The sequence below is a fragment of the Amblyomma mixtum genome, chromosome 2 (genome assembly GCF_055824585.1).
Source record: "Amblyomma mixtum isolate Tamu chromosome 2, ASM5582458v1, whole genome shotgun sequence".
Lineage (NCBI taxonomy): Eukaryota > Metazoa > Arthropoda > Arachnida > Ixodida > Ixodidae > Amblyomma > Amblyomma mixtum.
The window spans coordinates 104,620,148-104,692,236 of record NC_143013.1 but is presented as its reverse complement, the minus strand read 5'-3'; the positions used below and the strand labels follow the sequence as shown (position 1 = coordinate 104,692,236).

The 72,089-nt window shown below is 44.0% G+C and overlaps 2 protein-coding genes and 1 pseudogene across 2 annotated transcripts; 1 reads left to right on the top strand and 2 right to left on the bottom strand.

Annotated features, from left to right (window-relative positions):
* The first annotated feature begins 4,488 nt into the window (after positions 1 to 4,488).
* LOC149360376 (uncharacterized) lies at positions 4,489 to 11,630 on the top strand. Its single transcript, XM_089569264.1, has 6 exons — positions 4,489 to 4,510; positions 6,274 to 6,368; positions 7,674 to 7,825; positions 7,907 to 7,974; positions 10,114 to 10,197; positions 11,493 to 11,630. Exons 1-6 carry the CDS (start codon positions 4,489 to 4,491, stop codon positions 11,627 to 11,629), a joined length of 558 nt encoding a protein of 185 aa, XP_089425390.1. The 3' UTR covers position 11,630.
* Positions 11,631 to 26,134: 14,504 nt separating this feature from the next.
* LOC149360375 (uncharacterized) lies at positions 26,135 to 26,828 on the bottom strand (annotated as a pseudogene).
* Positions 26,829 to 28,761: 1,933 nt separating this feature from the next.
* Positions 28,762 to 52,428, bottom strand: LOC149360374 (uncharacterized). Its single transcript, XM_089569263.1, has 5 exons — positions 52,111 to 52,428; positions 48,023 to 48,162; positions 40,974 to 41,041; positions 31,560 to 31,640; positions 28,762 to 28,907 (listed from the first exon to the last, which is right to left on the bottom strand). Exons 1-5 carry the CDS (start codon positions 52,228 to 52,230, stop codon positions 28,768 to 28,770), a joined length of 549 nt encoding a protein of 182 aa, XP_089425389.1. The 5' UTR covers positions 52,231 to 52,428; the 3' UTR covers positions 28,762 to 28,767.
* Positions 52,429 to 72,089: the final 19,661 nt, after the last annotated feature.

Sequence of the window (72,089 nt, the reverse complement as noted above, 5' to 3'; positions counted from 1 at the left end):
TGAAGCTACGTGTACATGCTGGCTGCTTTGCGGATCGTTCTAATTGCGTGCTTCTCCATGCGTTTTAGTTTATTTGCCGTTTGTGAGCATTGTGTACCTAGATCGCACGTACTGGAAAGCTCGGCGGGATACGGGTGTGCTAAAAAACTACTAATTCGGCCTAGTAACGCTGCCTACTCACATGAAATGTTTCAACGGATGTATGTAATCTAAGTGTTAAATATATAGGCCTGTACCCAGATTACAGCAAGCGTTCGTCATCCCAAAATCATCGTTTATCGAATCGACTTCATGCACTCTATCAGATAAAATACACACTTACGCACACTTAAAATACACACTTATACACACTGCACTCTATCAGATACGCAGCTCTATCAGATAAAATACACACTTATAACTTTGTGTAAAGCTATATATACATCCTTATAAATGTCTTCCAATAATTTCACATAACACTCTTCCACACCCTGAATCCGCAATGCCTGCATGACAGCTGAGGTTTCCACTGAGTCAAATGCTTTCTCCTAATCATTGAAGGCTATATATAGGGGTTGTTTATATGTTTATATTCTGCGCATTTCTCTATCACCTGATTGATAACGTGAATATGGTCTATTGTCGAGTATCCTTTACGAAAGGCTGCCTGATCATTTTGTTGATTGATGTGTAAGGTTGTCCTGACTCTATTAGGGATTACCTTAGTGAATACCTTGTAGGCAACGGAGGGTAAGCTGATCTGTCTGTAATTCTTCAAGTCCCTGACGTTTCCTTTCTTACGAACTAAGATAATCTTAGCGTTCTTTCAAGCTTCTGGTACCCTCGAGGTCACAAGGCATTGCGTGTGCAGGGTGGCTAGATTTTCCAGCACAATCTCTCCTCCGTCCTTCAACAAATCTGCTGTTGCCTGATTCTCACTAGCTGCTTTCCCCCTTTGCATTGCTCCTAAGGCTTTATTTACTTCCTCCTTCGTTACTGGCGGGATGTCCCATTGCTGTGCACGACTGCCTCTCCCAGTAACTTGATGATTACGTTCGCTACTGTATAGATTTGTGTACAACTCCTCGGCTTCATTAACTATCTTATCCTTATTGCTAATGGCATTGCCCTCTTTGTCTCTTATCGCATACATCAGGTTTTTACCTATGCATAGTTTTCTCCTCACTCCTTTTAGGCTACCACCGTTCTTTGGAGCATGCCCGATTTTCTCCATGTTGAACTTTCTTATGTCGGGTACCCTGCGCTTTTTTTATTAACTTCGATAGCTCTGGTAGTTCTATCCTGTCTGTGGAGTTAGACGTCCTCATGCTTTGGGATCTCTTAATCAGGCCTTTAGTGTCCTGAGATAGCTTGCCGATATCCTGTCGAACCATCCTACCGCCTACTTCGGCGGCGCACTCTGTAACGATAGCTGTGAGATTATTATTAATTGTTTCAACTCTACGGTCGTCTTCTTCAGTTAAAGCGGAAAATCTGTTTTGCAGCGGCATCGTGAATTCCTCTACCTTCCCTCTGGTCAATAGCCTCCTGCTTCACTAGATTCCTCCGTTCCATCTTCAAATCTAAGGTAATACGAGACCTTATCGTTCTGTGGTCGCTACAACGGACATTTCCCAGGACATCCACATCCTCTACGACGCCAGGTTGAGTGCACAGTATGAAGGCTATTTCATTTTTAGTCTCACCATTGGGGCTCTTCAACGTCCACTGCCTGTTTGCTCGTTTGCGGAAGAAGGTATTCATGATCCGTAAATTATTTCTATCTGCCAACTCTACTAATAGCTCTCCCCTACTATTCCTAGAAATTATGCCATAGTCACCTACCGCCTTGTCCCCTTACTGTTTTTTACCTACCTTCGCATTAAAGTCGCCCATCAGCACAGTGTACTGTAATTTTACTTTGGTCATTGCCGATTCCACGTTCATAGAAGCTTTCAACTATCTCGTCATCATGGCTTGATGTAGGCGCGTCGGCCTGCACCACCTTCAGCTTTCACCTCTTATTAAGCCTAATTACGATAACTGCCACCCTCTCGTTAATAATACAAATCTCCTCGATGTTGCAGCTATATCCTAATTTTTGAGGAATCCCACAACTAGTTCTCGCCTATCTGCTAATTCATGATAGCTCAGTACGTGCCCGCCGTTTAGTACTGCACAGCTACTAAAGTCGTCCATAAAGACAGCAATAAAATTCTAATACGGAAAGGTGTCAGGCAGGGAGACACGATCTTGCCAATGCTATTCACCGCCTGCTTACAAGGGGTATTCCTGGGCCTGAAATGGGAAGAGTTGGGGATAAGAGCTAATGGAGAATACCTGAGTAATTTGCTATTCGCTGATGTCATTGCATTGCTAGCCATTCAGGACATTAACTTCAAAGCATCATCAATGAGTTAGACAGGAAGAGGAGAACGGTGGGTATAAAAATTAACATGCAGAAAACCAAAGTAATGTTTAACAGCCTAGCAAGGGAACAGCAGTCTGCAATTGGTAACAAGGTGCTGGAAGTAGTAAGATAATATGTCTACTTAAGGCAGGTAGTGACCGCTAATCCAGGTCATGGAGGGAAGTAACTAGAAGAATAAGAATAGGGTGGAGGGCATATGGCTAGTTCTCTCAGATCATGAATGGCAGTTTACCAATATCCCTCAAGAGAAAAGTATACAATAGCTGTATCTTACCGGTACTTACCTGTGGGGCAGAAACGTGGAGGCTAATAAAGAGGGTTCAGCTTAAGTTAATTATAACGCCGCGAACTATGGAAAGAAAAATGACAGGTGTAACGTTAAGAGATCGGAAGCGGGCGGAGTGGGTGAGGGAACCAGCGCGGGTTAATGACATTCTAGTTGAAATCAAGCGGAAGAAATGGGCTTGGTCAGGGCATGTCATGCGAAGGCAAGGTTTTAAAATTCAATGTTAATTTGTTCGTAAGATACCAGGTCGAGATTTTTGTCATTTCTGTGTTTGCGATGCTTGTTACGTAGTTTGGCATTATGGTAAGCACTAGGCTGGTGTGCCCTTATGCACAAAATCACATTCCCAAAGGTAAATCCTGACAGTGTTATTTGTTTCCAAATACCTCTCAGTTTTTCATATTTGATGTACCCATCACAATGCCCCATATTTCATCATCGCGGCACATATTCACCCTTTCACCTAGCATTGTGTTCGTGTTTTCAATGCATATTTGTCCTTCGTTTACCCATACCCCGAGATAATTGTATTATGCCGTTTTAGGTGTTGCAGGGCCTTGTAATGAAAGCACCTGATAAGTGGAATCATTGAAGATCATCAGATCAGCCTTAACTGCGCCGAAAGTGAAGGATGGGGCGTCTACTTCGTCTCTGCAGGAATTAACCAGAGTCTGTAAATCACTCTGGCTATGAGCTATGAGTAGAATGCCGTCTGTAGACGTTAAAACAGGAGCAAAAGTTGTACGATCTTGTCACCTAATCTGCACGACAGATTACACCTAATTTGTACGACAAATTACAACCAAGAGTTATTTCTTGTAGCCTTCTTTCCTTATTTATGAAGCAAGAATACCAGTGGCGCTAGGGAAAACCGCGTCTTAATCTTTGCGTACCTCGACAGCTGTCGTACTCCTTATCCTTTCCATGCGATTTGCCCTTCTTTATATCGATGTATTTCTTTCGGATAATCAGTTATCTCATGATCGATATCTTCATCTTGCAGTATGTTCCACAGGTATTCCCCATTCATGTTGTACATACCGCTTATGCCCAGGAAGGCTAATACAGAGGTTTGTTCACTGTCCTAGCTATACCTATATATTGGGTGAGCACAAACAGGCAATCACGTGAGCGCCTACAGTTTCTGAACCGGTTCTGAAGTTCTACGAGTACCTTAAGGTACTAGTAGAACTTTATTTCTAACTTCATCCCCTGCGTTGCCAGCCTACATAATCAAGATTATATCGCAATCGCTCTGAAGGATTTTGTGTTCGTCCTATCTGATTTCTCTCTATAAAACAAATTAATGTTAATTGAAATCAGGGATTTCAAGCAATAACACCATCTGACGAGCATAGAGAAAGCCAAGTGCAACGGCGGAAGGTTTGAACCACCGCAGCAGTTCAAGCAAAGAGCTTAAAACGTCGTTGGCACGATCGAATTCAGTTCATCAGCAAAAAAGGCTCGCGAAATCGAAGCACACAAGCTATCGCAGTGACTACGCATCAGTCGCACTGATCGCCCATGAATGTTCCTGTTTGTTTAGGAACGTGAGCGCTTCCCTTCCACGGTTGTATTTTACGTCCTGCCTATTCACATTCAGTTTCTGGCGTAAATCACGTTTCAGTAAACAAAAAAGTCAACATCCCTGGAAATATTTACACGCACAAAGGAACATAAATATAACGTTAGCTCTCGAGTTGGAACCAGAGTATGAAACGTGTATTCGATGCCAGTAATAAAGATCACTCAAGAAGGCGCCAACACAGCTGGGCCTCGTGTTCATTGTGAAATGAAGCCTCTGAGCGTCCCATGTCTGTCTCGCAACTGTCCAGTGATGAGGAAAGATAAAGCTCACTATTACTCCCGTAAGCCCGTTATGACGATGTGGTACTAGTCAGAATGTTTTATTTTAGTTCTTTTTCAAAAAATTCCCACAAGAACAAAAAAAAAGAACAAAAAATTCAGGGGGCACTTTGACTGTCTAAAGTGGGTAGAGGCGGAAGCGTTTTCCGCACCACCTTCGCTGTTTTTGTGGCACTGGTGGCGTCACATATATTTGAGTACTAATTACTAAGTCATGGCAAATCACTAATTAATTGTTAATTACTTATTAATGCCTGAATGCTAATTAACTGCTAAGTAATGACGCTTAAGCTTCGCCTTTAGGAGTGGAACGCGACAGCGTGTTGTAGCGCTGCCAGGGAGTCCTTCGGAACGCCACCACCCGTTCGGCGCGATGCCTTGCCCTTTGAACGCAACGCTTTTTGAGGAAAGGAAATGGAGCAGTAATTTTCTGTCATCTCGGTGGACACCTGAACCGCACCGTAGAGGAAGGGAGGAAGTGGGAGTGAAAGAAGATAGATAAAGAGGAGCCGTAATGAAGAAAATGAAAATTGTATTTGAGGAAAGGAAATTACGCAGTAACTGTCTCACAAAATTCTGGGGGCACTTTTTTGACCTAAAGTGTGGTCACTGATGTGTGGTTAAGATGTTAAGCTTCGCCCCTAAGAGTGGAACGCGGCAGCGTCTTGCAACGCTGCCAAGGAGTCCATAGAACGCCATCGCCCATTCGGTTCTACGCCTCGCTCGTCGGTAAATTGGTTTTTGAGGAAAGGAAATGTATCTGTCTCTCATTTGTCGGTGGACACTTAAACCTCGCCGGAAGGGAATGGAGGAGGATGAGTGTGAGTGAAGACACCGTATTCACTAGACGCGCCTTTGTTCATTTGAAACCATCGAGCTGGCATGGCGGAGTGGATAGCATGCTCGTCTCTCACGCCGAAGACCGGGGTTCGATAACTGAGCTCGACCAATTTCTTAATCGGTTTCATTTATTTATATGGCCTGAGTAGTAAAGCTAATTAGGCTAATTGGGTAATTAAACAATTAACTAAGCTCAGTCCCACTTACTTAGAGCATAACTATATGATCCCTTCAATTGGTTGCATGGTTACTAGCCAAAGTACAATTGGCCCCGTTTGAAATTCACGCACTGTGACGTCACGACCGTTTCCACCAATTGAAAAGCGTGACATTTTCTGTCGACAACTGCTGCTTACAACGATGACACATTAAAGGCTTCCGCCTTAATATTACCCACGGAACGCTGCCACCATCTGCCGCTGATTCCAATTGCCTCTTTCTGCAGTCCTCATAAAAGGCACTTTGGATTAAATAGTACAGCCAAAATAGAGCTTTCAATTTCAAGCGGGGACGGTTAATGAAATTTCGTATTTCTTCTAGTTCGCTGTAGAAAATACATATAAAAAAGGTAGAGTAGGCAATGGCTGTTTTTTTTTTAACCTTTCTGACATTGGACTTGAAAACTGCGCACGCTAACGGAAACATTTCATATCCTAATAGTACAAAAACACCAACTGTTAGCGCGGAACAATGACATGATTCGAATCACAAACACAAACCCATAAATAAGCTATATGATTGCAGTGCTGCGCAGGATCCAACACGTGGCCTGCACGTTTCCGGCACTGGGCGTATAAAATGGCGATATAGGCATGGAACTTCACTACAGCGTCCTGGCGCGAAGACGCTATGAAGTTCGCATCGGCGGCAGTCGCTCTTGCTGCAACTCACGCTGCGTTGTTCTGTGGGCCTGCTAGCGGCAAGGTACCGCACCGTCTTGCTAGTAACGTGACGGACGCATTTGAGGTGAGTTGAGAACTGCTTAGAGGAGAAGTGTGCTGCCAAGAGGAGGGACAGGAGGGAAGCGAGGATGTTTATTTTTTCAGTAGGAAATTGCCATAGCTCCTAAGCAGCTGCGGTGAGTTGCGGAAGATAAACAGACACATAACCTATTAGCCACATGTGCAACGCCATTGATTTGACGTTCACCAAAGTGCGAGAGGGTACGAATTTCACTTTTCATATAATTATTTTTCAGCGGACCTCACCAATGTGCTAAAGCAGAAAGTGCAGGAAGTTTTTCTGTGGACAGCGAGGCTTTTGTGAGGTTGCTTTTCATTCCACTTCTGAAATCTTCAAAAACCTCAAGATCATTCCTATAAACAATATGTACGAATATAAACTCCTGCATGATTACTCGCTCAAAATTAAGATAAAAACAACATGCTATTATTTGAAATTTGCAAATCAGAATCACTAGGCGACGTGGCCTATAATGCCAGAAAAACTGAACATTGGAAAGGGCCAAAATGCCGTACCAATTGCGGCTTTCAAATGCTCAAGAATTACCTGCCTCGGCTACTAAATAAATAGACTAAAGCAGAAATAGACGCTTCAGAGCTAAAGTTTCGGGGCCTCTGGGAGTTGTTTTTTTTTAATTTAATTATATTTTTCCAATTAGCCAGCACGCTCGATCTTCATAACCAGAACTTTGTCACGACGCTTTGCTGCTCCTGTATTATAAGTGCATTTGTGAGGAACTCTTGTTGAATTGTGTTCTGAGTTTTTCCCATGCTGTCGTTTGGAAATTGTCATGCTTTTGCTTCTCGCAATGTGTAGCTTCGCAGCCATCGATGCTAAAGGGGACCAAGGTATTTTTCAAGCTCTAACGAAGCGGCTTTTCTTCTTGGCCCCTTTCACGATCTGTATGTCATGTAGTGGAGAACAAACAAGAGAAAGATTAAAGGAAAGAAAAGTCACCGGGCACTGAGCCTGGGCAGCTTTAGGTTTGGTGGAAAAAGACAATTGCGGAAAAAAGGGACAGCAATCCGCAGACAGAACTCCCGTCAAACGCGAAGGACGTACTCACAACGCCCATCTTATATACGCAGTGCCCTAACCAATTTCGTAAAAATTTCACAGCACGAATTGGCACTATAGCGCGCTTATGGAGTTCACACAAATGCCGGTGGATTTCTCTTATCTTTATATTCTTAGTGGGTGGCGTGAAAGTGGTCGTCTACTTGTTAGCAAAAAACTAGGTCCAAATTGATTTCAGTGCTTTTGCGAAATAGTTTTGCGAAGCGCCCCGTTCTTTCAACTCTTTTGCAGTTGTTCGCCCACTTCCCTTACGTCGTGCTGGCGTACACATCGGATGACGACCCCGAATTCCAGTGTCTGACCAACAAGCGAGTGCAGTTGGACATGGACGCCAAAACAGCCACCTATGTGTGGATGTTCAAGGGCCACCAAGGGACCGAGAAGTAGGCTAGACTTCGAGATAAAGAGCAACGATGTGATGCGAAATTACTGTCCCGCTAATTTTTTATTTTGTTCATTTTCAGAAAGAATGAAGTTCTCCATTTGTCAGCTGGTGATACACCTGACAAGGCTGTCTTCACGCTGAATGATGGTAAACTGAAGAAATTCCTAAATAAATTATTAAGGACGAGAGAATTCCTCGCTTAAAAAAAACCCAACGTATCACTGCAATAGCATTACACAATTGCTTTTTTAAAAACTGTGAGCAGTGCATAGATATGCTCTGAGAAGTTAAACCGCTGGAATTTTCTTTTAAGACGTCTTCCCTCCGTAGCATTTTAATTGAAGTGTGTTGATATTTTAACTCCCGATTTGTTGTATTACGGGGACGCTAACTACAGACATATTTAAACCTTGACGGGAAACAGAGCTTTTCTCTTCATGAGATAGTAAATCATGGTTTAGCCCAATTCTAAAAAACTCCATATTTCTAAATAATAGGTTTTAAATCATACGTGAATTAAACGGGGTTGGTCATTTAAAAAAGAATACAGTTACACTGCATGCTTTTTCGTAGTCCTGAGGCATGCACAGATTTGCTTTTAGGAGTGTAGGCATTTCAATGTCTTTTGAAAGCATTTATCTCGCCCCGTATTGTGTTTGAATTTTACAGAGGTTTGTAAAGTTGAACTATCTGAAATATGTCGAAAGTACATGGAAATGAGTTTATTAAAATAAGAAAGGAGGAAAATTTATCCCACAGATCCGGGGCATAAGTTTTATCAAAAATCTTTACATCGAAATTCACGCACTCCAATACAAGTTTAATTGCGGCTCGCGAAAAGCGCTTTGCAATATCGAGTTTTCGTTTGGAATGGCTGCACCCTCGCTGTACAGTAAGATGTATTATCTCACTTAAATAGCATCCTCCCATAGACATATTTGACATGATCGCTTGAAGTCACTTTCTAGCCGTCTGGGGTGCTAACTAGGGATCACCTCTACGCGCCCATACCGTGCATTATGGCGCGCTTTGTGTGAGCCGAGCTCCTCAGGAAACTTAAATAAATGAGCTTAAAAACTAGCCCTCAATAGCCTCGCTCTTCATTTAATGAGGTAAGGCGACTAAGTGAATGCTTTCTTGATTATCTTATAAACCACATGGCTTGTTGTCTTAGAAACCACATCTTCCTACCCAAAACTGGAGTGCGACTGACCGCTTTCAGAGGCCACAATTTTTTATACAGTTTCTTCTCCAGGAAGAAACTTCGAATCCGAGATAAATACACCTCAGTGGGCCATGTGGGTCATCAGAAACCATTTTTGGGAGCAAACCCACACTTTAGGCTTTACGAACAACCGTTTGCGAAAAAGGAGGTCGTTGTATTGAAAAAAGAGCGCCGCTCTGTGCTGTGTGGTTACCAGGAATGTTAGCAACAAGTTGTAGTGGAAACAAAGAACCCAATAAATGATGCATTGGGCATAACTGGAGAATCGCAATCTGCTCAAAATTTTCTCTTGGCACCTGAGGTAAAAGCTACTCCGCCCAGTCGCGGTGGCTCAGTGGCTACGGCGCTCGGCTGCTGGCCGAAAAGACGCGTGTTCGATCCCCGGCGGCTGAATTTCGTTGGAGACGCAATTCCAGAGGCCCGTGTACTGTGCGATGTCAGTGCATGTTAAAGAACCCCAAGTGGTCGAAATTTCCGGAGCCCTTCACTACGGCGTCCATCATAGGCTGAGTCGCTTTGGGACGTCAAACCCCAATAAACCAAACCAAACCTACTCCGACGTAGGTTTCTAGCTCCATTTCGAGCTTTGTCCAAAGAAGCTTGTCCGGTATCGTATGATCGATATACTTTCATAGCCTTTCAGCGATGACTACACTCCCAAGGATAAGTGATGATCCATGCTGTAACCAAAGATACCCTCAGTTCATCTCAGATATCATTATGTCGGGCTATTTTTTCCGCTGGAGCTCTAAATCTCCTGAAACCTGCAAAAAGTCGCAAATTTTCCGCTTTTGAAGTTCTCTGAATCTGTTTAACGATACCCCTTGCGACCCATTTTACTACTGATGTTCCCTGAGAAAGTTGCAATCTCCGGAACAAAACAGAGAAGAATGTGCTGATGTCGGGTAACCATCCTTTATACTGTGAAACTTCTCAAAAACTAAAGCTCTGCTGCACCGCTATCCCTACAAAAAAATGGTTGAGCATTTTGCCTCCGAAAAGAAAAAAATGCATTATGCCGGATGGGAATGCATTCATTGGAATTTAAGTTTCCCTTTTAGACTCCACGCAACAGTGGGAGGCTCACTTCGTGTACACGGACTACAAGGACTGCGTCATTGTCGAGATTCCCTACCACGGATATCGTAAGATGAGCTGTGCTCCAACGCTTATTTGTCTTTTAGTATTGTTTCGCGTCATTGTCACACGACAGAGTTGAACCACAGCAAAGTAGTATTTTCTCGCTGTAGCTTACCCGAAGAGGTCATGAACCGAAGTGAAGCTTTTCTAGCCAGTATTTTAGTTCGAACTCGTCTGTAAAAAAACGAACAGCAGTGCATTATGTTGTCGAGAAAAACTTTTTCGTTCTAGATACTGCAAATGTGTAGAAAATTAAGTTATTAATTGACTTCAAAACCTTATAAAAGCTTCATAATTGCTCCTGAGATACCATACTGTACCGAACCTTTAAAATCATTGATATGAATTAGGCGAGCACATATCTTGAACGCTAAAAGCATGGAGGCAATTGCAATCGTTCGTCCTCAAAACTTCGTAAGGACGTGTCCTCATTTCAATTTCACAATTGTTGCTTCGAAAACACCTAAGTAAGACCAGCAGTACAGCAGCCTGTTGTGCATTCAGACCGATGAATTATTACTTTCGCGTAGGTCACCTTACATACTCGCGCAGACTGCAGATTCGGCCAGACTGGCAATGCAACACCGTGTCCAAAGGCCCAAGTCGTCCCCAAACGTACTAAACACTGATTCTGCAGGAGAAATGCGGGGATGTTTTCTTTTTTAATTGTATAGTGTCGTGGTTTAAAGGTTTGGGGGAAGGAATGCTTCCAGTCGGCACTTGCAGTCAGGACCTGGATTTATAGCTTCATTATGGCTCAGGCAGGGGTTAGAAATTTTTTTCCGCTCCATACTCGAACACCTTCTCGTGCGATCTCCATGTGCCTGGCCAGTTGCAACCAGCGCAAGAAATTAAGCTCTGGTGCCAGTACAGCAGCAGCGGTGTGTTTTGTGTTTTATTTGTCTTCCTCTACTATCTTCGCAACACTTTTTGAGCGAAAAAAAACTGTCAGTATCGCCAGGCAAACTCCAGAGGTTTTGCCCTTGTATACCACGATGACTTACGCTACGGTCGTTCTCAATAAATGCGGATAAATAGTTATATAATTGAATAGCGCCAACGCCTAAGAAATCTCAGAGTTAACCTTGCTGAAAGCTATCGAACCAAGCAACACTTATGCGAACAAGGTTTCCTGTTCTTTTTCTCACGAGCGCATTTTGTTCTCCTACTGTGCGACATTTTTTTATAATAGGCATTTTTGCACGTAACAACATAACTACATTTTTACGGGGGACGCTAGGCAGTGCCCTTGAACATAAATAAATTTTTGTGCCTCACTGTTTTTTTTTTTTTTTTGCAGAGTGTCAGCTGTGGGTTTCAAAGCGTGTTAAGAACAACATCCCAGAGCACTGCATGAACCATCTAGAAGACATTTGTGACGTCATTGTGAAAACGTACTCGAAGGAGTCTTGCAAACACGACAAGGATGACCTTTGAAGATAGAGAAGCAGAAACTGCTCCCGATTGCTTACAAGCAACTTCTCTGTATTCAATGCTTGCATAAAACGCAAACTTACGACATCACGTCAGAGCTGACTCTTACGACCATTAAGGGTGGCCTTGGACCAAGTGTTGGGCTCGTGTTTGAAAACAGTTTTTCTGAGATGGGTCGCCGAATAGCCCCCGCGGAGAGGGACTAAGTAGTCCGCATATGAATGTTGTATTACGCAATGGTTAATGAGGAACGCACTAAAAAACAACTTGACCTATACGAATGCGTAAAATATGTGGCGTTCTTAGTGTCTGCTACTAAACCTCTCTGGAAAGAATTTTCCTAAGTTAGGGGATGTATACATACTCGATTACATTGCATTCCAGGATTCTCAGCATAACATCGAATGCGTTCGCTATAACGTGCGCTACTTTGTCCAGTTAGTTGTAGTGGATTCGCGTCTTGTGCGGGTCTGTGGTTATTGCAAGCTCCTGTTTGTGAGATACGTGGCCATCCACGGCGTCATTGTTGAAGGTAAGTCAATCCACTCGGTAGTCCTTGAGAGACTGGACCATTCGAGCTTGATGCTGCCGTGTTGTGTCCACACGCTGGTGTTAGGCGGCACCTAGACAAATCTGAGAGGTCGCCAAGAACGCGCAGCTGCACCTATGCACTCCTCTTTCTTGCCGGCGTCCCAAATACGGCTAAAAGCCGCCTAAGTTTAAATTGAGGCAAAATGCGGTCAGTGCGGCACGGATGGAAGCGCTCGCCCTAAGGCGAAGCGCCTGAGGTACGGCAATCTACAATAACCGGAAGAACTGCTACCCTGTACTGGTTCCTTGCTACATTTAGTCCTTTTTGTAAAAAAAAAAATATTCTAGGAAGTTCTTGATATATTTGTAAGTCCTCTTCTGCACTCCGAGCTGGTTCAGCCTGTTGAGGTTCGCCTCATGTTTGGCATTGCTAACTACTTTAGTGAAGTCTAGGCCCAAAATCACTTTTGCGTCTTTGGAGTGCGAGTGCATGATGTCTAGTTAAATCGGAGCATCACGTCCTGCATGCACACGTTTGGCCGGAGACCAACCATCTCGTGGGGCCACAGGTTGCTTTCCCCCATAACGCCCATTCGCCTTGTTTGCACAATGGAATACTGAATTCCGTTTGACCTCAAGTACTTCCGTCGGCCTCGGTGTCGTATACTTCCGCTCTGCCCATTAATGCACGCTCTGCACCTGGAAAGCATGATAACACATCTTATGCCCTAAGTGAGTTTTCTTTTTCATGGAACGTTATAATGCTCACCTAGACATGGTATTCTGATGAGGGCGACACACATAATTTGATAACTATAAGAATTTCTTCATAATTCATTCTAGCCGCAGAGGAGATGGGGTTGAAATTTGTATTGAAGCTACCCAGGATTATGAGCTTCTTTCTCAATGTTGTACTGCTACCAAAGACTGAAATCTTAACTTTAAAGCGCAACATTGAAAAAATAGCAGCATTCTACCATCCTCTACAGGGCAAGTTTAAGCAATTCATGATTTTTTTTTACAAATTTTGCAGTTTGTTTCTGAAGGCCATTTCGCGCTCATATCTGGCGGCGATTTCATCACAGTTTATTTATTTATTAGATATACTATCAGTCCGGTCTGGACCAACATAGGAGTGACACAAAGATAGTACAGATTACAAAGACGGAACACAACAAACAAAACACAAGCACCATCCAGTTGGTGCCAACTTTTAACATTACAAAAAATGGAACTGACCTGTACGCAACGAACAAACAGGCGCAAAAATATCGCTGCAACGAAACTGAAAACAATGTGAAAAGACCATGCCCCACATAAATGCAAAGCGCAATATATCAGGCACTATACCAACAAATCACCAACTCCAGCGGAGAACACGTCCACACCCGATGCAGCCCACATTCTCTGGCAGTCTGTTCCATTCTCTCGCTGTAGACAGGAAGAAGGAATGCTGGTAGCAGTGCTTAGAAAACTTTAGTTCTGTCATGTGCTGCAATGTCTACCCCGAGTGATACCTGTAGTTTCGCTTATGTATTGCTGCTTATCGATATGTACCATGTTGTTCATATTGTTATAGAAAAGAATGAGTCTTTTTGTTTCCGGCGACGTTGAAGAGGGCGCAAGTTCGCTAAAGTGTAAAGTGGGGTTGCTGGATCTTGTCTTCGGAAGCGAGAATAGATAAAGCGAAGTGCACGAGTTCAGCTGCAAGTGTTGGAGTGCAGGGATCCCATACCTCACACGCATACTCCATTATCGGGCGTACGAGCACCTTATAAGCCGCGAGTTTAGTATCCTGAGTAGCATGCTTAAATAACCGCCTAATGAATCCTAATCTTTCATTTGCTTTGGCAACAATCTCATGTACGTGTGTGTTGCAACGCAGATCTGAAGTAATTGTCACTCCCAGGTATGTATATTGTGTTAGTCGATCCAGTTTGTTTTCTTGCAATGAGTAGTCAAATTCAAGTGGGTTTGTGCGTGATTTTCATACATACTGTTTTGCTGGGGTTTAAAGACATTTGCCACTTTATACGCCATTCGATAATATTGAGCAGGTAACCATTAAGCTTAACTTCATCTTCAACTCAATTAACATTAGTATAAATAATGCAATCGTCTGCAAATGATCTGGCCTTGAGTGATAACTCGAATGCGCAAGACTTTAACAACACAGTTTATTCAGCTTTGATAATGGGCATAACTAAATCGCCCCGAGCGTAACAGTTTCTTCCTGCACTTCTACAGACCCTTTTATTACAAATATTGAAAACACGATTTTTAATGCCGGTACTGGCGCGTTTGATATTAGTGGTCTTTGTCCCATCTTTGCGTTCTGCTCTAACTAATATGGGCAGAGACCCGAAAGACGCGGGTTCGATCCCGGCCGCGGCGGCCGAATTTCGATGAAGGCGAAATTCTAGAGGCCCGTGTGCTGTGCGATGTCAGTGCACGTTAATGAACCCCATGTGGTCGAAATTTCCGGAGCCCTTCACTACGGCGTCCCTCATAGCCTTAGTTGCTTTGGGGCGTTAAACCCCAAGAAACCAATAAACCAACACATAAAAGCGGGAAGAAAAAAATAATGCGCGGAACTGCAGGCCAATATCTCTAATACCGGTGTTCTCAAAAGGCTTGGAAAAAGTTATATCTTGTGGGAATCCTGGCTTTCCGCCGTCGCCTTTGCGCGGCTGTGCCGGCCTCCCGCGTTGTTTCTCCTCTTTCCCTTGCTCCCGCCTCAGGCGGTGGAGAGGCGGCTTGGTGACTAATCACTGTCATTTAGCCACAGCTCCGCCCCGGCTCCCCAAGGGCCTTTGCCATTGGCGCCTTTTGGCGGGAATTCGGGACCCGTTTTGGGCGGCCGCGCACCGCGCGACCGTCCGAGCGGAGCCCAGAGAGAGATCCCTCCGAGACAGCGTAAGGTGCGTACGTTACTGTTTGTCCGTGCCGGCCTTTGCCGTTCGGACCAGTGCTTACTCGAGCTCGCCCGCACGTGTCCTCTGACCTGCAGCGGCTCGAGCCTGTCCAGCGGGGTCCAGCGACCTCCGACAGGCGTACCTTGCGTTGATTGCCCACTCTCTCTCGCAACCGGCCCAACGGTCGACACGAGAGAGAGATCACAGCACTGCCGCGGGGACATTCTCCTGCAGCGGCGTGCTAGCGGCGCGCATTGCTCGAGTCGCTTCGTGCGCGCAGCGGAGCCTTGCTCCTCGCGCGCCCCCGGGACGGGGTGACTATTGAGTGCGTGTGTACCTGCTGAAGGACGACGTGAATAAACGTCTCCTTTGTGAACTTGGAGGCATATTTCTTTGCGGCGAATCGCTCTCCTTCCAGCGGAGGTTGAGTGCACTGCATCGGTGTCCCAGTGTGTGTGTGGTGACGGCTGATCGGGGCCCTTGGCTCGCGCGAAGCTCGAACCCGCGGTGGGTGGTGGCCTGTGTCCACTTAGAAACCCACAATCTTTACGGTGAACCAAGTTTCTAGAGAAACTTAACTTGTTTTTCGATAACCAGTTTAGTTTTCTGAAGGGTCCGTCAATGAATATGCACTACTATCGCCTAAAAAATTTGTATTGCCGAATACTGAGCAAGAACCCTTCACACTTCGTCTTTATATTGTCTAAAGTAAGGCTTTAGATTCACTTGATCAACACATTTTAATACTTAAGCTCTCGCATTATGGCATTCGTGGACATTATTGCTTAGGACTCATCGAGTTCACGTTGGGAAACAAAAATCGTCACCTTTGCCTGTATTAACTGCTGCACCACAAGTTAGCATCTTGGGCCCATTACTTTCCATTATATATAGAAACGATATTGTGAGTATTGACGGGGAGGCTAAATTTATTATGTACGCAGATGACAGTAGCATTCTGCTTTCAGGCAGTGATATCAATACTCTCATATCAAAGGGTGAGAACATTCCTGATAAATTAATCTTTTGATCTCGATCAAGTAAGCTCAGAATCAAGCCCAGAAAAACCAAAGCAATTATTGTTCGCGCCAAAAACAAGTTAAATGCACTGGAACAAGATATCGGCTGCGAAGACCAAATAGTTGAGCTTTGTGCAAAAATCAACATACTTGGCGTAACATTTAGCTCTCACCTTATGTTAGACCCTCACAGAGATAATTTCTGGAACAAATTAGAAGCAATTATGGGCATTATCACGTTGTCGTATATTTCGACCAAAAAATAAAAATAATTACACAGCGCCTTGTTTGCCTCGTACGCTCGTACACTATTTGCCTCGTACACATGTGCACTTGAAAATGTCCAGAGGATATACGTATCGCCGAAAAAAATATTCCTAACATCGTCAACTAAGATTAGCTGTCGTCAACAACAGAGTATTTTCAATTCTACTATATAATTAGCATAAAACGGGCATACGAGTTCCATATCCTGCAATCCTTTTATTTATCAATGGATTCTTTCAGGCAATTGCTTATGTCGTTAGCGTTTTCAGAACTCAGTAATAACACTCGCACGCACAACACAGATTCGTGCTTCATATCCCCTTTCCGCGCTAATAATAAATTGCAATCAGTTCATCATAACTTTCCAGTCATCCTTAATAGATACAAACACATAACCATGCCCACATTGAAACAATTTCTTGACCGATTCTTGCCTTCATAGCTGCTTCTTTTTTACAAACGACTTCAAATGTGCGTAAGTCCACTCATTAACCATACTTCTACAATGCATGTTTCAGATTGTACTGTCTGTTGCCTGTTTACTTCAAATTTTGACAGTTTTTTTTGTTAGCTGAAGTGTTTGTTCATGTTGCATATTACTAAGCCTTAATTCCTTATTTCCTAATGATACAATATTGTTTTAAAACTTTCTGTGCAATTTTCCTGTGAATATCTAATCTATACTTCTTAAGTTTTCTTGCTGTAAAAGAAGCGAGAAATTTCAAATGTAATTTTTGTTAGTGTATATTCTGTTAATTTTTATTGTACACGTTTTTTTTCTCATCTAATGTATGTAAAACATTTTATATTTACTTGAATCCTCTGCATGATCAAGCCATCGCCTACTGCCTTGTTGGTGGCTTTGTGGGCATTTATCAAGATGTCAGGAACAGCTTATTGCCTATAAACCCACTAGAATATTTCTGGAAAATAAAATTGCATTGAATTAAAACAAATGGTTGTGCAGTAAGAAGCTAAAAATTTTGCCCATTTTAAAAAGTTTCTGCTGAAATTTCAGCAATTAGTTTTGCAAGCAGCACTGAGAAAATTTTGTCATTTCATAAGAGAAGCGAACAAAAAATGACGGTCAATTTCCGTAGTTAAGTCGTTTAAAAAGTTCGGTACGCTAGCACTCGACTTTGACATTGGTTGCTTTGTTCACGGTTGGAAGTTGTTCGGATGGCAATAGTCCGTTAATGCCCTTAAGAGCGGAGTTAGTTGTTTTATACTTGACATTTATAGAACCATGGGAGGCCTCATATCACTTCTGGCGCAATCGTGCAGCGGTTAATAATCGCGCTACTCTCCTGCGATGACAGGTGATGCCATCGCTGTGGCTTGTGCGACCCAGGTTGCTCTACCGGAGGCTTAAGACACTGTTTTTTTGCGAGAATGCGGCTAGTACTGGTAATGGACTAAATGGTCTAATATAAGATTTAAATGGCTGAAAAGTGCTTGAAGCGTTGAAATGAAATATTGCAAATTTGTTGCAGGTCTGGTGATATGCATGTTAAGTGCACATGCTTCCGAAGCCAAAAGAAGACATCCAAGCTTTACGAAGTTCAGTCTATGGGTCAGTGGTGTCTACTAGAAGCAATTGTCGAGCTGATGCATCTGGTGTCTGCATCCACAGAGTGGTCGCACTAAAGCTGTCAATGCTACTGAACGAGGCGTGGCTACTAAAACCCTCACCAGAAATAGCATGCACTGAGTTTCGAGAGCAGTGGAGATGCTCTTCCAAGATAAGGACACTTGGGTCTAGCGCAGGTTCTCTCTGTGAAGTTCTATTTTCAACGAACCTTGAAAACACTGAACTAGTTGAGACAACGTCCAAACTTGTACCACCATCTGTTGGCAGCACTGTACAGCAGCTCATCCCATTGTTGCGGCACTAGTTTTAAGTACCTTTACGCTCGAGATACTGTGTATAAGTGCAAGCACCGCAGCAATGCCAGCAGTACCACAACTATTTCAATCCTGTCACATGTTGCGCGTGACAGATGTAGACGTCTCTGCCGACCAAGCAGCCATCCTTAAGTTGTGCGCTCCTTTTTACTAGAATGTTTGAGAGAGCTTAGCAAATGATCGACTGGTTCACTGGTTTCACGACTCAACGTTAAGGGTGGAAATAAAACCAAACAAGACTATTACAGACAGGTTAGGTGCACTTGTGCGTCAACTTGCGTGCCTCGGAGAGAACATGCGTACCAACTCGCAGAGCAGTCTGCCATTATGTTTTTATTGATTGCCAACAAGGCAACTGCCTTGTTGGTGATACAAAACGAACGTTCAATGAGTGCTTTCCTAGATAGCATTTTGTAGTGTTATGGATGACTGAATAAGTTCATGGGCTTTTCCTTTCTCAGAAACCTATTTTTAAGCAGCATAGCTAAAATGAGCCACAACATTGTGCAGTGTGTGGCGGCATAGGTTTGATGCGACAAGAAGGTGAACAGATGAATGATTATCTAAAACATATGTTTGGTATGTACACGGGTTCGAAATATCCCCGAAAGAAGCCATTGAAATAGAAAAAAAAAATTCAGGACACTAGATGGGAAGTCAGGTATGGAGTAAAGCCCAGTTCCGTCGTTTCAATGCTTCGTAGTATGGAGTTCGGAAGTTGTCTACCTGGACGCCAAAATGCCTCCAGAACCTTACCTCTGATAGACCTGTCACTTTCTGGGGCCGTTCAGCCAGAAATTATGGGAACAATGTTCACTTTATAAATGTATATTCCAGGCATGGTTCAAAACCAACAGTATGTTCCGTCCACTGTTTTCTTGATTATCTCACTGCCTCTCAATGCAAGGCAACGAGTTCCTTGAATCTTAGCTCTGCACTGCGATGAAGGTAAAACAGACAGAGCATGCCGAGCTCGTTGTTCTAGGTAAAGCTGTCTCTTCACATGAAATAAGTGTTGACTAGTATGTCATCTCTGCTGCTCCTTTTACACTGTTTCTAACCGCTGGTATGCCATAATGACTAAACAATTACGAATATAGCACCACATGGCTAACGAAAGCCAGGGGCTGTGATGCCAAGACGTTTCGAAGTGGACTGTTCTTTGATCAATCATGTCCACGGTTGGAAGAGTTGCCAGATCGACTGCTATTTGAGCCATGTGAAACACATTCGCACGTCTTCCTTGACATGAGATGGCCATTCAGCTTAAATGGCAAAACTGATGACGTAGGAGCCGGCCATTGCCTGAAGTGGGACATCTTGGGTGCATTTAGACTGGGCAATAGAACGATTACTATTTCGAAGTTCTTGGTCAGATGGTTTCACCTGGACTATATTAGATATCTGACTCCTGATTTCAGCGCAATTTTTGATCATCCACCGCATCAAGCTTACTGCTCCTTATTTGGCTGTTGCCAAGCAGAATATTGATTTCTTTTTTCCTGTGCAACTCCCATGCATGACATCAAAACTGCAAGCCAGTCAATGGCTAGGACAGGTGTTCAGATGCCATGGTTGTGACGAGCGCATATTGACAGAAAGACAGAAAATAGGCTTTGTACTAAGTCCAGCTCTACTTTGCAAGCGTAATAGCCTATTTAGAGTCATATAGAATGAGTCACCACAGTGACCATGAGTCACCATGAGTCACCACAGGCCTCCTCTTCTGTGCGTTCAGTATCGCAAAGCTTATTTTTTCACCCTACTTGTCAGTCAGAAGCAATATTTGTTTTTCAAGGACTCAAGAACAGCCACAGCGTTGATGCGAACGATATGGAAGTAAGACCGATAAAATATGTTCTGGATATAATTGCGCCCACGTTAACACACACATTTAATTCTTCCCTATCTACTCGCGTTTTTCCCACGAATAAGCAAGTCGCCCGTGTCAAGGACCTACACAAAGGGGGAGACAAAAATAATTTAAGCAATTACCGACTAGTATCCATCCTTCCGATTTTTTCTAAAGGACTCGAAAAAGTTATTCATATACTCATGGAAAGCTTTTCAAGAAAACATAGCCTCATAACGGATCACCAGTTCGGTTTCAGAAAACACCGCTCCACAGAAGACGCTCTTTTAAGACAAAAAGAGGTAATTTTGGAAAATTTCGAGAAAAAACTTACAACTTTAGGTATTTACTTAGATTTCAGCAAGGCATTTGACCGTGTAAATCATCCAATATTACTAGAAAAATTAGAGCAGTATGGATTTCGGGGTATTTCACTTAAGCTCATTCGGTCATACTTGACTGGCCGGCATGAATACGTTGAGATAAACAGAAATAAATCGCACTTATTCTAGAAATTTACAGAGATTGCACAATTGGCATATATGCAGACGATTGCACAGTATTGATATCTAGACAAAACTTAGAAGAAATTAAAACAGATGCCGGTTTATTCTTTATCAATCTACAGGAATGGTGCCGAAAAAATAGCCTGATACTAAATGAATCCAAAACAAAATGTATTCTTTTTCGCGCATCCGGAGTCCTACCTGGAATGTCTCCCACCATTACTTTCGGTCCGTATACATTTGGGCTGGAAACGTGTGTGAAAACGCTTGGCGTGTTCTTTTCCGAGCACATGTCCTGGAACGAGCATGTTCAACATCTGTCGACAAAGCTAAGTAAGATTGTAGGCACAATAAACAAACACCGTCACACCCTCCCACTAGCTACAAGAAAGCTCTTATATAAAACCCTTTTCTATCCACAACTCCGCTACTGTATACTGTTTTGGGGAAATACCACCAAGTCAAACATCAATAAACTGGCCGTAATATAAAAAAGGGTCATCCGCATTATTGAAAACACATCATTTTTAGAACACACACAACCCCTTTTTCTGAAACATTGCATTCTAAAAGTGGAAGATATGTACTCTTATAACCTGTTAAGTAAGTACAAGAATGCAATCCAAGGAAAATCTGAGACATTTCTGACCTTAGCTAGACTACTAAAAACAACAAATACCTATCCATTTCGCTATCAGTCACCATGGCTCATTCCATTTTCCCGTACAATGTACGGAAAACAACGACTAAAACACGCCATACCGCATGCGCTCAATGAACTGGATGAAAAACAAATCGACATTCTGGAAATGTCGCACAAGGGAATTTTTAAAATTTTTTTTGTAACCTGTACAACGGATTTTTTGTTTTTTTAATCTTGTTTCAAGTGTCTATTTTGTTCACTGTTCTGCAGGAGACAATTGACAATTGACTGCTCTTTTAAGAGGACTGTTTTATCAATTTTTGTAAAACTATGTGCTGTGCAAGTGCTTGCTGTCTGGGTGGCGGGAGCTTTGTCAAGCTGCAACTAAGCAGCTTTTTCTTCCGTCACCTTCTTTGCTCAAGCAAAATAAAGAAACTTCTTCTTCTTCTTCATATTGATAAATTTTTGTAGTCAGTGGTAAACTGCCCAGGTCAGTAACATATATGTTAAAAAGTATTGGTCCTAAGGTGCTCCTTTGCGGTACACCGTATTTTATTATTCTATTGCTACTATACTCATTGTTAATTAGAACACACTGTAATCGATTGGAAAAGTAATTAATAAAAAATCTGCTGAATTGACCTCGAAATCCTATGGTATTTAGCTTGCTATCATTAGGGCATGATCTACGGTATCAAACGCTTTGGTGAGATCCATGAAAAGACCTAAAGCGACACGATTATTTTCGACCACAGTATGAACATAATCTGAAAATTCTTCCAGGAGTACTGTAGTGCTTTTGTTTTTTGTGAAACCAAACGGGGCTGGATTATGCAGAGAAAATCTTTCACAAAACGACTGCATCACACAAGCGATATGTTTTTCCATTATTTGTCCTAAACAGCACAAAACTGCGATCGGTCTGTAGTTCGTGTGGTCGTCTTTTTTACCCCTTTTATAAACAGGCCTTATGATCGATATTTTCAGCTCTTGGGGTATGAGGCCGGTTTCAAATATGCCGTTTAATATCTTTAGCAAAAAATCTTTCAGCTTATTGAAATGGAAATATAAGTCACGAAATCGTACTTTATCTATCCTCGGTGGTTTTGTAAGCTTCATCTGCCTCATGATGTTCCAAATATCTGTTTCAGATATTGGCGGTAGGAAGGCCGTGTGTGCGCATGCGCGTACTGGCTTGTATTCGTCAGAGTTGCGACCATTTCGTTCTCTTAGCTTTTCCGCAGCTCGTATGAACGTATCGTTGAACTTTTCGCATATCACCTGCGTGCTTTGGTTGGGAAAGTTCTTTTTGATTGTATCCTCAATGCTGACCTGTTTTGTTCTGCCAATTAGTTCATTTGCTGTGCTCCATGTCTTCCTCCCGTCGTGCTTGCAAACTGCGAATTGATGTAAGAAGTATCGCCTTCTAGCCTGTCGTATTTTTGCTGTGACAAGATTGCGTAATGTACGAAACTCTCGCCTTTTATCAAGATCATCTGGTTGTTTTCTGCATCTTTGCCGAGCCTGCTCTATTAAGTAGCAGAGATTCATTATTTCATGAGTCATCCATTTATGGTGCGTCTTTCTTTGCCGCAGGGTGACAGAAATAGAGGCACGATGATAAATACCTTGAAATATGTCAACTAGCTGCTTGTAGGCATTTAAATGGTCAAGAGCTAACAGAGATTTAAAATTAGTATTCTTGATTATTTCATCAACTTTTTACTAACTAAAAGAGTGTTTTGCGCGGCTTCCCACACCATCGTTATTTTTTAATCGTTATGACGGCTGCTATGAAGTAATGGCCAGCTAATTTGACATTGATCACGCCTGACCTATATGCTTGATTTGCCCACCTAAGCACCACAATGTGGTCAATGCATGTTCTCGTGATTCTCTGTCCCAAGTACTCTTCCCTGGTGTAAGCATTTATTACATTTGTAAGCCCATATTCCGCTAATAAATTAAGGTAATCAGCTGCCGCTGTTCTAGATTCTTGAAGAATATCAATATTGAGGTCTCCAACCAAAACAAGTCTTTTTTCATTCATATGCCTTCGAAGAAAAGGGTTCAGTTCATTGAAAAAACATGTTTGAATTCTTGTCGGGCGGTCTGTATACTCCACAGAGTGTATATGCAACTTCTCTTTTGTTAATAGATAGCACTATAACTTCTGCGTGGTCAAAGTTCACATCAATCCTAAAACACATCCATGCGTCTTTCAAAAAGATGAATACTCCTCCGCCTCTTCTGTTTTCATGGCATATCACGAACTTTTGATAACCATCCAAGCCATAGCAAGTCTGTCTGGTGTCGTCCAAATTTACCTCAGTTAAGACGATCACTTCAGTAGCCTCCCTCCTCGACAAGTACACACATAGCTTATCCCAGTGCTTTCTTATGCTTCGTATGTTTATGTGTAGTATGCTTATTTCTTGACTTAGACTGTCTTCAGTGATCGCACTCTGCACGTTTTTATCCCATTCAGCGAATGATTCAAAAGAAGCCGTTAGATTAACTTGGCCAAGTCATTCTCTGTCTCAACTTTAATCAGTGGAGCACCTTCAATCTTCCTAGCGAAGATTTCACCATTCCTCATCCAGACAAACTTGTAGTGCTTCCGGCCTGCAATGCTTCGGCATTGCCAAAACAACTTTTTTTGATTACGCGTCAAGTTTTCATTTATCAAGACCTTTTCACTTCGGAGGGTGTTTTTCTTTGACAGCCATACGTCTCGAGTGGCTTTGTCGGTGAACCTTACAATGATTGGCGGAATTTTATCTTTTCCTGCTTTGATTCTGTGGATTGCTTCTAGTGACTGCTGTTCTGGCGCCTCTAATCCTAGCTTACCGCTCAAGTCAGATAGAATTTGGTGCAGATCTACTTCTGGGCGCTCTTGTATTCCATGTATTTCGATGTTTTTACGCCTTGAGTATCGTTCGGTCAAGTCATTCTCTGTCTCAACTTTAATCAGTGGAGCACCTTCAATCTTCCTAGCGAAGATTTCACCATTCCTCATCCAGACAAACTTGTAGTGCTTCCGGCCTGCAATGCTTCGGCATTGCCAAAACAACTTTTTTTGATTACGCGTCAAGTTTTCATTTATCAAGACCTTTTCACTTCGGAGGGTGTTTTTCTTTGACAGCCATACGTCTCGAGTGGCTTTGTCGGTGAACCTTACAATGATTGGCGGAATTTTATCTTTTCCTGCTTTGATTCTGTGGATTGCTTCTAGTGACTGCTGTTCTGGCGCCTCTAATCCTAGCTTACCGCTCAAGTCAGATAGAATTTGGTGCAGATCTACTTCTGGGCGCTCTTGTATTCCATGTATTTCGATGTTTTACGCCTTGAGTATCGTTCGGTGTTGTCTACACTTTCTTTCAGCTGCACAATTTCTTCGTCCTTCGCGGCCAGCTTTTTAGCCAGTTCATCTGTTGCTTCTTTTAACTTTCCAATTTCCATTTCCTGGTTTTCCGTCTTTTCCAGAAGTTCACCGTATTTTGAACCTATCAACTCCATTGATTTTTCAATTGCCTCTGTCGTTGTACATTAACGATCTACTTTATTTTCCAGACCTTCAAAGCGCACTAAAACTTTGGCGAGCAGGTTGAGAGAACATCTGGTTTAATAACAAAATACTGAAAAACATGGCACCTACTTTATCAGCACTCTTATTATCAGCACGCTTCTTGCAATTGCTATTAACAACCACTATACCATATGATTGGCGCGTTGCTAAGGTGAAACCCATTTTTAAATCTGAAGACTGGTCTTCACCATTCAACAACCGTCCAGCTTCGTTAACGAGCATCGTATGCAAGCTACCAGAACACATCATACACACTCAGGCCATTCATTACTTAGAACATAGCATTTAAATACCAACACGGTTCTTCGAAAGGCTATTCATGTCAAACACAGCTTGCGGGATTTATTCATGAGATACTTTAACCACTAGGCGCTGGCATACAGGCTAATAGTATAGTTTTAGTTTTATCCCAAAATTTTTACTGCGTCGAACATCACGGACTGCTAAAAAAATTAGGAAGTCTTGATCTTAATAGTGACGTGCTTGATTGAATGAAAGGCTTTCTTTCATGTGGAATTGAATTTACCTTCATTAATAATTACATACATTATTTTGGTTCTGTAGTGTCTGGTGTTCTTCAAGGCAGTGTGATTGGTCTCTTGTTATTATTAATTTCCATAACGATTTTCATCTATATCTTTCTTCACATATCAGACTATTCGCTGATGATTGTGCGCTGTAGTGCCCTCGAAATAAGGCCTTTAAAGGTGTTTTGACTAAGTTAATAAATAACTCTTTCAGGCGCTTTGTACACAATTGTGTAAGCGGCAAACTTACAGCTTTTTTTCTGAGAAACTGCAGCACATAACAATTATTTCTTTATTTCAGTCAAATTGAGCGCCCTTCTTGTTGCACATAAGTTGCTTTTTTTTGTGCCATGTAGCGAACGCAGTAAATAATGTTTCACATAAGAGTGAGCTAGGTAGCACTTTGTCCGCGGGTTTTGTGCAGACAGATGTTGCCGCGAGTGAGAACATCGGTGGTTTTTGCTCAATTTTGAGCGTAACGTGAATCTTCGAAATACAAAGTGATTTCACGATCCCTAAGGTGTTTACCTGACACACGAGAACATTTAGATGCTTTTATTTCTAACAAATCTGACACTTTGTACGGAATTCTCCACATCGTAAAAAATTTACCTGCTGGTCTTTCACGTTCGAAAACTAAATCCCTTTCTTGAGGCCTGAATATACTACTTAGGCGCAAAAATAATTGATTTCAGTTAAAACGAAAAACGGCGCCTGAAAGGGCTATTCCTGCTGCTTTGCTTGTTAGTGTACCCTATATTTGAATTAACTTGGCACTGGCAGTTGTGTCTATTTCTTCTCCTACGATTCCATCGTTTCTTTGTCCTAGGTTCTTCCCTTGGTTCGACCTTGTTGGCACTAGTGCCCTAAGAGATTTAGGTACGCTCAAAAAAGCTATTGCCTGGCGACCTGTCCTATCCCCTACCCTCTTGCCAGTGGCACTACTTTAGTGTATGCCATCCTGCGCAAAAAGCAGGACAGCTTTCCTCGTACACGTCTCTGTTAACATCCATTACGTTGTATCCAAGTCGCCTACTCATTACACTAAAGACACAGCTTCAACGACCGTCCTTTCCATCCCGCTAGACTGCCTCCGAACCTCTGGGATTGTGCATATTGTCACATGCCCTCTCTCAGAGGCCTCTCTAAGCCTACGCCTCCCTACTTTTGTTTGTCGAGGTTTATGGCCCCTCCCCTTCAGCACATCGTCGAGACCAGCATGGATTACGACAAGGTGTTCGTTACCCACGATGCTCCCAGCCACGTCCTGGGTTTTTGGCCAGTGCATCTACCATGCACTTCCCTGATTGGGCCTCCACCTGCACTCGCCTGTCCGCCTTCACTCTCGTTCAAACGCCTTCGTCAACCCTCGCGACGTTTTAGCCACCCACTACTAAAACCATTCTGCGCTCTAAGCGTTCGCTCCCTGCCTGCGACTGTTGTCCTCCGGATTATGCTAGCGGGCGCTTCGATCGCGCGTCACCGGGCTGTTCTTACCTTTGCGTCTTCCGCCCTCAAAGCCTGCTGCGCTGGCTGGCTGTAGGGTCGACGAGCCTCTCTTTTAATGCTACCTTCTGCCTGTCCTCATTCACCATCGGACGCTGCCCTGAACCCGGGTGACCTGCCGGCCGAGACTTGAGCGCCTCCAACTGCTCATCTAGCTGGGTCCGCCTTTCACGCTCTTCTTTCAGCTCACCTACAATTTGCTCTAACAGGTCGGCCTTAGCCCACTCCATTTTAAGCGCCTCGACAACCTTAGTTTCTAGCTTAATTCTTTCCTCTCGCTCCACATACAGGACCCCTTCGAGATCCGTCATCCTAGCTCCGAATCATCCGAACGGCCTCCTCAAATCTCTGACACAGCCTGCACGGGAAGCTAGCCTCCTGCGCCTCAGCTAAACCCCCGAAATCCGTCTCATCCAAATAACACCTACGCTTGCGCACCTCCCCCTGCACTATCTCCCCATCCACCCTCACTTTCCTAGCTTGCCGACCCAGCGTCCGGTCGACTACGTAACGTAAAATGCCGCCAAAATTCCTAAACAAAGCCCTACGGCACTCAGTATTCTGCTACCTCCGCTAGCCTTCCTACCTCTAACACGGTATAAGACTACCGCCCCTAGAGCATGTGCAAAAATAAATACAAAAGGCACTTAGCTTCAGATGAAGCCGCTGGAGTTGCAAGAAAGCCTACTCCTCCGACGGCGTCACGAGCAAAAGCATCGCTGTCTAGTAGCGGCATCTGGCGATACATGGAAGTAGGGCCAAAATTTCAACACCAATCAAAACGATGTTAGGACATCTGAAATGTTCCTTACACCAGCACGGTACGTTAATGTGTGCTCGAGGGACTGCATGGCCATTGTACTGCTTTCAAACGCAGTACACTGACAGAGTAGTTGGGTAAGGTCTGCGCGGCAATGGAGCCCGCAGTGCGAGCAAGTCACCGCGATGATGTCGGGTAGTTGTCATCATGCCAGAGTGTATGCAGTATATGCGTAGTTTGCAAAAAAGCTTATCGATGGAGATTGCGAGACGGGTCTTGCACGAAAAGAGAACGGGTGGAGTAAGTTCTTTGATGCTGGCGTAGTGCATAGTAGCTGCTGAGGCGGTTGTGTGGCTTAGAAGGTCGTACGGGTATAGGCTGACGAATGGGGCTATAGAAGAATTGACCGCCCCACCTGTGGTAGCAGAAGTGGCACGTGTTGCTATATTGTCCCCAAAAGATAGGACGATAATATCCGGAACCCCGATCGGGAATGCCGGCTACAGTCGCGGGTTAATTTCCCGAGTCATCTTTTTGTAGTTGGCTAAACTGGTTGGACGCATGTGCAGTCTTAAAAGCTAGGAGATCTCACGCAAAAATACTATTTCCGATTTTACGCCAAATCACGCCACCTCTTTTAATGGAAAGATTTTCCCACACCTGCCGTTATCACGTGCTGATACCGCGCAGTACCACCGACATGTCTACGCTGCGTTCGCTGTCATTGCTACTATAGAAGCTCTAGGTCACATTCCTCTCTCAATGTGTGCAATAGAAGGGCTCTCCTCGCTCGCCTTAAAACCTGCAGCGTATATCTTGTTTTGTGCCCACCTCTAATACGAGACGGCAGGAAGACTGAAAGCTGCGAGGCATGTTGAATTACTCTCATCATCAGAAAGCCACCACGATACAGGTACAAGAACACGGATTGTGTCCGTGTTTGCTAAAGCAGCAAGCAGGACTGCTTCGCCCTGTATCTTCTCTCAGTGGCTGTATCCATGCAGCACTGTTGCTTTCCTGAAAAGCCGGTGCCAGTTTGCCGGTCTTGGGATTTCACATAGCTCGTCTACAACCAGTTGGCTTTAATTGCAATAGGTTTTTCAAAGCGTCCGCACTTTCGTTCACTTGTAGTCGCCTTCCCCGTCGTGGCAAAGATCTCTGCTGTGCTCCGGAACAATGACACCGCATGTATCCACGAAATGGTCAATGCAGTTTTGAGGTACGTTGTCTTTCACCGATCTGCGTGCCCAGAGTGTGCATTCTGGTAGGAGAAGTAATTGCAAGAAAAAGAGTAACAGCACTGAAACAAATCAATGTGAGGGTGTGCTGCCGGCAGCAAAATAATGCACTGGCGGCTGGCATGCACGCAACATGACAGAGGTGAGCAGATTGGGCTAGAAGCGAATAGAAGCCAGCTAACTACATCTGAACTTGCAAAAAGGCACAAGGTACAGCCGTGGCACAAGTGTAGAGACCACTGAAGTGGCTTTGAATGCGATTTTTTTTGCATAAACGCGTGTCTATAATAAGTGCGGGGGTAAAACGTCTAATATATTTGTTGAGGCACGCCATGCATAGCTTTAAAGCAACCGCTGCGCAGTGAGAACGTGCTAGCCCGCACTTGTGTCAGCTCGTCTGGCCTCTCCATTTTTGCGCACGACTCTAACAGGTGCCAGTTTGGAAGTTTGATGAAGTTGGCTATCTGGCGTTCTCTCACTTCTAATCCCCACACCACGCTTTGCAACAAATCTTTGCAGCAATTTTTCATTTGCGAGACATGCTGTCTAAAACGAGTACTTGTGTTCCTTGAAGCCTGGACTGAACATTTATTCTTGAGTAAGGTTCATCACTAGTTCTCTCCCTATTTATGTTTTCATTTATAGAGCAGGGCCTCCGGGCCTGTTTCAGAAAAGGGTTGCTTTTCAAAGCTCGGCTTCCAGAAGTGTACCGATTAATGTGGAGCTCAAAATTTGTACACGCAGTTACTTTGCGAAATTCCTTGTCTGTCTTTTCCCTCCGTGTTCTTTGTTTACAGCTACCACAGAAAGTTCTTATGACTGCTTTGTTTCGTATGACGTGAATGCGTATTTCAGGGTAGCTGCCAGCTTCGCCTCAAAGGTTACCGAGCACGCATAAAGACTCTAAGAAACATGATGTTAGGCCATATTCAAAAGCTGACCTGAAGACCAGTCGTTCGATATGAATATTTTTAGACCCTTCGTAACTGTAACATGTTATGACAGGCACACTGTCGTTGCAGCTGGCTACCTCACAAATTTAGCTGGAGCAGGAGACTGACCTCATAACATAAAATCTGGTACTGAAGAAACCTTTGTCAGGAGCATTTGCTACTGATGTGAGCTTATACGATGTTCTCATCACAAGGAAGACAGCGGCAATTACTACAGGCTGTACTCAAGCCCTCCTGCAGTACAGACAAATGGACCGCCGAAGGAACAATCGCTGTTACTCGAACAAAAATACTCTCTGAAGTGTCTAAGGAAAAACTTTGTCGAAAGACTCGCTATCCTTTTTCACGCCGAATGCACTGTGATGCTATTCTGGTCTTTATTGTCGACAAGATTGCTTTAGAGGAAAAGGCGAAACTGACGTTATTCAAGCTTGTCTGCTCCGCCGAATTCACAGCCTCACTCAACACAATCCTGCCGAACGTAACCTAGAAACGCAACCCTGCAGTAACTCCTTTACTTCAGCACGCAGCAGGCTTGCGGCTTCTTGCCCTGTTACCACTAAACGCCAGACACTGCCCTCGGGTAGCACAGGTTAGAGTCGAAGCCTAGTGGTCTAGTAGGCATACACACGTCTCATCTTCCAGGAGGCGTTGTCGAAAAATTCTTGGCCGTATTTCACACTGCACAAGACTCATAAGGTTCAGCAACCACAGCCACGAATTCATCGCGACAGGGCCACCTTATGCAAGGACGTCGCAAAGGTTCGGGAGTAGTGCGCATCATACGTCTAATGCCATTTTAGGCGAGTTGACGGATGTTAGTTGCGCTGCTATTTACGTGCTTTCATTTTGTGTTTGGCATTTGAATACATTTTTACTTCCCATTCTGTTCGTTTAGTAGAGCAGACGTTTCTGTAAGTTGGTGTACATTCATGATGAAAAAAAAACAGCACACTCTTTGAGGGAACACAAATGACAAGAAGGGAGACACCAACAGCACTGACTTCCAACTGAAGTCTAATAGAAAAAACGAACAAGTAATATAATGTAACCACCCTGAACTGGACACGTCAGTGCCTAGTGGGAACAAGTTAGGCGCGCGGCAAAGCACAGGCAGAGGGCTGCCTATTGTCAAAGTAGCAAAATTGCCTACCTGAAAGAACTGCGGAAGGTTTTTTGACGCATCGGTTAGCATTTTTTCTAGCAAAAAAGGCTTTAGTGACCTCACGGGTCACCTGGTCTTGATGTAGGAAAAGGTCAGTAGTTCTCGAAAACTAGAACGTGCATTTACAAACCCTGCAGTGTGCAGGTAGGTTATGATCATTGAGCTTCCATCGAAATGCGACCGCCACGTCCGGAATCGATACTACCGATGCATATTTCGGAAATGTATATGTGTAGGTAGCAATGTCAATATAAAGGCTGTCGCCTCATAGAGTTCTTGCGTTACTCGCACATGCAGTTAAAAATGTATGCTACCTTGTTCCTATTAAACTCGTCGTTTTTGAACTTTTTCTAAAAATTTGAGGCCATCGCCTTCCAATAACACTTTCAAAGTAATAACGGCAAGGATAGAAACAGGAGTGAAGTGCAGGTTCATTATGAGACAACACACCACCCCGTAACTAACAATTATACTTTGAAGCATCGACGAAGCATAAAAGAAGTGCTAAAGCCACTTAATGGGACTTTAAATAACTTTACAGTGAAATAATGACTTACGATGTCCATGGTAGTCCAAGTCAGCAACGTCACAGTTCTCGTAGTCAGTGTAGTATACTATGCCATCTCGTACGGTTGGATCTGAGGGAGTTCGAACAGTGGTGAATATGCTTAGCATTGAGAATTGTTGCAACATTCGCCAATGAAATACATTCATTTAGGCTAGAATATATAACGAAACAAGAGGGATTACGGTACGCATTTTTTTTTAACTGTGCCCTATATGCCTATGGCTGGCAAACATTCCGAGAAATCTTCATGAACTGCTTCGAGGACAAACGCAGCTCGGGTAACCAGGAAACATCGGAATGTAATTCGCCTGAAAACCAGCATAAGCGTATGTTGTTTTGTGCGCCAAAATAAAGATTATGTATTACATCAAAGAAAGCCACACCTCTCCACTTAGCTGTGCTTGCTGAGGGCGGCATTTATCTAAATAAGGCAGCGCGAAATTTGTTAAGACATAGTGTTCAAAGGACACTCCTAAAAATCGTTGAGAAAGAATTTTATAACTGTTCTCTTTGAGCCTCGTCATGCAGTGGTCTTGCACTCCATTATAGGCCTATATTATCAAAGTGCAGAGCATTAAGATCTGCTAGAATCATCGTTCACAATATTACACCAATCCAGATCCGAATAAATTCTGTGCAGTCGGCGAAAGGTTTGTGTTTTTTATTAACAAGAAAAAATATGCCATCTTTACCAAATGTGCCCAATTGAGTAATTGTATACAAAACTAACAAGATATGCCACTCGACGTCATGGATGTGTGAAAAAAAAAAATTCGCGCTGTTTTCATGTAACGGTGCAGTTGATTTGCGAAATATTTCGAAGAAAAAACGCCATCTTCTTTAAACACATGAAATTTTGAAGCTTATCCAAGAACAAAATTTACTTTTCAAGTACCGCTCACCGCTCGATGTGGCTGCGCTGCCGTCGCCCTTCAGCTATCATCTCCTTTGCTGGAAACCTGGGACACTGCACTTCACCGCATGTCTACATAAGGAGCTGCAACAAACGCCCAGTTTGGGATCTGGCACCGACATGGCGGCCAGAGATTCATGCTTGGTCTTTCTTCAGCTTGTGCAGATGACGGTGGCTCTTTCTGGTTTTGGATCGACGCAAACGTCATTGTGTTGCGGTGGCGTTTGCATTTCGGATGAATTCTGCCCGGCTTTTCCGTCATACTGGGACTACCGCTCACCGCTCGATGTGGCTGCGCGGCCGTCGCCCTTCAGCTATCATATCCTTTGCTGGAAACCTGGGACACTACACTTCACCGCATGTCTACATAAGCAGCTGCAACAAACGCCCAGTTTGGGATCTGGCACCGACATGGCGGCCAGAGATTCATGCTTGGTCTTTCTTCAGGTTGGTTATTTTTATCGTCCTGTTAGCGGTAGACCATTTAGAAAACTGGTGCCAGATCCCAACGCACCATCCATTGTTTTCTTGACGATTCCAACACTGTATGGTGATGGAAATAAATCATTATTATTATTATTATGCAGTGTCTGTCATGCGCGTGTACTATTCACAGGCTATTACTGCTTTCAGGGGATATTGAACAAAATCCCGGACCCCTGTCAGCTCAACTAGGAAAACAGATGTTCGATGTGATTATGACAATACCGTCAATGCAGCAAACACAGTCTGAAATTCTCGAAGAAATTCGAATCATTCGTACTGAACAGCAAGTTCTGGAGCAAAAGTTGCTGCAATTAGCAAGAAAAATTGATTCTATGGAAGGAAGCGTGCTGCCTATAAAGGACGACGCGAAGAAACTTTCTTCAGATCTTGCTGTCACGTGTAGCAAACTGCAGGACTGCCAAGATGATTTGGAAAATCGATGTAGACGGTGCAATTGGATCTTCTATGGAATTCAAGATACCTTGAATGAATCTTGGGCTGACTCGGAACAGAAAGCGATTTCTTTCTGCTCACAACAACTGAACGTCACATTTGGCCCCGAAGTCGTTGAAAGTGCGCACAGAATTGGTAATTTTTCCCAAATGAAACAGAGACCACTGATTGTAAAATTCTTATCGCTTAAAGACAAACAGCGGGTGCTGTCGGTGGCCTCAAAGCTAAAAGGAACAGATTTTGCACTAAGTGAAGACTACTCAAGGAAAGTACGACTTGATAGGCAAAATCTATTTCAGTTTGCTCAGAAACGTGGCGGCGAATTCAAGATTAACTTCAATAAGTTGAAAATGCGCAACCAAACATTTATATACAACAGCCAAACAGACACTGTGGATCTATTTCCTTTGTAGCCACTACAGAATGCGCCCTCCAACAAAATAAGAATAACTGATGCTCATGACCTAGTATCCATAACAGTAAATTGTCGAAGTTTAAAAAATAAAATGATAGAATTCGTTTCACTCCTCGAATCATCGAAGCCGCATATTGTCTTCGGAACGGAATCTTGGCTGGACGATACAATTAATGACAATTAAATCTTTCCGCGCAATTATGTCGTTTATAGACAAGACCGCAACGTGCACGGCGGTGGTGTATTTGTTCTTATCCATGACAGTATCCTTAGCATGCCGATAGACTTTGAAACCGAATCCTGTGAAACAGTGTGGTGCAAAATTCTTCTAAAAAACGGCACCTCTCTTGCAGTTGGTTCATTTTACAGATCACCGGGTTCTAGCAGTCCCCAACCTCTGTTTGAGTTGAGCAATATACTGTTAAGCTTACAAACAACGTATATAATACTCGCTGGTGATTTTAACTTGCCGAACATTGATTGGTCCTCGTTAAAGCCTGTACTTAATAATGCATCCCTACTGTACACTGTTTTCCAGGAAATGGTTACTGTCCATTCTTTGCTACAGTTTGTTAACACGCCGACTCGGACGAGCGGTACTACCGCAAATGTACTGGATTTATTTTTCTGTAATGACCGCGATCTTATATCAAATGTTGTCACATTGCCTGGGATCAGTGATCATGATGTGGTTGTCACTAAGTTATCTTGTACAGCCCAAACCTGCCGCGCTTCAGAACCACGCAAGGTGTTCTTCTACGAAAAAGGCGACTACGCTTCACTGTCCGCCGAACTTGACGCATTTCTTCCCCACTTCCGATCACATATCTCACGCCTTGATATTAATGGGCTATGGAATCTATTCAAAACAAAATTGCTATCGTTAACACACACCTTCATTCCTTCGCGTGTCATTTCTGCCAAGCGCCGTAGCGATAAGCCATGGCTAACAAGAGAACTTCGCACGTTGATAAGCAGCAAAAATAGATTGTTTCGTAGATATTGTCAGTTTCCTGATCTAAAGCTGCGCTCACAGATGAAAGAGCTGAGCAAGGTCATTACAAAAGAGATGCGCACAGCACATAATACGTACCTTTCCAATCTAGGCGATAAACTTAAATCCAACCCAAAGGAATTGTGGAAATACGTCAAAAACAAGAAAAATACCAGGCAATCTATTCTAGATGTTATTGATGGTACAAACTACAATGCCGATAAAAAGGCAAAAGCTGAAAGGTTTAATGCATTTTTTCAATCTGCTTTCTCACAACCTGCAACTGCAGTCACCGCTTCGCGAGGCGTTACCAACTTAACAAAAATGAATGAGGTATCATTATCCGAATGTGGTATCGTGTCCTTATTGCAGAAGATTAATGTACATTCTGCCCCTGGTCCAGATGGCATATCAAATTTTTTCCTCAAGAACTGCGCGTTACCTATTGCTCCCTTTTTAGTACTACTCTTTGAAACCTCTCTTGAGCAAGAAGTTTTGCCCCCTGACTGGAAAAATGCAAGCATTATTCCTATCCATAAGAGCGGTGACAAGAACGTAACATGTAACTACAGACCTATTTCTTTGACAAGCGTGGTATGCAAAACACTAGAGCATGTAATTTACACAAACCTAATTAATCACCTACAGAGTAATAACTTCTTTTCACCAACGCAGCACGGTTTTAGGGCTGGGTTTTCTTGCGATACGCAATTAATTGAATTTACTCACGATATTGCAGCCTCAATTAACTCAGGCACGCAGGTTGACTGTATATTTTTAGATTTTCGGAAGGCATTTGATTCCGTTTGCCATGCACTTCTGTTGCACAAAATGTCCCTTCCTAATATACCGGCCAATCTCTTAGCATGGATTAAAGCATACCTCTCTGAAAGAAAACAGTGCGTGGTTCTGGACGGTGAGTGCTCATCAAGTGTGCCTGTGTTATCTGGTGTCCCACAGGGGTCAGTTTCGGGCCCTCTACTTTTCCTTGTTTATATCAATGACCTTACTGACCGTACCACCAGCCGTGTACGATTGTAGGCAGATGATTGCTGTATCTACCGCGAAATCACTAGTGCGGCGGACTGTCAACATTTACAGAACGACCTGGACTCCCTTTTTTTGTGGTGTCAGTCCTGGAAGATGTCTCTTAATTTATCCAAATGCAATCTTATAAGGTTTACAACTAAAAAACAGCCAATTCTTACCAATTATTTTATGGATGGAACCTGCATGTCGGTCGCAAGAGAATACAAATATTTGGGGGTTGTGTTCTCTACCAATCTGTCATGGAATGCTCATTTAGATAACGTAACTATGAAGGCTAGTCGAATGTCAAATTTCCTCAAGCGAAACTTTTATCTGGCACCAACAAAGCTTAAAAAAACATTATTTATGTCAAATGTGCGTCCTATTCTTGAGTACACTTGCAGTACTTGGGATCCGTCAACCCAGTGTAACATCGCAAAACTTGAACGCGTACAGGCACGTGCTGCTCGCTTTGTATCACGTAATTACGACTTTTCAAAAAAATCTTGCGATATTTCCAAAAACCTAGGGTGGCCGCTGCTAGCAACGAGAAGAAAATACCTGCGCTTGTCGCTATTTTACAATATTCTTAACACTAGAACAGGCATTGATAAAAATAAATATCTAGAAAACCAACTTATGTATCTGCACGAACGGACCATTCCCGAAAAGTGCGTGAATATGCTTGTCGAATAAACTTATTTAAGAAGAGCTTCTTCCCTAAAACAGTACACGAGTGGAATGGTTTGCCTGCCGAAATTGTTTCCGGGACCCTTCGTCTTTTATCCAGGATCTCAAAAATATTCTTTTTAATGGGTTTTAGCATTTCTTTTAACTCCTCATACCTGTGTTTCCATTACCATAATACAGTGTGATTAAGGGATGCAAATAGTGATGTTTCATGCTTTTCAATTTGCTACTGAATTATATCAATTATAGCAATTCAATTCAATTCAATTCAATCATCTGGGCACTTATATTGTTTTTTTCTTTCCCCCCTACACTAATGCCCGCAAGGGCGCAGTAGGTATGTAAATAAATAAATAAATAATAAATATAAGGATTTTGGCACGCCAATGTAATTCTTATCCTGACAACTAAAACCGTAGGCGAACGATAAATGATATACTTCATGCACACTACTCTCTGCATATATTATTCTTTATTCAAATAACCCCTAAATTAATCGGAATGTAGACAATAAAACGATATCTTTCTTCTGGCATACATTTTTAGTACTTTGTTCGTTTACAAAGTTAGGCTCATGATTTTTTTGAAAACTCGGTTGCCGACTTAAAAAGTGCTATCTTCCTAAAACATCTGAAAGCGTGGAGTCTATCCAACAACAAAAAAACAACAACATAAAACATAAGGCTTTTGGCATACCATTGAAACTCTTTTCCTGACAACTACCAGTGTAGGAGATCACGAAGACGACCACGATTGCGAAATGTAGGCGAACGATAACTGAGGAATGATAAATATTCTCAAAACATAACTTCATTTTCGACAGTCTGTAAAAACCAATAGCGGTGTATTTGAAATTTAGAAGCAAGGCTTTTTTTTAATCAGCAAATTTATCAACAACGAATGCTAGACGCTCCGCCGGAATAAAAATTGTCTTTACAAAAAAATGGATTGGAGTTCCTCTATGACTATCAAGTTCATGGTTCTGTGGACCCCCTTCTACGTAACGCATATATCCACGATGACATATGCGTTGCAATGTTAGCGCTGAATGCCCAAAGGCATCTCGAGAACAACTTCTATTGCATTCTCATATTAGCTATACCGTTCAAGACACTTCGTATTCCTATCACTGGGTGAATACTGGAGCCAAAGTGCACTCTTTATTTCCTGTGAAATAAATGGAGAGCAATTTTCGCACAATATATTAAACGATTTCCTACTTAATTTCAAATACAGCGCTCTTACTGGTAGGTAAGAAGCGCGTGTGCTGCTTTGAACGTCACATCAAGAGAACAAGGTGAAGAGAAGACCGACGTACGGAAGAGGCTCAAACTAGCACGTGTGAGCTTCATTCTGCCACCTGTGACGGTGCTGTAGAATACGTGAGAAACGAGGCGGAAACATCGAAACGTTAGCTAAAGAACCGGTAATCTAGTGCCTGTTAGTCGTGATCAGGTGGTGACGTGCTACTTTGTTTAGTTCTTGGTTTCCTGCTGTGTTCTGTGAAATGGGGCGATGATTATGGAGGAGTGTTGCATCACCTTTTTAACACGGGGACTACACGTGCCACACGTCAGTCAAAAGTAAGGACAGCTGACGAAATGGATGCTCAGAACATAAGGAATAAGAACTTCGACAGCATTTCAGCGCAAAGGGGCAAAAATATGTAGGGGCTGGTATCAGGTCCTGAAGATGGTCGCAGCTTTATGTTCAGAAGCATTGAAAAAACACCAGGTAAAGACACTACATCACTCTCATCATTAGCGCTTTGATCTTGGAGAACATCATAGTGGGCACGTGTGGATGGAATGAAAAAAAAAGTTTTGGAAATATGTACTAAAATGATTGAGGATGCTTTGCTTATCATAAACTAATGCGCCGTCATGAATTGTTTGATCTACTGGTTTTCTCCTTTTATATAAATGGCTCCAAAATTTATCAGGCTTATTGGTTATAAAACTTAGGCAACTGCCGCTTGGCACTCCTCATAGTTTGAGTAAGTAAAGCCCGTGTACAATCGGTAATGCCCTGACACGCACCACTTCATTTCAAGCGCTTCAATTTCCTTTTCATTTCTAAGATAGGTCGTGTGATCCAAGATGTTGACTTTTTACGCTTCCTTATTTTGTTCGGAATGAAATTATAACGACATTGATTGCATATTTCCTTGCACTGGTGCCATAGTGCAGTGACGTCTGATCCATGAAAATAGCTCAGTCGCCGATCAAGATACACCAGCACGCTTTCCTCCATTGCATGAAAAAAAATAACCGTTTCAGGTTTTGCAGGTTGCTATTTGCGTGTAGCTTTAAAAATAGATGAAAAGTACACCATTTTGTGATTTGTTATGCCATGCTTAACAGGCACTACAAAATTTTCAATTAACAAATACTAGATCGAGTATCGAACCACAAGAGTCAGTAATAGGAGTAGGCTCGTTCCCTACCTTGATTATATTTTTGGTGAGCAATACATGAAAAATGTATTTAGAATAGCCGTTGAGCATGGTTTCAAGGAGTGGTTTGTCCCCAATAATATCAGGCAAATTCAAGTTACCAGTCGGTATTATTTTGTCTTGAGTAAACGTAGCCATATGTTCATGCAAATAATTCACGAATTGCGTTTTGGAATCAGGTCGCCTATACAGGGCAAGCAGCAAAATACTGTGCCCACTAAAATTGACTTTTCGAGTTACAATTTCATGATTATTAATATGTTTTAAAAGAACAGCTAATAATGGTTTTTCGGTTAGAATGGCAACCCCAACCCCTCTTGACTAGATCACGGCGAAATACCCGAAAACTGCATGGGAAGATATCATCAATATCGACATGTAACCAAGTTTCTGTTATTACCGCTATATGTGGGTTCGATTCTAAGCAAATGGCTTCTAGTCAAAATACGGTGGAAAGACATACCTTGGAGAATGGAGATAGAATTATTTCAGCCTCCGATATCATGATGACGCTCCCTCGCCCAAGGAAGACTAATGTTATCTGCTTTTAGGAATGACATGAAGGTGTGTAATGCTTGCATCGTTAAGCTCTATGGTGCTAGCACGCGGCTTAATAGCTTGGTTTCTGACGCGATATACAGATATATTGGTTTGGATGGTTGCTACACTATTAATCTGCATTATTTGAAATTGTGGTAGGTGCGCTAAGAGGTTTAGCTCCAGCGTTCTTCATCAGGTTTAATTTATCCTCTGGCGAGAGCGGCGATAATCTGTTCTTAGACGACCGGCGAGCACGTTTGCTCCCGCCGCCGTTGCCGATTCCTTCTATTCTTTATAGGCGCAAAAAACCGAATAAGAACTGCCTTTGAGAGCTGCGTTAGTTTGGTGGTCCGTTGTCCACGGCGTTGTCGCGTGATAGTGTACATTGGCGACAAAGCTTGAGATTTCATAAACAATTTTGAGAAGAGCGTAGAGGCTGCTAATTGAATGCTTCATTTTCCTGCCTTTACGGCTGCCTTCAACGCAAACAGGGCTGCCTTTTCATTAACTCGTTCTTGGGGTTCCAATATATGATGGCCACGATTGGCCAGTTTATTTCTATCGATATATCAAACAGCGGTCTTATTGGAAAACGCTGTCCTCAGCCCCCAACCTCATTAGCTTACGCTGGTTACGGCCGCTCTGATATTATACATATTTTAACCATGGTGCATGAGCTTCAAAACCGCCGACAGCGTAAACCGTCACAACAAGCCAAGAACTCGAGTAAAAGCTTGACTTCAATCCGCATAGCGTCCCAATGCACAGAGTGTGATTGACGGCACACCTTCGACGTAAACATTACTCAGTCATGTTTGAATTTTGCGATGTACTTTGGCTGTAAGACACAAATGGTATAGAAGGACACATAACCCTAAGCTCGAGCGTCGTGTGCGTCCTTGTGTTCATTTGTGTGTTCTGTCTTAAGTAGCGCGTAGAGTTTAAACGTGTTGAATGCCTTTTTTATTGTACTATGGCCGCTTGTGAGAACCTCACTCTTTTGGGTGCTTGTGGAACTTATGATCGCACGTATTTATAAACCACTAAAGTTGAATTGGTCAATAAGTAAAAATATTTAAATTTCCCTCCACTGCTGCATGTTCTTGATAGCTAGAAGCATTGCGGGACCAGTACATTATTGAAAATAAGACGTTCAAAATAGAAACAAGTTAGTAATGCTGTTGGAATGACTGATATACTCACAAAAATGGGAAGGGAATGTTTACTTTAAATTCAAGACGTGTACCGAATTATATAGCGAGGATCGAACCTTTCAGACTGCTGCCGTACTTTCTCACGTTTGATCCGAACCGCAATAATTGAGCAATATCGAACCTCCGTAGAAGCATTGCCGACCCTCTACTCACAGCGGCAGGAGCATTCGCCGAGGTGTACATCATAAGCATGCCGAAGCGATTTATACTTTACCTCCATCGACTGTAAAGGTGATTGTTCCAGGAATTTCACCAGCTTTCACGTGAAATGGGATCTCTTTCCTGCGCACATTAAAAGAAAAATGGTGAAATATGTGATGCAGGTTCGCATGCCATGTAAGCATGGGTTGAAAGATTTGGGCTCAGAACATAGGCTAACAACTTTTTTCTAGAAGGCGTGTTTAAAGCATCAGGCGTTTCCAAAAGTGTACGTTTCTGGATTTCGATGTTTATTTTATCTACAGGCTTTCAGAATTGCAAAGTTAACTTTAAAAAAATGAGATATTTTCAAACATGTATAGCAGCCTAAGTGAAAATTCATAACCAGCGAGTAATGTTTTTATTGTGGTGCAGTCTTAAAACCATTTGTTCGCTGCCTGCTGGGAACAAAAACTGTTCCTAGGATACATACATTACGGTGTTGTACATAAACCTGCTTTGGAAGTCTGGTTACCAAATGTTTGTGCAGTTTTATTTATGGCGCTGTGGTTGAAGGACTATCCGTCACGATATTTTATTGCCGGACAAAACGCATTCCCAAACATCAGCTACTCCGTGTATTTGATGACATCGCTTTATTTTATATCCCAGAAGGATACTCTGCATGTGATTATAACTTTGGGATAGCGTACTTGATCCTTCGGCGTAATGAGAGAATTTCAACCGTGAATTTGATTAGTACACAATGCGCGTCATAGCGGGAGCGAGAAAAAATGCGCAGTTTCCTATCTTGAAAAGTTAGCTGTATAAAAGAGCAAAAACTGCTGAGAATGTTTAGTACATGCGAATCGGTGCGAAAGCACGGATTTGTGCTATGTAAAAGACGGCGGTGAGCAGGCAGTGCCGCGGGGCGGAGCAGATGGAAGTTGATGAAGACGGCACTCTCCAATGCACAACACGGGAGTGTGGGGGAGTTCACAACACGAGGCGTGGTGGCTGCGGTAATAGCCTAGTGGTTTCTCTAAGCAGCCTTTGAAGGAGATCTGTTCGCACAGCCGAGGGGTCGACTCCCAGTCATGGATATTGATTTAATTTCTTGTTCTCTTTTTCATGATTTGACCTCTAACTCAGCTGAAGGTCAAATTTGCACGGTCCAGGACTGAAGCCCGAGGTCCCGTAGTGAAGCTTTCGCTTCAAAACATCCCGCGAAAGTTAAGTTCGCTGATTGTATACCTTTCCTCATGCATGAAATGAATTACGGCAAGTGACTGATGATGTTCAGAGAAGGAGGTAAGACGGTTACCTGCAGAATGTGTTCAAAACTTCCCTAGAGCAACATAGCAAAAATTGCAAGGACACTATGGCAACAAAAGTGTTGAGAGGCGAAAGCCGAGGGCACTATGCCATGACGACTTCCTGTAGATACGATGCCACACCGTTCCCGTGGCTATCAGATACCCAAATTATTCATCTTTCGGGGATCCTAAGTATCAATTACGCTTCATTACACATTTTTCCATTTAATTTCGCACAAATTCGACGTTTTTCCGACCATTCTAGGGCAATTTTCACTTTGCCCTGACGACTTCCGGTGGATGTTACGTCACACCGTTCCCGTGGCTATATCGACGTCCACGCTATTTAGACACAATTTTGACATTTTTGCCTATAATTATTTCACTGATTATTCTACAGTCACCAAACTTGGCTTTTAGATTCATTTTTTCATCATCTATCTCAAACTACCATTGTTGTTGTTCTATCTTTTCCACTTCTTGAGTTAAACGCGTGTGACACGCTTTGTAAGCGGACGTATGAGCCGTTAAAGGTTTTCGCCTTAATAGGTAGTAGCGAGTACACATACCTAGCCCAAACAGAACAAGTAACACCACTCAGAGAGAAAATTGGCCTACCGCAGATATTTGCAGCAGTTTACATTGAATGTTCCCCGAAGTCATAACTAATGACTAGCCAGTTTATCTCCTGAAGAAACCTTACCAGTGCCGGGAACTGCGGTACTTATCCTTTGAGGCAAAATTAAATGCTAAAAGATAATATTTCAAGAGTCTGACGAAAGTGAGCGAGTAATGAGAAAGATTTGTTTGTTTGTGGAGGTTTAACGTCCCAACACAACTCAGGCTATGGGGGATGCTGTAGTGATAGGCTCCAGCAATTTTCGAGCACCTGGGGTTCTTTAACGTGCACTGACATCGCACTGTACACGGGCCTCTAGGATTTCGCCTCCATCGAAATTCGACCGCGTGACTGGGATCGAACCCTCGCTTTTCGCGTCAGCAGCCGAGCGTCATAACCACTTAACTACCGCGGCGGCTAATAATGCGAAGGAGAACTTATAGTTGCAACACCACGAGATAGAAGGCCAGGATATGCGTTGGCATTGAAGACCAAATAAGATTTTGTGATATCATTGGGGAAACTAAGAGAAGAAAGTTGGCTTTAAAGGGAAATTTAGTGCCAACTGAAAAAATTGCCAGAGGCTCACCTTGGTTAAGCCCGGAAATTGCGAAAGCAACTTCATCCGTTTCTTCAACCCGCATCCGCCGTGTCTACCGCCGTTCTGCGTGACGGCACGAGCTGGAGCTCTGTTTATACAACTGATATGACGTCACTCCTACCGCAGCGCCTCTAGTGGCAGAAGCGAGACGCTCACCGCCCGCCGTGTCTACCGCCGCTCTACACTGACGAGCCGAGCTGGGGCCCTGGTTTTTCGCATAGTATGACGTCACGTCTAAGGTCACGCTGAAGGTCAAACGTGTCCACCGCCGCGCTACGCTGAAGGGCTCAAACTGTGAGCAGTATTGCTTTCGAAATAAAAATTAAGAGATCACTGGGGCTACCCGCATTGGAGGAATGCGAAAGCATTGACGCCTCCTCGACACTCGTCGCCCCACTTTTCCGCTCCTTGATTCTCTTTGCCCCTCTTTGCCTCTGACGTCATGGTGGCCACATTCTATGAAAGCGTGCATGACATCATCGATCAATTGGTTAATTTTCGAAGAAATGGTTAATTATCTGCCAGAATAATTATTGAACAGATGAATATTTATCGGACAATTGATCAATTTTCAATTAATTAAGTATCAATTTTTTTAACTTATCGCTCGACGCCTGATCACTAACTTGTTAAAATTCAGTGCTTTAATTGGTTTTCCGTTCACTTACTACCTCCCAAAACATTGAACCCACCATTGCTATTGCCTCTAATTAGTTAACTAATTATCGATTGTTTAACCTTATCGGTAGATGAGTGATTACCCATTTTGTTGTTCAAATTCAACGCCTCAATTGCTTTTCCATCCACTTACTATATACCCGTCCAAACCATTCAAGCCTACATTGCTTTTGCTCTAATTAATTAATTAATTAATTAACTACTTATTCAAAATCAATGAAATGTTTTTAATCGATTACTTTGGATTTCATTCACCAAAGAAGTTTCATTCCAACGGTAGCTACATTCGATGAAAGCGTGCATGACGTCATCGATCAATTTAATAATTATCGATAAATTTGTTACTTATTGGCCAGGTGATTAAATTGATGTGAGTTGATTAATTATTGGCCAGATGATCCATTGTCGGACAATTTATTATTTATTAAGCAATTCATTATTTATCGATATTTTAACCTCATCACTCGATGATTGATTACACATTTCGTTGAATTCAACGCCTTTATTGCTTTTTCATCCACTTACTACCTCCCAAACGATTCAACCCTCCATTGCTTTTGCCTCTAATTAGTTAACTAATTATCGATTGTTTAACCTTATCGGTAGATGATTTATTACCCATTTCGTTGTTGAAATTCAACGGCTCATTGCTTTTCCGCCCACTTAATATGTACCCGTGAAAACCATTCAACCATCCATCACTTTTGCTTCTAATTAATTAACTACTTACTTCAAATAAATGAAGTGTTTTTAATCGATTACTTGAGGATTTCATTCACCCAAGAAGTTTGATTCCAATGGTGGCTACAGTCGATGAAAGCGTGCATGACATGATGAATCAATTGAATAATTATCTGTTAATTTGTTACTTACTGGCGAGATGATTAAATTAATGTCTGATTAATTATTGGCCAGATGATCATTTCTTGGACAATTGATTATTTATTAATCAATTGATTATTTATCAATATTTTAACCTTAACACGCGATGACTGATTACACATTTCGTTGAATTCAACGCCTTAATTGCTTTTCCGTCCACTTAATATGTACCCGTCCAAACCATTCAGCCCTCTATTGCTTTGGCTTCTAATTAATTAACTACTTACTTTAATTCAATGAAGTGTTTTAATCAATTACTTTGGATTTCATTCACAAAATAAGTTTCAAAACATTTTGAACTTTTATTTTTTCACTCATAATATACGATTCCCCGCTATTACTTGCGTCCGCGCTATTTCGACATTTAATTTCGGCATTTTGGCCCTAATTTTTGGCTGTAATTAATTGCCTAAACATCTCCGTGGTAATTTTATTTACGTATAATCCTCACATCCTCACACCGTCCTCTATCGGTCACAACCATTCATTGGATGCTACCTCTTCTGAGAACGACTGAACTGCTGCGCACATATTTTGCGGACACGTCTTGCAGACACGTTTCGGTGACACGACCCCACCGACATAGCCTAGAAATGCTTTCGCATGAATAAAAGCCATGTGTAATGCTAGGTCGGACAGATATTAACGGGGAAAAAAAACTCCGCCGTGGTCGTTAAAGGATCAGCAACTGCCAAGAAAATTGTGCAGAGTAACATTTCTGCTGCTAGATCAACGTAGAAATGAGGCTCAAAATGTGATATGTTTTCCAGCGTAGCAAAGAAATAGGCTATTATCTTGTTCAGCCATGTGCTAAGCAAGCAAGAACATCCGCGCGAAAGTTAGAAATTGTAATTTTTCCTTGTGTGATGGCAATTTATCCAGAGTGAGCTGTTTCAGCGACTTGCTAGCTGAAGAAATCTTAAGGGGGCCTGGATTTCCAAGCAAGATGCACCAATATTGTTCTAATATTGAAACACACTAAGCCAACTGGCGCTTCGAGGGAGTCGCTACAGAATATTACACTAAACCCCAAAAGCCGCCGCGGTGGCTCAGTAGCTATGGTGCTCGGCTGCTGACCCAAAAGACGCGGGTTCGATCCCGGCCGCGGCGACTGGAATTTCTTTGGAGGAGAAATTCTAGAGGCCAGTGTACTGTGCGATGTCAGTGCACGTTAAAGAACCCCAGGTGGTCGAAATTTCCGGAGCCCTCCACTACGGCGTCTCTCAAAGCCTCAGTCGCTTTGGGACGTTAAACCCAATAAACCAAACCAAACTAAACCCCAAAAGCTCTTCTCGAGAACAAAAACATCTGGGTACTATCAGCAAGGAATGAAACGCGAACAAGGCAGTTGAGCCACGAACAGCAAAATAACAAGCTCTTATCCAGGGGATCTTCGAAGTCACGTTGACTCTTCTGCAGAAATGTTAATCAACCTCCCTTGTATTTCCTCACCGGCAGCTAATTTGTTGATGTTTTTCTGTCTCCACCTCAGTTTTCTTGTGTGCGTTTTATTCGTTGCTGAGAGTATCTAAAGAGAATGCATATCAAGACAGCATGCTAGAGTCGCAGGTTACCAACGTAGCGTTTACCTATGAAAATGTACTCTTGGTTCGTTCAAGTTTACGCCATTTGACGTTTTCACACGTGAAAAAGAAAAGTCCTGAAACTGCTTATGGTACCGGATTTAATAGCGTCCCTCGTTGGCAACTGTCGGCCTAACAAAGAGCCTTTGGCCTTGAATCGTGATCACAAACAATTGACACCTTTTCTAGGTCGGTGATATTTGGTGGTCTTGCAAATAATTATTACAATATTTCAATACGCATCTCTATACGCGCATCACCAACCTTTTTGTGGGTGGTGTAGAGCTTATATATAGCTTAGATATTATTCTAGCCGTATTTTTTTTTTATTTAGGAGCATGGTAGCGTTGAAACCAGTAATCAGTTCACCCTTTGAGGAAGGCTCTAGATCATTTAACATGAAAGAAGCAGGCTTTTTCTAGAACAAACAAATCTGGACCTGAACAGCACACGTATTAACATAGCACTCACGCAGCAAAATTCTTAGTATGGGAAGGGAAGCACAATAATGTAGGCAGGTAATAACAGCAAGGAAAATCTTCCTAAGTTCACGGTAATTTCGCTAACAACCGTAATGATGATAAAATTGTTCAACTCGAATATGTGAGTGAAGCCTAAACGAACCCGATCAAACAAGCACGCATTGATCAATTTTACGCATGAAGCATGCCCTACGCAATCCTCTTCAATTCCGGCCCTTGGTAAATAAGCAAAAGTGATTTAACACACTTTACACATATTACAGAAAGGAGCACTGGTGCGTCTCCGCGACGAAAGATCGCATATTTTCCTCGTTGCCTTAACAGGCCCCGTAACCATGAATCTTCTGGAATACCTTTTTTATGACAAATGGGTTTCTTTTACAGTGTGCGCGGAAAATTCAATTTACGCTCCTGATATTCATTTCTTCTCCTCACTAATGAGACCAGCTTCCTTTTACGACGACACTAGAATCACCATTGGTATTACTAAAAATAATAATAAACAGTTGTGTGCCCATCTTGAAAGCAACCCTTGTCAACAAAGGTGCATGATGGAATAACTTGATGCAGGTTTTTCGTACAAATATGAAATTATCCTGTAGATGACATACAAATGCGATTCAACTTTAAAATACTATATTTTGCTCCTACAAATGCCGCACAGAATTATGGAAAATGTATGACGTTTTATGACAAAGCCCGTATAACGTCATTGCATCGTACAGCTTATTTCAGTACGGAAGGTCTGGTTCAAGGTCTGGTCCGCAAGGGCTGGTTCTAAGCGCAAGGTCAGGTTCTAAGTGAATTTGCCATTGGTAAAATGCCATGTTTCTTGGTATCAGGCTGCCTTTCATGACCGCGTCATGCGCATGCGCTTGCCATCAAGGCTGACCAAAATGCATTCTCGTTAAAGGCTTGAAGAACTAAGAAACAGCAACGTTCAACTGAAAACAAGAGTACATACTGAGTGTTGGGAAAAATGAAAACGTATGTAGCTGTCTTTTCCACTGGATCAATCGTTGTTCGGTTAGCTGACATGCATTCGAATATTGTGTCGTTGTCCGAGTCCGAGATGGCTACTGCAAACTTGAAGGTGTCGAACACCTGCGGTAGAGAAAAGGTAGCGCCGTTATTTCGCTCAGCTGCCGCGTACAAAATCAAAAGTTTCTTATGGTAATGGGCTGCACAAATGCAGTTCATACCACCTTGTGCGACAAGGAGTGCCTTGCTCTCTCTGCACGGTACGAGTAAATGTGAATATGAGATAGCTACCACTTGTAAACTACCCCGCCGCGGTGGCGCAGTGGTTGCGGCGCTCGGCTGCTGGCCCGAAAGACGCGGGTTCGATCCCGGCCGCGGCAGTTGAATTTCAATTTAGACGAAATTCTAGAGGCCCGTATAATGTGCGATGTCAGTGCACGTTAAAGAACCCCAGCTGGTCGAAATTTCCGGAGCCCTCCACTACGGCGTCCCTATGAGGCTATGAGAGATGCCACTATGTAGTGAAGGGCTCCGGAAATCTCGACCAGCTGGGGTTCTTTACCGTGCACTGAAGGCTTCTGCCCCATAGGTGCACCTATGGGGCAGAAACCTGGAGGCTCATGAGAGGGGTTAAGCTTAAGTTACAGACAACACGTGACCTATGGGAAGGAAAATGATAGGAGTACCGGAAAGATACAGCTGTCGTATATTCTTACCTTGAGGGATATTGGACAACTGACGTTCTTTATCTGAAAGAGCCTTTCATATGCGCTCTGCCCCAGTCTAATTCTTGTAGTTATTTCCTTTTTATGATCCGTATCAGAGGTTACTATGTGCCATAAGTAGACGTATTCACTTACCAATTCCAGTACCCCGCCTTACAATACCTTCTTTCTTGTGAACCAGCTCTAACTACGACGGACAAGAACAAGAATGTTCTGCTTACAGTACCTTACAACATTTCACAGTAGTCTCATAATTAAAACTGACTTTTAGAAATCCTGCAAGTCGATAACCTGTAGTCTATGGCACTAAAAGCCAGCTAGAGATGGTCGCATTTGTAGCTTCGCAGCAAGTGGACAAACGGCACTGAGCGCCGGCGTCTCCGCATCGCCGCTGCCGATTCCGGTATGACCTAGGCCTCACCGTCCTGAGGTCGAAATGCATATCGTGGTGTTTGAAAGTTAACGTATTCCTGTCTAGTGTCGACGCAAGCCCTGCTAGATCGGGGCAGAAACTCTCCAGGTTTGCTCAATGAGAGATGAGTTATAAGGAAGAAAACTTTGCGGGCAAACCAGTGCTACGATTACATTCCGCTACTGAAGGAATGCTGCGCACAGCTGAATGCTTGATATCATGCGTACCGAGGGAACAACACAAGAAAGGGTGTAGTCAAAGGAGCCTTAGAGACCCTCTTTGTTACATCACATGTAAGCACTCACGTGCAAGCAGCGACGACGTAGCGCGTACGGTATGTCTACTCAGATTCACTGCCTATTATCGGCATATAAACGCAAGCATTTGCTTTTATTCCATTTGCTATCGAGTGGGCCACGCGTACATGGTGAGATCAATTTGACAGTTACAGAGCGAAGACGGCAGCGTTCACTGACCTCACTGGCAATGCTTGATACTATTGAAGAGTAAACTGAAAACAGGAGCTTGCGCCAGAAAGCCGAAAAACAGAATCCACTTTGAAACCATCTGGGTCTGTTCATTCTCCCCATCACCCGTTATCAGTCTTAGTGTGTTCTTTTCCAAGGAACAGATTTTATATAATTTAGAGACAACCACCATGCTGTCAGATTTATAAAGTTGGTTCAATGACTCTTGCAATAACGTACGTTATGGGGTAGGATTTAAGCAGACAGGGCTGCATCAAGAATTCCCCGTCCACCGCTGTGGTTGTGGAAGCGAGAAATCATGAGCCGCTGTTCTCTTTACCATCTCGTGACATCTCAAGGCACTAAGAGCGGTTTATGCTTACGAATATTGTGAAGCTGTCTAGGCTAATTTAATTTAATAGCGCAGGACGTGATGTAAGCTATAGTGACGGCTGCGCAGCGAAACACTCAAAGGTTTAGATGGTACGTAGAGCATATTTTTCACATGCCATTATTTAAGCATGCAGTTGCTAAGCGCGGCGCGTAAACGCCGCGCTGAGCAAGGAAATCTCACAAAGAGTTCTGGTTGCTTTTCTCTAAGAGACATCTCAAATCGATCGATAGATCACCGTTTCCAATGAAGACTAGATATTTGGTGCTGTCGTAACAACAATCCCTTAGGTGACGGGAAGTGCGTAAGCATTTATTTCCTTCACCCACAATTTTTCCCAAACTACTTTTCTGATGCAAGAGGCGACTTACCGCTTTGTGAAGGAGTAATGATGTTATATGTACACAAAAGTCTCTATCGGACTGTGGGAAATTTATATTCAGGTACTAATTACCACCCACAGTGAATTAAAAACATTTACAACGTGAGGAATATGTTTGTGGCGAGTCGAGGAATGTGTAGGTAGTTGTTATGACCACCAATTCTTGTGTTTCGGTCGTTATGGTTTAATTGGGGTTCAATTATGCACCAGAAGGGTTTATGAGGACTCTGAGGGATCTGTGAATGTAAACTAGAGAATGAAATTCCACAGGCATGAAAATTAACCCACCACGCTATCGCGTCATGCACTTAAGGCGGAGCTTAAGTGCCACCTTAAATTTTGTCGCTAACGGCAGCGCCACCGACGACGACGCTGCCTTTTCTGCGACACGGGCTCGTTAACGCTCCCGCGTTAAAACTCTGAACGAGTACAAACTTTTGATGTTAGCGCAACTGGACGGTAGTCAGAGAGGTGTTGCGCGTAGCCCCACTTCCCAAATATTATTTTACGGACTCTTTCGCCAACAGAAAGCATGCCAAAAGGCCGAGATTGTAAAGAGGGAAAAAATGCCTCGGGGGCTTTTTTGCATGTCTTACAGATTTGAGCGGCGCATATCACCCGGACAACCGGTATTTTTGTCTGGAGTTAAAGCAGGTAGTTTAGAGATGCGAAACGAATTTGAGATAATAAATCCAAGAAATTGAGGCAACTTAACTATGACGCTGAGGCAGGATTGTTTTGGACCAAATCTGACCCGTAGACGGGAACGGCCATTCACGAACTGGCTCAGTCAGACTAGCATTGCTAGGAATCTCCTGAAAGCTACAAAACCAAATCAGTTTACATTCCGCGTGGTGTTAGTAGTGCGAGCGTTAGACATTCAGAGCATAGATTTTCCTTTTGCTGCATAGGTGCCCGCTTAGAGTGCTTCGTAAGTTTCCAGGTTGCATACGGAGCGCTCCTAAAAGGTGGCTTTTTTCCATGTTTCCGACGAAAATGCTGAAGCACTTTCATCAGTACAACTCTAATAGCGGCATGGGCCGCTCAATTCGCGACTTTCTGAGTGCAGCGTCCGTTCATTCCATATATGGTTGTGGGCTATATAGTATTGTAGTGCAGGAGCACAGTGACGTCGCTTTTAAAATATTTCTCGTTGTTTTTGTAATTTCCCGAAATGAGAACAATCTGCAGCGGCATTGCTGCGAAAAGCTCAATCGCCTATTCCTTAACGCCATCTACAACTGACCGATGCGCTCTGGAAGCTATAATGAGTGTTATAAATTTTTCACAATTATATTGGGCCAAATAAATAATTTGGCAGAATTGAAAATATTACGAATTTCGCTGCACGGTGGCTAACAATATGTCGCTGGAATCACTAATCTGGCAACCACTTTCTATAAAGCTTTCGTTCATATTTCGTGGAAAAATCTTGCGGATCTGAAGCGTATAATGGCAGTGTGCCCATCTTCTGCAAGACAGCAGCAGACCTTCTGCATTCAAGTTATCTTCAGTTTGTTTATGGCAGACTAGAAATGTAATCATTCTTACAGTTTCTTTACCTATCCAGCAGTGAACTCGAGTCCTACATATGCAATATTTCTGCTCTTTTTTCCTCATGCAAGCGGTACCGCAAAAGGAAAGGCACCGAATTCAACTTATACTCCGAGAATTAGTAGCCCTCTTTCTCTCACCTTGAAGCTGTCAGGTACGTCGTAATGCAGCCTCTGGGGTCCACCAGGTGCTCCCAACTTGGCATCCACGTGGCACGTGCTCATAAACACGAAAAAAGCAGGAGCAAAAACAAACTTCATGATAAGATTTTTAAGGCGAAAATGGAAAGTAGCGAGCAAGGACAGCCTACGCGCTACCTGTTCAACAAAATAACCCGACAGCGCCAAGCAAAATAATTTTCCTTGGTATACACGCGCAAGTATGTTCACTTCAACTAATCCATGTGTAAACTATAGCTAGCTGGAATATTTGTAACATACTAAAGGTACGATACGGCGCGCAGCTATGGCGTGCGGTTAAGATTGACTTCGGAGCAGTCCTGCAGCCATTCTGGACGGCGCATTCTTATATGATTTTTGAGCGCCTGTCAGTTCTGGTGACACAAGTTGTACTTGCCACAGGTGTCGTCCCAATCTGTTTTGCGAGGAGAAGAGGCAGCAGCGATTGTGATTGTAGCAGGTGTTCTTTTCAATTTTTCGCTTTTGGTGCAGCTGTAAAAGAGGTAACAAGGTGAGACACTGCAATTTTCAATGATCTTTCTGAAAATAACACATTGATCACGTAGAAAATTGAGGAGATAATAATGGTGTAGTTTTTTTTCATTAAATGACAGATTCAATAATTTCGCAACGTGATTGCTGAGCTGGTTTTTCCCAGGGTGCCGTTCCAGTTTCCTTGACAAGCTGCCAATTTCCTAAAAATTGCGACAAATCAATCAGCTCATTTCAGAAATATCCGAGTAAATAATAAACCCGATATGCTGCTCACATAAACGATATTTATTAATGCATAGTAAACTTTTTTCACAAATATTTCAACGTAGGTTCTTCCTTCATGTTAGGTAACTTCTACACAAACCCGGATGACACTTAAATATTAAGAGAATCGAATCGAATACGATTCTAATATTTTGACGAATATTCGCTGCTTCGACGAATATTCATTGAGCAGTCGTGAGAAACCGCGAAGAGCTGCTTTCGCAGTTATATCTGTATCTGGTAAATGACGTAACACTGATCTCAATTCAGGGGGTCGGAACACGAAGTCAGTGTATTAAGTTTGCCGTTGTCATGTTATGCTCATAGGAAAAGTGCCTTTTGTTGTTGATAGCGGAAGAAAACAAACTAGCGCCTCATCTGAGTGCATTAGACGGACGAGAGGAACGCGCGTGGCATTACCTACGAGGTCAGGCATAAAGTCCCTGTTTGCAGAGCTTGCTTTGGCCTTGTCGCGTCGTCCAATCTCTGAGGCCATGCGTGTGGTTTACGAACACAGCCACGCGAGTGGACCGCATCGCGGCGCTGAGCCCTCCCTCCCGCGCATACCAATCGGGACAGCATGGTACGCGGCATGTATGGTGTCTGGTTTTAAAGCACTCATGGAAAAAAGCTATGGCAGGTAAGATTCAATATTTGCGCAATTTATTCGAAATGAATTCGTAAACAGTCAGGGGTATTCGATTCGTTCCGAATAATTTTGAAGTTACTCGATTTCTTTCGTTAGAATAATCAAATGCGATGATATTCACTTCGGTATTCAAAATTTTGCTATTATTCGCACACCCTTAGTTTTCCGACTATTTCGTCATTGCGCTTGCGCTTGCACGAGTGGCCTCTGAAAGTAATGGAAGTAATACCTGTATTTTAGTTACTGCTCTTGTGTGTGTGTGTGTGCGTGTGCGTGTGCGTGTGCGTGTGCGTGTGTGTGTGTGTGTGTGTGTGTGTGTGTGTGTGTGTGTGTGTGTGTGTGTGTGTGTGTGTGTGTGTGTGTGTGTGTGTGTGTGTGCAAGGATGAGGGGCGGTGGATTAGCCTGCAGCCTGCGCCCAGTAAAATTTTCGCTCAGCTCCCGAAGAATGGGCACAATAGACGCCACACCCACCACCAGCCAGTCGCTCCCTCAGGCATAGCAAGAAACGTGAAAGAATAAAAATAAACAAAAAGTGTAAAATTTGCCAGTAATGTACGAAATAAAGCAACCAAATTCGAAAGAGGAAACGAAGGATTAAGGTTGTGAATTTGAGGCCGCGCTGTACTGTATGAGAATAAATAAATATGTAAACAAAAATGAAGTAACAAAAATAAAAATGAAATAGGACAAAGCAGGAAGTTCTGAATCTTCGAAGCACGGCGTTGGCCAGCCGACCTTAAATTTATAAAATAGATATAAAGTTGGCGCATCACCAACAACTACCACTTCAGCATTGGACGGCGGTGATACGGGAAAATTGGCGGCGCTAAATCACACCTGCTTACTGACTACTTAGGCGCACAATTTATAACATCAAAACAAAGAAATCGTAGATTCTTAGTTCATGGCAGCACACATTACCTCTTCACTTTGATCCCCGCGGAAAGATTTTCTTGTGGAGTTTCTAACCGAGCAAAACGAGCGCAGAAATGTATACTCACTGCTGTTGCCCATCTTGTCCTTTTGAATGCCATGTTTAGGTGAATGTTCTAGCAGAGACATTGAAGGCTGTCAGATCTGCCGTCCAACACTTTTGCATTGGCAAGTCTGTCTTCACTGCTAGCAGCACTACATGCGGCAGCGATTGAGCAGTCTATAAGGGAAAACGAAATATTTAAACCGCTGAAGCAAGGGGCTCTTCTTGCGCATCAGAGGGCAGGCAAATACAGGGGGTAACAGGGCGAAAATTAGAATGCCTTCTGCGGAACGGCATAGAAAAAAGGGTGCAGCTGTCTTTTATTCTTGTTAAAAGTTCTGCGCATAGAGTGACCCCAGAAGCAATATTACTATCGCAGTTTCTATTATATAAGAAAAAAAGTTCCAGATCTGGGAGAAGTTCAGATAACGAAGACCAGCTACAAGCTGATCAAGCAGCACGAACACAGCTCAGGGCTCGTGTGTTCATTCTCCTGACGTTTGTGCACTGATGCCCGCCATGACCCGCCATGAACCCGCACAGCCTACTATCCTTGCAAACTGACGGATTACCTCTCGTGCCGCTCCACTGCGAAACAGTGTAGGCGGTTCGTGACGCTCCACGTTTTCACTTTTAGCCACAAAACAGAGAAGTGAGAAACTTTGGGCACGCTGGTCATTGTAAGTACGTATGAAAGAAATAGTAGCCTGTGCTTAAAATCACCGGATCAAAATCAGTCTTGAAGTAAGCATTTTGCAGTGATATTTTTATCGCAGTATAATTCATACAAACTGCCAGAATAGACGCAGATTGCTAAAAGTGGCCGGAATGAACCACAAGGGAACATGTTTATTTATGAACACGATTTCAACTTCCTTTTGTTTCTGATATTTTTCAGACTACGTTATTGGTAACGATGTTGTTTTGGTCTATAATGTGAGCATGATTGCCGACAGACAGCATTTAGTTGTTAACAAAGAGAAGTAGAAAACTCTGGACGCCAAACAAAGAAATAAATGATGTGATATGCGACCACGACTCTAGGCGGCTTCATGAAAGCGTATGAAATATATTAGCCTGGATACAACAGGTGACCAATGCTTACAGAATTCTTGTGGTCACTAAATGAGGTATTTAGATGATTATAACTTGGTTATTTCCGATATTATTTCATTTATTTCAGAGATGAAGAGTAAAGCTAGAAGAAAAGAAGAGCATAGCATTCCAATCCGATGAGTAGCCAAATAGCGAGAGTTTACTGAGGAGATAAACGTCGTATGAGAAACGTTGGACTGCACAGTCTAGGTAGCCGTGGGATGAAGAAAGGGGAGAAAGGATGTAGACAAAGAAACAAGATAGGGCTTAATAGGTCGACCCACACACTGCAATTCAGGGAAAATTCGGAGGTTGTGCGTTCGCCCCCCCCCCCCCCCCCCCCGGCTGCATGCGGTTGTTTTCTTCTGGTTTTATTAATCTTCCATTGATGAAAAACTACCAGCAAAAAAAATTCCCAATTCTGCTTGGTTTCGGTGGCTGTTGGATTCCGTCATATTTTCATAACGAGCACCTGTTTTCCCTTGACTTCTAACTTAATATTTAAACAGTGAAGAAGTTGTCATTACCTATACTCTGGTGCCACATATGCACTGTTTTATACGTGCAAACCGTAGTGTGACCGTTGGAAACATGATTAAAATCACTGTATGCAGTTTGTGTACTAATTTTGTCCTTGTTTTATACTTGTTTTTTTTATTTCTGATATACTCTAGCGTGGGTACAATATTCACTTTTGGCATTGCTGAGGCTCTAACGTTTCGGCTTTATTTCGAAAATTAAAAAATTCAGCGCACAGGTTTCGTGCCAATTTTTGCAAGCGCGTTTACATTATCGAGAGTAAGTGGCCCTTAGAAAGAGGCGCGCATTTTAACACACGCCATGCAGAACATGGAAGCACTGAACTTTTAAACCAGACTGGCGTATGTTTCAATTTATGGAGCTGAGAAAAATATTTGGGCGAAATAGATGAAGAGATGTCAAGAATGTGCACATTATAACTCAGGTTGCTATTTACCTGACAGAGAGGTACTTACGTACGCTCACTTCGGTGTTATTAGTTTACCGAGAGAATAGGAAACTCGAATCGAAAAACTGCCTTTTCAAGGTTCGGTTTCATAACCTACCTTCTATTCGAAGTAGGAATATTGTTTTTGGGTGTTTTAATTTACCTCACGCCATCATCTGATCATACCGCTTTGAAAACGACACAGACATCTTCATGCATACAAATCAGAACTGGTTCCCTGAAGAGGCACACTCCAAATTTTGAAATGAAAATTGTTTACGCCTAAATCTGAAGGCCACTTCTTGCATAATTTTACCAAAAGTTTCAATGCGCTGTCCTTCTTCCTAGGCCACATCAATCTTCTATCGCAGCATTCTCGATTCTTGCTTTTAATGAACGCCTGTGCCTTAAAATATTACTGTCCTCAAAAATTACATTGGCTTAACATTCACTGGTACTTCCCGTTGGCCATGTTAAGGTGTGAAGGGCAGCTTAAAGAGTACCCTCAATCGTTTTCTGCGTCTGCCTGTCCCTCTGAATCCCACCGAATGGTTTGCAACAGAAACCACACGAATATAAATTTCCTCATCCACGCTTCTACACCACTATGAAATGTAAAAACGCAGTTCAAGACGCATAGTAGGAAATACATATGCTGCAGCGGCTTTAGCTTGCTCTTTAAGTGTTATGCCGCCTAATATATCAAAGAGCGAAAGTGATAAAACGCCTCGAAAGAAAACAAATGTCGCGAAACAGAAGGGGAAAATAAATAAAGATTTCCTTAAGATAGGCGAAGAAATTTGACTGGTCACCTTTCCAGTTAGCCACTGACGGCATCGTCAGTATTGCGGTAGTGTGTATTGCGCCATCCGTGCAGGCGATTGTTGTGTTTTTTTTTTTAAATCATAGACACGGTGCAGTGCTTTTAACCTTGTCTTGCGTCTTTCCTCTCGAAAATCGGAGTGTATGTTTGTCGGCACTGCGCCGATAGAGATGTCACTGTTAAGTTCTTGCGCGGTGCCTTAAGATTCACAGGAACATGATAAGAGGTCCGATGCCCTAGCTGCTGCACTGCATCTCTGCTCGTAGGATTAGGTTTTAGCATTCTAATTTGGTTCTTTTTATGGGCTTGACTAGCAGACAGCGAGTCCGCCTTGTCTTTGATTGCGGAAAAGAAGTTTCACCGACGGCAAAACGGACGGCGAACATAACGGCAGACGTCGTACAAATACCTTGGAATTCAGTTCACACCAAATCTTTCATGGTCTTCTCATATTTCTGCAGTCTGCAACAAAGCATCGAGGACATTAGGTTTCATACGCCGGAACCTTCGGAACTCACCTAGCTCCGTTCGAAAACTTGCATATTTTACATTTGTTCGCCCACAGCTGGAATTTATCTCACCTATAGGGTCTCCTCATCAAAAATATCTCATAGATATGCTCGAGTCCATTCAAAGCAGAGCTGCCCGGTACATTTTTAGCAATTATAGTCCCCTCGCAAGTGTATCCCAGCTTAAAAACCTTAACGACATACATATACTTGAAATTCGTCGCTCCATTTCACTTCTGTGTTTGTTCCATAAATATGTTCACACCCGTCCTTCGTTGTTACCTCTGGCATCACCTTTCCGCTCTTCACAACGCTTACACAATCAACTCAGCTTCAACCGGATATATGGGAAGACCCTGTCGTTTAATTCATCTGCATTATCTAGAGCAATAAAACTCTGGAATGATCTTCCTGACAACATAATCTCTTTCATTGATCCTGGTGAGTTTAAAAAACAGCTATGTATACATTTATTGCCATAGTGATGTTCGAAATGTACAACAGTTTCATTTGTTCTTATCGTTGTTTTCCCATTTACCACTTCTGTTAGCCCTGGTTGCTTTTTTTTTCTCATGTTCGTGTTTCGCTTTTTTTTCCCCCTCTATTTTCGTGTCTGATGTTATTTTCTCCGTTTTGTATAAATTTCGTGTTCCTTTCTTGTATTTGACTTGTACCGCGTTCTTGTACCGATATTACGGTTTTTTCCATCTGTATATACCTTTTTTTCGACTTGCCCCCCTCACCCAATGCTCTTCGGGGCCTGTGAGGTACTAATAAATAAATAAATAGTGCAGCGCCAGCTAAAAACAAAGGCTCCCCACTTTTCAGAGAAGGGCGACCATAAATGGCGGCAGCTTTGTTTTACTGCAAACATAAACTGGCGACCTTCTTAGAAGTAGAGACATTGTCTTTAAGACAGCGTCATTGGTTCCGGGAAGCCGGTGCCAACAAAACAGCTGGACACCTTCTGAGGTGGGGCGGATTGCCAAGACTCCACAAGTGTCCCGCTGATTTGCAAAGCGCTTAATGAACTACGTTTCTACAGCTAGAGGCTTCGGGATACCCAGCTCTATTTAACCAGCCGGATTGCCTGTGTAGATCATGCTTACATCTTGTGTTCGTCACGTGCTCGATTTGTCCTCTTGTAAATCTGTAAAATACACCCTATGACAACTCTTCTCAAAGCCTGACCCGTCTTGTCACTGTTTAGCACTAGCCTTTAGAGACAGGATCCTTAGATCTCTGCCTGCCTGAGGCGACCAGGGGGTTCAAATATAAAAATTGTAAGATGGCTTCCGCATAGTTAGATAAGTAGTCAGTAGAGCCTCAAATATAGTTCGAACGCGAGCGAGTGAAAGCGCTTCAGCGTCCTGCTCCCGAATAACTTGGCGAATCCCATGTGCGTACACACCTACTTCTTCGTCCTTTAACTGCTGCTCTATTCATAGGCATTTCACTCTCTTTTTACCCCCTTGCATGTTCATATAAGTTATCCTGGAGTTAAATTCCTTTTTCGTAGTTTTCTTTCTGGGCCTCCTAGTAGCCATTTTGCTGGCCATAGCCGCCATTGTTACATTTACTACTTCGCTTCTACCTACCCCTACGCCCTGAGCCACCGTGGACCCCCTAAAAAAGCTACCGCTCGGCCGGCCAGGCGCCAGCCTATCTCTGCTCCTACCCTTCCACTGAAATGGATGCCATCTAGTCTTATCTCTCGATTAAGATTCACAACGTCGTTAGCAACCTCTCCATTCCTTCCTTGTACCTCCGGCACTGTACACACCACGATCTGCGCTTACTGTGCTATCGCCCTTATACTGTCAACTCCCTCAGCTAATCTTTTCGCTACTTTTGCGGCGTCATCATTCAGGACATCAATTAGCCCCGCCGCTACCCCTGCCAAGTTACGCCGTGCAACATTTTCGGAAAGTTCACTTTTGTCTCTCTCAGTAGCTCGTCCAATTGCCCATCGTCCAATATCTGCGCACAACCAAGCGCAGCTCCAAGTGCGATTTCACGGGACCAATGCACCTGCAAGCTACCAGCGCACCTGCAAAATTTCCCATGTCAGGTGGTCTCATCACGTGACACACATGAGTGACCAGTCAGAGTTCGGCTATATCACCTGCCCTCTACCAGCGCACCTGCGAACTCGAACATGTCACCTGATCTCATGACGTCCGCATTCCATCGGCCAATGGAGCACTCGGCTATCTCACTTGATCCTGCGATGTCGCCGCATGTCTTGAGCACTTAGCGAAAGTTATGACTAACCAAGTCGTGTTTTATTCGTGATGAATCTTCTCATGTTCATGAAGGAGAAATTAGTCATGAAGGAGAAATTACGGTGCTTGTTACATATAAATCGGCTCAATCTTTAAGTGAATTCTCATAGTTTGCTCCCAATGGTGTAGGGTGGCTGTAGTTATCAGAGTGCAGGGTCTATTTGAGAGATGTGGGAGAAGCCTTTACCCTGAAGTAGGAGTTATCAGGTTGATGATGATATTAGACAATCCTGTAGTTTTTCACCATCATCATCACTCATACTACACCCGCTGCAAAGCAAAAGCCTCTCCCATGTCTCTCCAATCAATCCTGTCCTTTGCCAGCTGCGCCCGCCGTATCCCCGCAAACTTTTGAATCTCATCCACCCGCCTAACTTTTTGCAGCCCCCTGTTATGCTTGCCTTCTCTTGGAATGCACTCTGTTACCCAAACGTTTTTAAGATCTTCATTTCCCCACGATTCTCTTCCTACGTAGTTTGAATTTCAAGCACTATGCATCATTAGGGGCATTCTGAGCAGCCTTCTAAGTTCGTTGCTTCGCAAAATTCAGCTTTCAGCACCCAGCGGCAAAATAAGCGTTGAGTTTGCACTGCTCGACGAGAAAAATGGTTGTAGGTTTTATTTAAATTTGCATTCTCTCGTTCACGGTCTTGACTAAACGTGAGAGATTTGTGATTAGTGGTTTTTCCAAACCGGATGACATACGAATGGGCTGTTTTCGCTAGCGAATCGAATACGAATAGTCAGTTGAATACGAATTCAGTTGCGAAGAATCAAATAGAATAATAATCGAATGTTTATGAATATTCTCCACTTGCGCTAACAATATCTATGCGAAGCAGCGAGACGCTAAGAGCGGGGCGATAGGGCATAGAATTAAAGCAGTAGTCGTCGAATGACAGAATTTTGATATATATTAAAGAAGACAAAAAACACGAAGTCATGCACTAAACCTTTGACAGCATCGTGTACTCAATCTATGACACTAAGGTATTTGTTTGGGCTAGTCGGTACATTGTTAAAACTGAAGGCACAGCGCACGAAGGACAGTACTAAGGTAGGGACAAACACAGCGCTGTTTGCTACTAAAAGGCTTTATTGCTCGCACGCAATAAATAGGCGAAAAAGGAGCACAATCAATAGATGCAGCAGCATCAGTGATGATTGTCAAAACACAACAAACAAAAGCACACAATCGCACCCCACACTAGCGTACTTAACTGATAAGATAGTCAATTTATTTTTGTTTTAGCGTGACGGAAGGCTTGCTGACGCAATTGTCAAGACCCCGGTGAATTAAAAGATCTTCAACTATTTACAGCGTACGTTGGTCCTTATGTTTATACAGTATTGTAGTACGGCTGAGAAAAGGGGTGCATTTACAAGAAAGCCAATGTAGAGCCAAATTGCTTTTTGGGGGGTGGTTTCAAGGAGCGTTTAAGCTCACTTAGGCGATCATTTAGGCAGCGCCCTGTCTGGCCAATATAGCGCTGTGTTTGTCCCTACCTTAGTCCTGTCCCTTCAGTTTTATCAATCTATGACAGCAATGTCATATCCATAGAGAAATTACCTTATGCTACTGTGAAGACAGCTCCTTCAGCCATGGCCTCCGAGTTTGGGAATGACGGCAGGGTTCGCTTAAACCATGCTAAAAATTCTCGCGACATGAATGCGACATGTTTGAGAAATATGAACCCGCCACAGGAATGTACAGCGTCGTGGTGATAGGCCATTCTCTCCGCAAAAGACAGTTTGGAGCATCATGCTCTCTGGCGTCGGAATGCACCCTGTTTTTGAAACAGTTGAGAGAAAAAAAAAACCTATCGCGTGTCCTATTCAAACCTTGTGCTAGTTACATGAAAACTATACAGAAACTTCAGAACTGACTCGTTTCGTTTAGAATATTTTTGAACAAGCACTATTTTCATCGTTTGTTAAGCTGCTAAATATGCGTAATGAGATGGTGCTGCTGGTTTCTAAATGCATAGAGACGTGGGCCAGAGAGCATGTAAAATCCTCATTGAGGAAGAATAGTGTAGATTCACTGCCGCAGTTTTTTTTGTACGCATTACCGGGAGCACCCTGACTTCAGATGTGTTTTATGACTAGTGCGAGACAAACCTATCTTTAACTTTGAACTGATGAGGATACAGTTCTATATCGGGATGATCATCTCGTGTGGTTTGCCCTACACTTGAATACGAAAGTTACTCTAATTTTTCTTGAATTTTCCTGCAGTTCTCCTATTGTACATAAGTTCTTTCTTACTTCGTTATGTATTTCTGCTTTATTACCAACAAGCGTTTCTTGCACTGAGCAAATGAATTCACCTAGCTCTATTACCCATGAAAACTAAACGCATGGACAAACGGTAACTTGTATTTCACGTTCATCACTTTAGATTTTGCTTGCTAGCTTTCTGACCGAGAAGGGCTGCTCGCAGCAAATGTGACCCATTGAATCCCACAAGAAGGTTTTCATCCCAAAGGACACCACCCCACGTTGTCCATTAAGTTAAATACAGATTGTAGCAAATTCTATTCTTTGCTTTGATGCGTAAATATTGAAGACTCCCAATTTACTTGAAAAACAAATGTAAATGCAAATGTTGTGCAGGAGTTTGCTAGATACCTATGGAATAGTCGCCCAAAGACTCAGAATTACTGAAGATTGTCTTTAGAAAAGCGGAGGGGAAATAAATTATCCACAAAGTAGTTCAAACGCTCTTTTTAGGAAACCTTGAGTTACATGGAATTCTTCTTTTTCTTTTGATAAATAACGATGAAAAGCTCTAGTAAAATGACTGCTCACTCTGATGGCGTCCACTGGTGCATCATCCTGTATTCCATTTCCGTCGAATGAGGGGAACACAAGCGCTCCCAAGAGGCGCAGAAGGAAGACCAAGTTCATTTTGGCCAGTTCTGAGAGTTTTGTGCCAGCGCGCTTTAATATAGCCCTGAACAACAGCGAACATGCAAAGGCGTATTGCGGGCCTGAAATGAAAAAGCGGGAATGAAAAGCTGTTTCTATACGAAGCAAATGTGTCGAGGCGAGACCTCGGCATTTCTAAAATCATAGCGGAGATGCTGGGACGAGGCCCTATATTAGCCTTATTTGACCTGCACGGGGCTAAAACATCAAGAAAAAACTTTATTTGAAAAAGCTGCAGGATTTAAATCGACGGCACGTGGGTGAACAGACCGCTATGAAAAGTTACGACGGCAGCCAGCGGACTTCACAAAAAGTAAAACTGTCTTTCACTGTCTAGAAGGCGCTAGGCTCGTCAATGTATTTTCGTATTTTTTTAAAAAGACATGGCACTGAATGTACACCGGCCAAATCTTCAGCTGGCGTGATTGACGACCGCGTTTTCCGTGCTTCTGCAGCGTATGACGGAGCAAACTTCCGAAATTGTCAAATCTAAACACAGGCTCACTAAGCCCGTGCCTAATATTCAGCTTTCCGCAAGTTTGCTTTGTCGCAAAGCGCAGGAACGTAGAAAAAGAGGCCGCCGCGCACGTCAGCTAAACATCTGGCCGACTGTACGCGCACAAAGAGAGGAAGAGACGGAGGACAGGCGCCAAGCTAAAATGTTTTTCCGATATGGACGCACATGTATTTTAGCATCCAGCTGCGCCCACTTTCAAACTTTCTGTGCTTTATCCTAGCTGACACTTATCGCAACGCATTCCCCTGTCTGAAGTGTAGGCATTCTCGCAATATCGTGCGTGTATATGTAGCGCCATGTCTTCTTCAAAAATACAAAACGAACATGCGTTACCATTTCCGTTATTGCTAAGCTTTTGTTCTAAAAATCTCAGAATAAATTCAAAGCGTCAATGCACAAGCAAAGTTACAATAGAAGGCTGAATATAAATGTGACTACTATCTGTTTATATACCTTACAGTGCTGTATATAGTAATTACTAAAAAGCAGACGTCCGGTATACTGTAGTTATTTTCCTCTTGCTGCTTTCCTCATGGACGTAGTAATGCTGGCGCATAGCTGCTGACAAAACTAATTCATGAGCCAGAGGCAATAAGAAATCTGAAGCGAAAGTACGTTATGCCCATCGCATTCTTGAACACTGCGTTGACAGTGCAAACACCTGCAATGGCTGACACTCTTCCATGGGAATTTGCGACTATTACGACGAACAAGATGACAAAATTTCGTCGTGGAGAGGAGCCGAGAACTTGACCTCTGGTTGATGTATGCCTTTGCCAAAAGTAACCAGGCTACATGGTTTGCTTCTCATTCGGATACTAGAGGGCTTAGTGCTTCCCTAAAGATCAAAACATTCTTGGAACGCGAGCAGAAGGGTTCTCCTTACCTTACTGAGATTTAGAGCTTGAGAGCTGGCACAATAGCTTCAATATACGACTCAGGAGCAAACCGTCTTGCCTAGTTACTTCTGGCAAAGACTGTACTTATGAATACATATCAGACCACCCGGACCCGTTTGTGATGGAACTTGATGCAACCCGCAATTCTATGAAGGCCATAAATAAAACATAGCCTTTAACAAAACCCCACGTCTATACAGAGTCCGTAGCAGCCATGAAACAAATGAAAAGAGTAAGAAAGACACTATGTGTCACTCTGAAGGTCCACGCACTCAACAAGAAAACAAAATTACTTATCCAGGTACACTGGACACAAGACGATACTGAGAACGCTGAGCAGAAAAATGTAGACTACCTTACACACCAAGTTCCAAACATTAATGCATCCAACGCCAGACTCCTCTTTAAGGAAAAGTACACGTGCCCTCATTCTCCGTGTACTTCTCCCCTCCCTGATAACTAATAGAGACGGGAGGAGGTATATCGTAAAAGAATAGAACTCAGCCCCTAATCTTTTAAGTTGGAAGAAAGTTGGACATCGCAGTATACGTTGTAAAACTCACAAACGCGCAGGAGAATATAGTTTAACATGCACCGTTTAAAGGTATCGCTAGGCTTGTATTGAGCACTTGAGCGGAGTGACCCGGAAGAAATGAAGTAAAATCTAAGCGCAGCTGCGTTGTTGGGGTCCAGCGCTTCTGTCTTTGTAGTTCATGTACCAGTAGCGGCGCGCAAGCTCAAGCACGCACCATGAGCACCATTAGGGGCTTTAAAATCAGGCTGTATTTCCTCTGCAAAGCACTTCTAGAGCTCAGCACAAAAGCCTGCTAACATCTGGAGGTTGCAAGTAGTGTTTGCTGCGTGACATACACCGATGCGGTTGTTTGGCTGGTTTGTATGATGGTGCTTCCTTAAAAAAATACCCCGCTCTTAAATATTGCTTTCCCCTGAGCAAGCAAACGCAACAATCATCACGCTACGTTTCTTTAAAAAAATTCCAATGGGGACCGAGATCAACAACCAAAAACCGTCTTATTCTCTGTCGACATTCCGCCAGCCAGTGGTGACCATTGCGATGGGTCACACAATGAAGTGAGGCTGCTTTGGCTTCAAGCAAGATGAAAAGGAATATATGGACACAATTTCACCAAATATCAAGATAAAGTGGCGCAGAAAAAAATGATGGTCGATTTGCGTAGTCAGGAAAACTGCGAATTAGGTGCGCTAACAGTTCGGTTTTCACTTGGGTTGCTGGAATCAGATCCACCGTTGACGAATGGCAGTTCTTCGGATAGTGATAATAGGTTAAAGTTTATATTTGCGGATGGTCATGGTCTACATTCATAAATGCGTTCGTGTCTCCGTGCCACTCCTGGCTCAGTGGTGCAGCATCAAGCGATGCGTCACTGCCCTGCTGTGAGAAATGTGGCCATCAGCGGGACTTGGGTTCCTTGGGCCGAGCTGCCGCCTCACACGGTGGGCTGGTGGTTGCTGGGTATATATATATATATATATATGTATATATATATATATATATATATATATATATATTGAAGCTGGTAGACGACGACGACAAAGAGCGATGGCACGAGTGGGAAGAGTAGAAGACGACAACGAAGTTCGGACTGTGTTCTTGGTGCCGCTCGCAGCTGTTCTTGTCTATTTGTAAATATTTGTAAATATATTCTTTCCCGCAACATATTTGATGGAGGTGCGGATTTCCCCTACGTCTACCGACGACGAAGCTCCGCAGCGGCCGCCAGTTGCCTTCACTCATCATGACCCACGACGCCTCCCAGCAAACCTCAGCCCCGGCCATGACATCACTCGTTCTTTCTCCCCCTCGTGACCCTGGCACATTGTCTGGTACCGACAACACTGACGTCGACGACTGGCTCAACATGTACGAACGAGTGAGTACCTACAGCGGCTGGGATCCGACCCTTATGCTCGCAAATGTAATATTCTATCTAAAAGACACCGCCCGGGTCCGGTATGAGACCCACGAAGACCATCTGACCAGCTTGGACGTGTGCAAAGAGAAACTCCGCGAATTGTTTGGACGGCCGCTCGGCCGAACGCTTGCCGCTAAGCAGGACCTCGCCTCCCTAGCTCAAACATCTACGGAGTCCTATGTGTCGTACATTCAAGATGTGCTGGCCCTCTGTCACAAAGTTGACGCCAACATGCCCGAGTCTGACAAAGTCGGCCACGTGTTGAAGGGAATCGCCGACGATGCCTTCAACTTGCTTGTATACAAGAACTGCACTACAGTCGACGGAATTATTAAGGAATGTCGACGCTTCGAGGAAGCCAAAAGCAGGCGTATTAGCCAGCCGTACACAGGCCTCCCCAACACGGCTGCGACTTCCTCATGTGAGGACCTGCGACACCGGGAAACTCCAGCGCCCCCAGAAGATGTGACCCGCATCACCCGACGCGAGCTCGAAGCTATGTCCCCTGCCCCCCTGCATCTACATGATGGCGACAACCGCTTCCCTACCATTTCTCTGGTATAAGCTGTCGTCCGCCAAGAGCTTGCAAACCTTGGTTTCCAGCCCGTCAGCCCTGTACGGTCTTCACCACCACCCGAAATCACTGCGATTGCTCCTGCACGACCTTCGTACTTCACTCCACGTCGGCGCAACCCTAACGACTGGCGGACTGTCGACGACAGGCCCATTTGCTTCCATTGCCACCGCATTGGCCACATCTCCCGCCACCGTCGAAATTATTGGTCCCGTCGCAGCACATACCATTCTCTCAGCTCCCACCGCGACGACGAACAGCCCAGCACAGTGCTACAGTCGACGGCCAGATTCCACGCTCCAGCCGCTCCCCATCCCCCCTGCGTCGACAGTCTCGTTCGCCCCGACGCCGCCGCTCCTCTCCGGGCCCCTACGGACGCTCGCAAGCGGAAAACTAGACGCTGCAGCGTCTGGAGGTGATGCTGCACTACAGCCCCAGTCCCAAAATCCTCGATTAGCCCTTCGCGCACACCATAATTTGCTCGCCATTCATGTCGATGGAGTGCCTGTGAGAGCCCTGATCGATACATGCGCGCACGTATCCGTCATGAGTTCAACCCTACGACGCCGCCTCCGAAAAGTACTGACCCCTGCACACAAAGCCGTTCTCCGCGTTGCCGACGGCGGAACGCCTCCTGTTGTTGGACTATGCACAGCCCGTGTGACCATATCCGGCCGCCATACATCCCTTCTGTTCTCTGTTCTGGACCAGTGCCCTCATGAAGTCATTCTTGGCCTCGACTTCCTGTCTGAGCATTCAGCCCTCATTAACTGCGCCACTAATGTTGTTCAGCTTGACCTTCCTCTTTCTGCTGAGTCGCCGTCCCCAGATATACACCGTCTGTGTGCTGTCGACTTTGTCCGTCTACCGCCTCAAGCCGCAACTTACATTTCTTTCTCATCTGTTCCCCTGTACCTGATGGTCACTACGTAGTCACTCCGGAACTTGACGTCGCCCTGACGCGCAGCATTGCGCTTCCACACATTGTATTTACGATGTCGGCCAACCGAGCGTACCTTCCTGTCCTGAACTTTGGTTCATCCATCCAACCGCTCCCGCAAGGCATCTCACTCGCCACGCTGTGCCCTGCTGCCGAATGTGTGATATCAGTGGTGGACAGCTGCTTACCTTCCACTCAGCAATGCCGGTTGCCTGCGGCCCCATCAACAGCGAACCCAACGGACGACTACGCCGACATGATCGCTTCTGACCTACCGCCGATGCACGCTCGCGATCTTAGGTGCCTCTTATCATCTTTCCGCGACATCTTCGACTTTGATAGCCGTGTTTTGGCTCGGACCTGTGTAGTGACGTATCACATAAACACCGGTGATTCCGCTTCTCTCCGCAGACGTCCGTACCGAGTGTCCAGCGCCGAACGCACCGTCATAAATCAAGAGGTGGACAAGATGCTCGTAAAAGACATATTCGAGCCCTCGTCAAGTCCTCGGGCTTCACCAGTCGTCCTGGTGAAAAAGAAGGACGGCAGCTGGCGCTTCTGCGTTGATTATCGGCACCTCAACCGCATCACAAAAAAAGACGTATATCCACTCCCAAGGATCGATGATGCATTAGATTGCCTCCACGGCGCCAAATATTTCTCTTCAATTGTTCTTCGATCGGGGTACTGGCAAATTGCCGTTGATGGAAAGGACCGCGAGAAGACCGCCTTCGTGACGCCTGATGGCGTATACCAGTTTAAAGTCATGCCGTTCGGCCTCTGTAACGCCCCGGCTACCTTCGAACGAATGATGGACCCCCTTCTTCGCGGCTTTAAATGGTCCACTTGCCTCTGTTACCTAGACGATGTTGTGGTTTTCTCGCCTACTTTTGCCACGCACCTCGAGCGCCTCTCCAATATTCTGACAGTGTTTCGCAACGCCGGACTTCAGCTGAACTCATCGAAATGCAAGTTCGGTCGTCGCCAACTCACTATTCTCGGACACCTCGTTGACGCTCCTGGTGTACGCCCAGATCCTGTCAAAATTCAAGCTGTGAAGGACTTTCCTCTTCCAAGGTCGTCGAAAGATGTGCGCAGCTTTGTCGGCTTGTGCTCGTATTTCCGCCGTTTTATCAAAAATTTCGCCGGCATCGCTCGTCCCCTCACCGATCTTCTTAAGAACGACACCCCCTTTACCTGGGGCCCTGCTCAAGAGAACTCATTTTCATCCCTCGTCGATTTGCTGACCACTCCGCCCATCTTAGCACATTTTGACTCGTCGTCTCCCACAGAGGTTCGCACCGACGCCTCCGGATATGGAATCGGCGCCGTGCTAGCCCAACGCCAACAGGGTCAAGATCGAGTCATCGCTTATGCCAGCCGCCTACTTTCAGCCGCAGAGCAAAATTACACCATTACTGAGCGCGAGTGTCTTGCCCTTGTCTGAGCTGTAGCTAAATTCAGACCCTACCTGTTCGGCCGTTCATTCGCTGTTGTCACTGATTACCACGCTCTTTGTTGGCTGTCTTCACTAAAAGATCCCACCGGTCGCCTTGGTCGCTGGGCTTTGCGCCTCCAAGAATACTCATACTCCGTCGTGTACAAGTCAGGGCGCCATCACCAGGACGCTGACTGTTTATCCCGATACCCTGTGGAACCACCTGACCTACAGGACGCTGAGACCCTACCCTGCCTCTTAGCTATCTCTGATCTTGCCGATATTGCCAACGAACAGCGCCAAGACTAATCTTTACGACCTATCTTTCATGGCATCCGTTCTGCAAACTGATCTCCGTCTCTGAACCTGTATGTGCTCCAGAACGGCATTTTGTATCGCCGCAACCTACGTTCCGATGGCCCTCCGCTCCTGCTCGTGATACCCCAACGTCCACGCTCTTCTGTCCTTGAAGAACTGCACGATCTGCCGATAGCCGGTCACCTTGGCGTGTCCCGCACGTACGCTCGGGTGCGGCATCGCTTCTTTTGGCCTGGTTTCTATCGTTCCGTCAAGCGTTACGTGGCCGCTTGCGACCTCTGTCAACGTGGGAAAAGGCCCTCCACTTTGCCTGCCGGTCTTCTGCAACCCATCGACATACCTCCGGACCCTTTTCACCGTGTTGGCCTCGACCTTCTTGGCCCTTTTCCGACGTCCCTCTCCGGCAACAAGTGGAGCGCTGTCGCAACTGATTATACGACTCGGTACGCCATCACGCGTGCTTTGCCGTCCAGCTGCGCTACCGATGTCGCCGATTTTCTTCTGCAAGACGTCATCCTTCACCACGGCGCCCCTCGTCAACTGCTCACCGACCGCGGTCGTTATTTTCTATCCAGAGTAGTTCACGACATTCTTCGTTCGTGTGACACTGAGCACCAGCTCGCGACAGCTTACCACCCACAAACCAATGGGCTTACGAAAGGTTCAACCGCACGCTCACCGACATGTTAGCCATGTACGTATCGCCAGACCATCGAGATTGGGACGCAGCCTTGCCTTATGTGACATTTGCATATAACTCTTCCCTTCATGACAGAACAGGCTATTCTCCTTTCTACCTTTTGTTTGGTAGGCATCCCACCTTGCCTTTGGACACACTCATGCCGCCTTCTTCAGTCCCCACCACTGCTTACGCTCGGGACGCCATCTCCCAGGCCACGCTGGCGCGCCAAATAGCACGTAGTAGGCTCCAAGCCTCTCAAGTTTCCGAGAAGTCAGCCTACGACCGCCGTCACCAGGCCGTCGAATATACCCCAGGATCACTCGTCCTTCTCTGGGCGCCCTCTCGCAGCGTCGGTCTCTCCGAGAAGCTCCTTTCGCACTACCGTGGCCCTTACCGTGTCGTGCGCCGTGTTACCGACGTGAACTATGAAATTGCTCCCCTTGAAACCTCGCCATCGTCCTCTGGCGCCACCACCGACATCGTCCACGTCTGTCTCCTTAAACCTTATCACGACGCTCATACGTCGCCGCCCTAACGCCGAGACGGCGTTTCAGCAGGCGGGGGTCCTGAAGCGGGTAGACGACGACGACAAAGAGCGATGGCACGAGTTGGAAGAGTAGAAGACGACAACGAAGTTCGGCCTGTGTTCTTGGTGCCGCTCGCAGCTCTTCTTGTCTATTTGTAAATATTTGTAAATATATTCTTTCCCGCAACAATATATATATATATATATATATGACTCTGACGAAGGCCAGACCCTGGTCGAAACGTTAGAATAAAGTTGTTTTTCTACCGTGTGTCAACCGAATTACGTTTATATATATATATATATATATATATATATATATATTGTAACGGCCTTTATTGGCAAGAGATGACTGATTGTGAAGGCCGGTTAGAGCGGGCAAGGACAGGTCCGGTCGCAGAACAGTTGATGCTCCCACCACGCGCCGCGCGTCGGTTCTGCTGCCTCAGCTGCCGATCGTCGTCTTCTCGCCTCGCCCCGCGCATCGGTTCTGTTGCTCCGTCTGCTAAGCGTCTTCCTCTTTACATTTGGCCCCGGGGGAAAAAGAGCCATCCTGGCGATTTAGGGGGTCAACAGGACGCAGGGGTCGTAGTATGGCTTCAAACGCGAAATGTGGACGGTCTCACGCCCACGTCGTCGGAGATCGGATGATGGCGTCACGGGCTCAACGACGTAATTGACGGGAGAAGTGCGCTCAAGGACACGGTAGGGTCCGTGGTAGTTGGGCAGCAATTTGGTAGAGAGACCTGGTGCAGCAGAAGGCACACGGAGCCAAACAAGAGATTGCGGCTGAAAAGTGTCTGTGCCATGGGAGTGGTCGAAGCGGTATTTTTGGCGCCCTTGGTCGTCGGACGTGAATGACCGGGCGAGCTGGCGGCACTCTTCAGCGTGTCGGGAGGCTTCAGATACGGTTGTGGTTTCCGACGAATCAGGATGGTACGGAAGAATAGTGTCGAGCGGCGAGGATGGTTCACGGCCGTATAGAAGGAAGAATGGTGAGAAACCAGTAGTGCTCTGCGTAGCGGTGTTGTAGGCATATGTGACGAAGGGGAGGATGACGTCCCAGTTAGAATGGTCTGCCGCCACGTACATTGAC

What these genes read in the sequence shown, in the direction of transcription:
- LOC149360376 (XM_089569264.1), top strand. Translation starts at nt 4,489, where the DNA reads ATGAAGCCTCTGAGCGTCCCAT. An exon ending in TGTCTTCACGCTGAATGATG is followed by an intron (nt 7,975 to 10,113) that starts GTAAACTGAAGA and finishes TTTCCCTTTTAG; the next exon opens with ACTCCACGCAACAGTGGGAG. An exon ending in GATTCCCTACCACGGATATC is followed by an intron (nt 10,198 to 11,492) that starts GTAAGATGAGCT and finishes TTTTTTTTGCAG; the next exon opens with AGTGTCAGCTGTGGGTTTCA.
- LOC149360374 (XM_089569263.1), bottom strand. Translation starts at nt 52,230, where the DNA reads ATGAAGTTTGTTTTTGCTCCTGCTTTTTTCGTGTTTATGAGCACGTGC. An exon ending in TTCATTTTTCCCAACACTCA is followed by an intron (nt 41,042 to 48,022) that starts GTATGTACTCTT and finishes TAATGTGCGCAG; the next exon opens with GAAAGAGATCCCATTTCACG. An exon ending in CTTGGACTACCATGGACATC is followed by an intron (nt 28,908 to 31,559) that starts GTAAGTCATTAT and finishes TTCTCCTACCAG; the next exon opens with AATGCACACTCTGGGCACGC.